The sequence below is a fragment of the Pistacia vera genome, unplaced genomic scaffold, assembly GCF_008641045.1.
Source record: "Pistacia vera cultivar Batoury unplaced genomic scaffold, PisVer_v2 Contig351, whole genome shotgun sequence".
Taxonomy (NCBI): domain Eukaryota; kingdom Viridiplantae; phylum Streptophyta; class Magnoliopsida; order Sapindales; family Anacardiaceae; genus Pistacia; species Pistacia vera.
This window is the reverse complement of record NW_022196170.1, coordinates 1,190,038-1,262,126: the sequence shown is the minus strand read 5'-3', so window position 1 is coordinate 1,262,126 and position 72,089 is coordinate 1,190,038. Positions and strand designations below refer to the sequence as shown.

Genomic DNA, 72,089 nt, shown 5'->3' with positions numbered 1-72,089 from the left:
AGCAAAATTTATTTTCCTTTTCATCTTCTCACCATTGTACATGCAATGGTCCTTCCTTCAGTGTCAAACGTCTCTGTTTCTTGTCAAAACGTCCTGCAAAATTCAGAAAGAAAAAAGCAAATAGAGAAGAAAAGATGAAAAGAAGACAAAAAGTACCACAATAATGCATTCAAACATGATAGAAAATGTAAAACGGAATCTTTTACTTTTGCTTTTCGAATTATGTAATTTGTCTGGACCTCTTGACTAGAAATAGAAAAAGTTACAAACATAAATAATAGCAGACCAAAATATCAATGGTAAATTACATCGAAACCCCCAATGTTTTGGAAACAAAAACAGCACCCTGATCGTTATCAAGTGATCATGGACTTACGATGCCTATATATGCGTAGCTAACATGAAAGCAAGATTTACTTGGGCCTTTAGGTGACCTATTTTTTGTGTTTTAAATAAATGTATAAATAAAGAAAAACCAGCTGTTCCGGTTACACAACAGTACTAAAAGGATAGCAGCAGGAGCACATCTGAGGTGGGTTGATTCATAAATTTTGTTTTTTTGTTTTTTGTCTTTTTAAGAATATTGAATATGATTGGAAAATACGATTGGTATGTTTGTCTAAAAATATAAAGAGACAACAATCAAACCATCATCTAACTTCCTCACACAGAGAGTTTGCTCATTAGGACTTCTTGTGTAACCCAAGCTATACAAATACTCATTAATTCAGCTACACCAGGCTCTAGGAGTTTGCTTCAAGCCATACAAAGCCTTCTTCAAGAGATAGACTTTGTTCTCTTTCCCTTCAACTTAAATCCCTCAGGCTGCTCCACATAAAGCTCTTTATCTAACCAGCCATTTAGGAAAGCTAATTTAACATCAAGTTGGAAAATTTTCCACTTGAATTGAGCTAACAGAGCTAAGAGAAGTCTGATTGTGTCATGCCTTGCAACTAAAGCAAATGTGTCTGAAAAATCTACCCCATACTGTTGTGCCTAGCCTTTGGCAACAAGTTTTACTTTGTGTTTGTTGATTGATCCATCAGGATTCAGTTTAGTCTTGAAGTTCCATTTAACTTGAATGACCTTCCTATCTGATGGCCTGTCAACCAAACTCCATGTTTCATTCTTTTCGATCATGCTTAACTCCTCCTTCATTGCAACTCTCCATTCTTCTGATTTTGCAACTTCAAAGTAGCGTGTAGGTTCCATTACAGCAACATTGCTCAAATAAAGGTCTGGTGCCTCTGACTAAGACTTCATCTTCTACATCTAAACCTCCTTCTTCATCATTCTAATTCCCTGAATACTTTCCTTGTTGCAGCCTTGTTTTTACTTCAATTTCTTTCTTTTCCAAATTCCAAACAAACATCTCATCTACTCAAATATCTCTGTTAATCAGAATCTTCTTAGTGTTTAGATTGAAGATTCTATAGGTTTTGGATTGGCTGTTGTAACCAATTAGAATACATGCTTTTGCTTTTTCATCAAGCGTGCTTCTTTTGTTGGCTGGAACATGAGTATAGCAAATACTACCAAAGACTTTAACATTGTCCACAATTGGCTTAACTCCATACCAAGCTTCAAATGGAGTTTGGTTATTAAGAGCCTTAATTGGTAGCCTATTAAGAAGGTAGATCCCAGTGTTGACAACATCTGCCCAAAACAATTTCGGCAACTTCTTTTCAACCATCATGCATCTGGCCATCTCCATAATAGTCATATTTTTTCTTTCACTGACTCAATTTTGTTGTGGAGTGTATGGACTACTAAGTTGATGCTTGATTCTAGCACCCCTACATATTTCTTCAAACTCATTTGAAGTATCTTTTGTACCATTGTCACTTCTAGCTAACTTAATACTCAAACCAATTTGATTCTCAACTAATAGCTTGAAACTTTCTAAACATGGCAACCACTTCATTTTTCTGTTTTAAGAAGTAAACCTAGGTCGTTCTAAAAAAATCATCTATGAGCAAGATGAAGTATTTGCTTCCACTCAAGGATAAAGTCTGCATTGGACCGTACACATCCATGTGAATGAGTTAGAGTTTTTCAGTAGCTCTCCATGCCTAGTTTACTAAAAAAGGTTCCTTGCTAAGTTTGCCAAGTTGGCAGCTACTACATATACTCCTCCTTTCTTCTATCTCTGGTATATTTTGAACTGGATTTTGTGCTTAAGTTCTTTAATACCATTGTAATGGAAATGGCCAAACCTTTTATGCCATAATTTAGATTCATTTATGCTAGTAGAATAAGCCTGAAAATATGGTTTTTTCCACTCAATAGGGAAGTTTTTTCCTATCATTTTGACTCTCATCAGTTCACACCCATCACTATCTAAGATGATGCATGACATATTTTGAAAATGTAAAGCATAATTCTTCTCTAACATCTGTCCTACACTAAGCAAACTTTGGCTAATTTCAGGAACATATAACACATTCAAAATGAACTTTGTACATGTTGAAATTTGGACTACTACATCACCTCTTCCCTTGACTTCCACTAGATCTCCATTTCCAATTCTGACTTTTGACCAATAAGATTGAACCAGATCAACAAAATTGGTGAGGTCTGGTGTCATGTGATTAGTGCAGCCATTGTAGATTAACCAAGTTTTTGTGTAGGTGTGAGTTGCATAACAGGAAGCCACAAACAAGTGTTCTGCCTCTTGGTTTTGTTGCTGGTTCTCTACTACCTATGTTTGCTGCTCTTGCTGGTTTCCTTTGTTTTTGCAAACCTTCTTCATATGGCCAAACTATGTGTAGGACCTGCATTATATGCGAGGTCTAAACCAATAGTGGTTCTCTGCATGCTTTTTCTTCTTGCAATGTGGACATGGAGGATATCCTTTCCTTCCTCTATTCTTCCATGTCTGGTTATTAGCCTTTTCTTTTCCTTTTCTATATCTAGTATATTTCTTATTTCCTCCCTGAACTAGTTTCCCTTTGTGTGTAGCCATCATTACTCCCTCACCACTCTCTTCTTGTCTTAGTAGCCTCCTTTGTTCTTGAGCTTGTAAGGCATGAACAAGCTCATACAAGGAGATTTGAGACAGAACCTTAGAGTGCTCTAAGGATGAAATTTATTATTCAAACCTTTCAGGGACACTCACTGGCACCTTCTCTACAATTCTTTTATCGGTGAGTTCTTCACCAAGTAGTCTAATCATGTTGACCGCATTCATAAGTCTATCAACATACTCCCTAATAGACTTAGCTTCCTGCATTCTCAACACTTCAAACTCCTTTCTCAATTTCAAGACTTGCATGTTTCTCGTTTTATCACTTCCCATAAACTCCTTTTTAAGCTTATGCCAAGCTTCTTTTGGAGTTTCACAAGTCATGATCCTTGTGAATACTTTATCTGTGACGGCTAAATGGATATAGGACAGAGTTCTTGGAGCCTTTTGCTATCTCTTCTTCATGGAGTCTGATCTAATTCAACATGGGATTTGGCCTTAGTTGAGGTGGCTGCTTCTCTTACTCCACATATTGCCACAAATCATGGCCTTTCAAGTAGGCTTTAATTTTGACAGCCCACATATGGAACTTCTCTCCATTGAAGACAGACGGAGAAAGTGAAGCTGAGTTTGACATCATGAAGATGGTTTTGAGTGGTATTTTCAGGAAAGGTTTTAAGTGAGAAAAAGAGTTGAAAAAAGAGTGAAAAGGATAGACTCCACAAGTCCTTTAAGATCATAGTGAAAGCTTTGATATCAAATGTTGGTTTTGAGCTGGAAAATACAAAGGAAAATGTAAAAAGAGATTGTAGAGGGAGATTGTTGTGTAAAGTTCTACATGTTTCATTGATATAAACTGAATTTATACAAAAGGTTTTTTACCACTATTGCACCTAATCTGCCGCGGATATTTTACATACAATTAACCAAGGTTTTAAAACCTGGCCGGTTGAACCGGGACCGGCCACTAAGTCGGGCCAGATTGGCATAAAACCCGGATAATTGAATTCACCTAGTATGCCCACGGTTGGACCGGGGTCAATGTAGCACCCCGCTGGTCCAACCGGCTTTGGGAAAAAACCGGGTCAACTCTAACCCCCTCCTGAATTGCAATTTTTTTAACGGTTTTCCCCAATTTTTCATTCTTTCAAGCCCTAACCCATATTTGCACTCTTCCATTTGTCTATTTCTTCATCGATTTTTTCGTTCATCTCTTAACTTTTTCATTTCCACTTCAGCGATAGCTTTTGTTTCATCTTCATTTTGCCTCATCTTTGGTAGCCATTCCAATCATCGTCAGAGGTACCAACTTTCATTTCATCTTTTTTCGATTGATTAATTATGAGGAGAAGCATGAAGTCCAGAAGGAGGGTACTAGAAGAGTGGAAGTAACTTCCAGGAGTGATTCTCTCCCCCATTGAAGATGATTATTCAAGTCAAACAAACAACACACATCAAAATAAAAAACACAAGAACAAGTAAAAGAGCAAATACCCAGACAAGAAAACATGAAAAAGAAGAAGAAAAAGACTTAGTTAGGCGATGAAGAGACAGAGAAGGGTGGGTCGGTAGATGTCTTGTCGTCTCTCTTGTCTCTCTCTCTCTCTCTCTCTTTATTTCTTTTTTATTTGGGTGTTCTAGAAGTGTTTAGACAAAACCCTACTAATTTAGGTTTTTTTTAATTTCTTTGTGATTTTTCTGAATTTTTTTTTTTTTTTTTGGATGTTAGCATGATAACATCACTGGTTGAACCAATCGGTTGAACTAGTCGACCCGAGACCCAGCCACTTTATTGGATTTCACCCCAAGTCAGTTTTTAAAACATTGCAATTAACCACATCCATTCAATCTTAACAAACATAAGTACATTACACCAAAATGAACCTTGATCACTAGCTGAAAATCTACTACAATTACCAAAAACCATCGATATAACTTCATTGAACTACTCCCAGGCCAACTAACATGAAACTTGAACTTGGAATTTGGCGCCAACTTTTTTAGCTTCAACCAATGAACATATCTCCATATTTCTAGCAAAATATCACAGCTTTAACACCTCCACATTTTCCAATGATATGTTCTGATAATCCTGTCAAGTTTGGAGGAGAAGAGCGGTTAAAGCCAAATGCCTTTTCTGCAAAAAAATTTCCATCCCTTCTCTAAAGACAAGGTTTCAAGCATGTGAACACTAACTATTGAGAACAGTATGAATTCAGCAACTGCTTTATTCCGTGTCATTAGCATCACTCTACTGTTTTTGTTGTTATTTAGTAAAGCATGCTCTACATCTCCCCAAAATTCAATTTTCCACATGTCATCGAACACAATCATGTAACAATTGTCCTTTAAGTGTTCCCTCAACATCATGATCAAATCCTTCTCTTCCATTTTGTTTGCCTCCATTAGAGTGGACCCTGTTGACCGGTAAAGTTCTTGTAAAATTGCTCTCAGTTAATCATTCTTCAAGTATTCTTTTGCTTATAGTATGATAGAGACGGCATATGCTTAGTAGAGTAAGAAAAGGACCGTGTACTTGTTTGCTTAAAACTTGCCAGTACTTGTGGAATGTGTTTAGTGACCTTGTTCCAGTTCTCTTTTTTAATAATGTAATAAACCTCCTTCAACATTATACAAAAAACAAGTTGCTTTAGGTTTCTGAGATGCTCAATTACAGTAGGAATCTCCACCAATGTAAGAATAGGCATAGCACCTTTCTCTATCATCATCCATTTTAATCCTATTGAAGTCATTCAGATACAAAGTTTTGGAGCTTTGGAAACCAACCTTCTTTGAAATGCAATTGTTCATCACAGTCACTCGCAATGAGAATAAACACCAATAAATTAGGCAGAGTTGGAACCATTGTCATTGAATCATTCGTTGATCCATTTGGATTACTAAACTTCGAAATCTGATTAGATTTCGAAGTTTAGTAATCCAAACTGGTACTTATTCATAACAAGAATAAAACAATCAATTAAAGATACAAAAGATGAAACTAACCAGGTGTTTCAATTGCAAATCTTGATGAATTTTTTGATATGTTTGTTAATTTAGAAGAGTAAGGACTTCATTGTTTATTAGTAGCTTATCTCTGTAATTATTTGTAATCTTCTACCATCATTTTTTAGTCCATGGAAACAGCAGAATAGCGATAAGGTCTTGTATTATTCCATGGAAACAGGGTAAAAGATTCCTTTAACTGCCGTCCTAAACGACAAGATGGTAAAAATTAGACGAATTAATTTAAGAAGTTGGATGCATAGGTTTAATCTACCAAATGTTACTGTCAAGGCTTAAATTAATTACAGATTACAGAAGAGCCATTTTATTTATTGAGATAAGACAAGGTTCTTCATGCAAGTTGCAAAATTATGCGGTTTAAGAGTCTCCAAAGAGATGGTTGTGATTGATAAACAAAGGACTTTAATTTATCTACACAGTAGTCATTTAAAATTAAAAACTCTTCAAGTACTAGTAAACTTAATTTACATTTTTTTTTTTTTTTTCAATGTTTGATTATTGATAATATTATAAGTAGACAACTTGTCATTTAGTTTTCAATGTCCATCTTTAAGCATATTAATAAAAACAAGTGCCTTAAGGGCAATGTTCCATGGAAACAGGGCACCTAATTTTGGTTGGCAAAGTCGTATGGAATTCTCCACTTACTTACTGCCCACTGGAGAAAGGACAGAGTTTAAAAAATTTTCAAAAAAAAAAAAAGCTTAAAATTTGAAGTAAATAGACTAAAGGAGAGAATATGCATCATGAACGATTTGCCAGTTGTTCATGAAAATGTATATGGATTGAGATCTACCACATACAATTTAATTTCCCTTGTTAACCAATATTCCAGTCATTACAATAGAAAGAATAATAATTTAGTAGTTAATTAGTAAAATTTGACTTTTTTTCTAATTTGGAGAGTTATTCCAGTCATTACAAAAGGCAAAAACTACCATGAAGATTTTCAAATTTGAATTAGAAAATCTTAAATTTTAGATGCGCAAGTATGATAACATATGTTGACTGACGTAAATGAAAGATGTGGATGGGATAAATCTGCGAGGCCTTTGTTAAAAGGGAACAGAGGAAAACAGGGGACCTTGTTTTTATTGGCAAAGCATTCTCCCAAAGGGTTATACTTTATTGGAAATGTTTCAATTTCACCATAGAGAGTGGATGTTTGAAATTATCAAATTGCTCATCAAATACAGTTCAAATGTGCGCTGCTTGCTTAATGTTTAACCCAATGATCACACAGCAGAAATGGTTACTATCAAGTTCAAGTAGGAGAAAATATCATCTAGAAATCCAAATCCTGGAATTGTGTCTTCCGAAACACAAGCAACTGATAAGGAAATAGTAGATATTACATTGTGATCATTTAAAAATAAATAGCCAAAGCAATACTTGTTTGTCAATGGCGAATATGATTCACCGGTTCATCCTCATGCCTTCAGACTCTTCATCTATTCATAGGCAATAGAAGAAAAACGATAGTCAGTTAAATCTATATAACGAAAAGAGTGTATAATTCATAGATAATTGATGATTATTTAAAATCAGCATCAAGAGCAATTTTACCATTACTACCAGATTAAATTATGTACTTTCTTACAACCTAATCCAACTATTAAATTATTTTTAGAAAAAAAGAGAAACACACAATTCAAAAGGCTGACTTGTTTTAGGAGACTGACCTGTTGACCCTGTGATGGGGCTGCTCATTACTCGGCCTCAATTTCTTCAATAATCTTCTCCAAATCTTCTTCCGACAGAGATGACAGATATTTACTGGTGTGAAAAAAGTATTCTCCTCTAGATGTGTGTTTATAGTCAACACGTACTAGTGGAATGTGTTTAGTGACATTCTCCCAGTTCTCATTTTTTATCATGCCATAAACCTCCTTTAACATGTTTCGAAACACAAGTTTCTTTAGGTTATTAAAATGCTCAATTCCAGTTGGAATCTCCTTCAACAATGGGCATGGTCCAATCGACAGCTCTGTAAGACTAGGCATTGCGCCTTTCTCTATCACCATGCATTTCAATCCCTTGCAGTTGTAGAGATACAAGTGTTCGAGCTTTGGAAACCAACCTTCTTTGAAATGCAATTGTTCATCACAGTCACGCACAAAGAGAACCAGCACCAATAAATTAGGCAGAGCTTGAAGTATTGTCATGGAATCATTGGTAAATCCAAGCAAATCCAGTTGTAATCTGATTAGATTTTGAAGTTTAGAAATCCAAACTGGTAGAATTTCAATTAATATCCCTCCCAAATGAAATCGTTGAAGACATAAAGGAGGAGAAGCCAAGGATTTTTGTATATCAAGAGGCTCTTTTCCACTTGTAAACCCTAATACACTCAAATCTTCAAGTTTTTCCATATGTTGGACAATAGCAAACAAATCCTTCACATCTCTATTTGCGACCCTAATGCCCAACTTTCTCATCTGCCTTAGTTTATTAAGCTCTTCAAGTACCCAAGTGTTTGCAAGCACATAACGTAGCTGCCGCAACTCTGTTAAAGCCCCAAAACCTTCTTGTATTTTTGCTCTTCTTCTGTAAGGCCCTTTGTTGTCCTGGCATTCTACAATTAGACAACGCAATTTTTTCAAATTCTTGATCTCAATCGGGAGCTCACTCACAAAACTCCACTTCAAATCAAGAGTTTCTACTTTGTGAAGCATGCCTATGGACTTGGGAAGCTCTTTAACTTTTGTATTTCTCAAACTTAAGTAGTGCAAATGGAAGAGCTTTCCCGCTCCATCGGGAAGACAATCCAAAGGGGCAGTTTCAAAATCAAGTATCTTTAAAAGCTTGAAATCAGCAACAAATGTAATCATGAAAGACTCGGGCAATATGTCCACATTAAAAAGACAAATGGAGCGGATCTTTGAATTTTTTATGCTCTCTAAAACACTACTAGTGCATTTGTGTATTGAAATGCTTCGAGTTTTGCTAAAGTGACTTAAGTCTTTTTCATTAAAAAAGTGACAAAAAACACAGTCCTTCATCTTTCTACGAAGCATCTCGTACATCAGACCACGAACTCTACAACTTCTAGCTTGTCCAGAAGGCTTTCTCTCTAAAACTTGAATCAAGCTTCTATCAATAAGTTGCTTCAAGTAATTTTCTGCAACATGCTCAGATGGAAGGTGGTTGTTGTTGGACAAAGCCTTCAGCTATCCAGAGGCGAATTAATCTCCCACATTTAATTTCGTAGCCCTCTGGAAACACACCAAAGTATAAGAAACGTGACTTGAGATGGTAAGGGAGATCATCATAAGCTCCAGACAATACGTAGTTGCAATTTTTAAGATGATAATCATTGCTTAATATTGAGCCCAAACTATCACATATATTTGTCCATTCAGAAACAATCCTTTTTTTTTACTGAGAGAAGCCCACCTATTGAAACAATTGCTAGAGGCAGACCTCCACATTTTCCAATGATGTGTTTCGATAATTCCGTCAAGTCTGGAGGACAAGAGCCATTAGAGCCAAATGTCGTTTTGCAAAAAAGTTCCCATCCCTTCTCTGAAGACAAGGGTTCAAGCATGTGAACATGAACCATTGAGAATGGTATGAATTCTACAACTCTTTTATTTCGGGTCGTTAGCATTACTCTACTGTTTTGGTTGTTATTAAGTAAAGCAAGCTTTACATCCATCCAAAATTCAGTTTTCCACACGTCATCGAACACAATCATGTAACACTTGTCCTTTAAGTTTTCCCTCAACATCATGATCAAATCCTTCTCTTCCATTTTGTCTACCTCCATCAGAGTGGACCCTGTTGAACGGTAAAGTACTTGTAAAATCATTCTTACTAAATCTTTATTCAAGTATTCTTTCCCAACTGTGATCCAAGCCTGGCAATCAAAATGCTTCTTCACTGCATCATTGCTATAAATATTCATGGCAAGAGTGGTCTTGCCAAGTCCTCCTTCGCCCAAAACTGCAACTACTGAAAGGTTGGATGTTCCATTTACCAACAAACCAATCAATTGGTCTCTAGTAGATTCGATGCCCACAATTTCAGTGTCTTGGATGAAAAGAGAACCAACTCGAGAGTCGTGCAATACAATATCTCCTTGATCTATGTCACTAAATTTATAATGGTTCACTCTTCTCTGTATATCAGCAAATGATGATTTGATATCTTTAACCTTAGATGAAATTCCATGACGCACCTTAAGTTCATTCATGAAGCAACGCACTTTAAGAAGGAAACCAGTGAGACCTTTGTCATCATGTTCATGATACTTCCCCTCATTAAGCATGTACTCATCTATGACGTCTTCAATGTGATAAGCTTCTTCCCTTACTTGTTTCACCCAAGTACTTACGACACCTCCATTGCCTTCTGCTTCTTCTTTGACTGCTACCCTTGTATCTGCATCCCTAACGAAAGCTCTCATGAACTCCAATTCTCTTTTGATGCTTTCAAATTCTTTCTTTACACTGCTCAACAACTTGGTTTCTTGGACAAGCAAGGAACCCAAGGTTTCTATAGTAAAATTCACTGCACCCTCTGCCATATCTCACCTTTTTTCTTGTTACTCACTGCATTGATATCAGAAGTATCTTAAAACTACTACTTCACTAGTTTTTTTTTTAATAACTTATCTATTAATAGGGAAAGCACAAGATGATTTTACTAAATTTATTTAAATTTTTTCTATCAATATAAATATTTTTTTACATATCATCAAGGTTCGCTTAATACAATTTTAACAAAGCATATATCCCTATCTCCTAAACTAAAAACAGAACTAAAATCTAATTCAACGTAAATTAATTTCTAGCTAATCTATTTCAACAATACTTTTAATAGAATGCATTCAGTAACTAACTTGCAGTCAGTTTTGCAACAAATTCATCGTAAAATATCTTATTCAAAACTACAATGATTTTGTTATGAAATATGTAGTTGTCGAAATTCCTATTTCTTGTTGTGATAAATAAGCGTATCAGTTAATAAATTGAGTTTAAATATTTGCTTCATAAATTATAGCTACCAAAGAAGATAAGTTTAATTGATTACCTGTTACTGGATGATATTTGAATGTGATCTAAGAAATAGCACCTGCTTCTTCTTTGTTTATAGAAGCCTTTCAATTCAATGAAAATAAAAAAAAAAGTTAAAATTTAATTACATTTGCCAGAATAAAAGAAAAGATAACCAAAAAAGAACTTGCAGAAACAGCATAAAACTGGCACCTTCAGAATTTTCTGAGCCACCAAACAAAATTCAAACTATCAGCTGTTTTAACTTAGAAATATTGACTAGTTAAGAATTGTAGTTGAGACAAGAAGCCAAGTTGTATAAGCAACATCAAGCAAGAGGGTACATAAAATTAAATTATCTACATTTATTATATTACTGTTGTTAGTCCTTTTTTATTTAATATTTATTATTATTAAGTTAAGTATTCTTTAATCAACGAATTGTACGGAGTTGTAACTGTTAAAAACTATATGAGTAAACAAAATTATGAATTAACCATAAAACTAAGGACTAGACATATATGTTTATTCTCAAGTTAATTTTGAATTGTTTGAGGCTTTTCCAAAATAATTTAAAATTACACTTTGTACCCATGGTATATAAATTAAGTTTTATACTATTTTAATTGAATTGAATCAATTAAAGCAAAATCACTCTCTCATTTTCTCTCTCACTCCACGGGTCTCTCTTCCTTGACTTGTGTGGATCACATTTTGAGGTTCTTCAACTTCACTTGAAGAACTAAGATTCCTAGAAAGAAGATTCAAGTGTTGAATAGCAAAGGAGATGGAATATCCTTACCTTGAAATTTTTTGGGCTTATGTGTTATGTTTGTGTTCTACCTTACATTCATCATCTTGTTCATCCATGTTACACCATTTCTATGTCCAAACTGCATGAATCCCAACATGAACAGCACCGTTCCACTGGTCATTCATCGTTCTATTCAAAATGACACATTTTCAGGCCTGTCATTCCATATGGAACGCTCGTTCCCTATGCCCGTTCCACTTCATAAACTTTCTGGGCAAGCAAGAATGCTCGTTCCTCAAACATGAATGGTTGTTCTTCTAGGCAACTAAACAAAATGTCTGTAGATTTTTAACAACTTCCTGCAATCAACCAACCTTATCCCAACTCCATTTCATACTCAACAACTTTTTCCAAAACAATCACATCATACATCAACATTCTTTTCCCTATGCTTCCACGCACGAATTACATTACAAGGAGTACATTACTTACAAAACAACCATTTCTCATCTCAATTCATCCAAAAATAAAAATCATGCAAGACGTGAACGATATATACATGTAGCACACTCAAAGATTTCCTCTCCACAAGCAACAATCCAAATTCCAATCCATCCAACATAGACATTATCATATATAGCACACTCAAAATTTATTTCCTTACATACAAGCAATTAAGACAAAATCAATATACTTTACACTCCCAAAATACCTTTCATATTATAAACTAGTCAAGACATGATCATGCAAATGTATGTCGGTTATAAGAGAGGAGGCAACTGGAGAATTTCATGGTTCCAAATTTTCTTTTTTTTTTTTTCCTGAAGTTGTCTTCTTTTGAGCTCAATGTTGAGTGCTAGAAAATTAACGTGTTTTTGTCCAACTGTTAGTTCCTTCGATAACATTAATGGCAATGTGTTATAGTGACGTTAATGGTATTCTTCGTCAGGTAAAGGTGACAACAATGTATGTTTGATTACCATTGACTTAAAGCCTATTAGTTGCTGGCAAAAAAGACCGTTGGTGAACAACGATATTAAAGTCTGTTAGTGACGGTCCTGTAACATCTGTTACTTAATGGAGACGTTAAAACCACAAACACTATGGCATTTGCACAATCAAATGCAGTACATGAACATGAAAATTTTAAAACAATGATTATTAAAAGAGAAAACATTTCAGCTTACAAAGACATTCCAAATTCTTCAGGGGTGGAACAATCATTCTGCAAAAGTTTCATATGAGATTCAGAAGATATATTATACTACAATTGTTTCCTGGGGTATGAAGCCTTCCATTCGGAAGCAATGTTCTGAAAACCGGACCGGGTCTTGACCCGGTCAAGGGCCCAGTTTCTGACTTGACCAGTATGACCAGTTCAACCGGTCAGTCGGACCGCAGATGTCAACAATTTCAAGAGATTTGAAATCTAGTAAATTCACCCCTACAAAATCACTATTATTCCATCCAGGTTCAAAATCCAGCAAAAACACCCCTGGATCTGGGCGGGAAACCGCAAAGCAAAATAGGATTATTTGTCAACCTTCTATTGGGCAAAGTAAAAACCTTAATATACACGTTCCCATACACGATTGCTAGGGGTTGAGATTTAAGATCTTTCTCCCATCTCTCAACCTCTCTCAACTCTCTCCGCCTCAACCACTGTTTCGCCAACACCAACTTACCATTTACCACCATCAAAATTGTTGGATTCCGACAAGAAGACATCTTTTTTTTTTTTTTTTTCTAGATATTGTTGCACTCTCTCAACTCTCCCTTTCTGCACCACTGGTTCACCAACACCAACCAACTTACCATTTACCACCATCAAAATTGTCAAATTCCGACAAGACATCCTTCTTTTCTCTTCTTCCTTTTTTTTTTTTTTTTTTTTTGTCAATTTTATTTCTACATATTGCTGTATTATTGGATTAGTTTTATTATACATGACTTTTGAGATTTGATTGCTTAATTTGTTAGTTAAATAAAAAATATATATATGTGTGTATGATTTCAACTTCATTTTTTTTATTTGGAATGATAAAATATGTTAAGAAGCCTTTCGATATTTTTGTTAAGAAAGGCCACCTCTCGATCGAAGGACGGCAATGAGCGAAGGAAATGGAATGCAGATTGCATTTATTGACCCTAGAACGACTGAATTAGGCTTGAGGAATCGAAAAATCGAGCTGATTTTTTCAATTTCACTGACCCGGTTTGAGCCTTGAATCGATTGGACCGAGGGTTGATACTGTTTATCCAGTCCAATGGCGGTTTAATCCGGGTTAACTGTCTAAAGCAGGTTTATATTTGATTCTGTCCGGCAAAGACTTGGGGTCCCGGTTCGACCGGTTGAGCCATTCGGTCCAGTCCGAGTTTCAGAACATTGCTCGGAAGCTTGTTTGGTAATAATTAATGATGTTTTTGAAATTGCCCCCTCATGGTTTGGTTTTAAATCAAGCACACCCAAAGGTTTCAAAAAAGAAAAATAATAATAATAAATATATACCCCAACATTATGACAAACTGACTGACACGACCCGTCTTGACCCTCCCTATCCCACATGCTCCAGGCGTACCCATGAAACCCAGGTGAATGAGACGTGCCATGTGGAAAAAATATAAATATGTAAAACTTGTTTCCAAATGAACGTCATAAAACATTTCTTCATTTGTTCATCATGAACACCCATAAAACTTTCTTGGAAACTAGCGGAAAACATATGGTATCAGATTTTTCCATATCTTTTACAATCTAAAACATGAAATAAAGACACGATGAAGAAACATAAACTTTGCAAGGGAAAATAAAACACAACTATGACACATAGTGAAATAAACTTGTCTGGCCCAACCTTGAGTGGGATGCACTCCTCTACACAATCTTCTTCTCGACCTGGTTGGGAAGGTGGAAGAATAACATTTGAAATGAGGGGTGAGCTAGAAATACTCAGTGAGTGGGGGAAATGGGAGAAAACATCTCAGTATGCAATAAAACATTTCAATATACAATAAAACATTCATGCTTATAAAATCTTATTTCCATAAACACATTTTAAAATATAAACCATCTCTTAATCCCATGTGAAAACGCTCACCCAACTAGTACTCAGGGGTAAATTCGTCCAACCCAACAAGATCTAACATCGCGCGGGTTGAACCACTAAATCCATCTTGATAGGTAGAATCAAACACGCTCAAGCCTTTGACCCAAGGAGACCATGCATTGCTCAGGTCAGCACAATCAAATCCTGCCAGGCAGAATCATACACAGCTCGAGCCTTCAACCTACTAGGGTTGACATAATCAAAACCTGCCAGGCGGAATCATACATCGCTCGAGCCTTCTACCTACTCGGGCCAGCACAATCAAATCATGTATGTCTACTGATATTCGATTTAGTCTCGGTTCTACTCCTTGCCTCACCCACGTGTCTACTCTCTTCACTCTTCATTGCTTTTTAAATTTTTGTGCAAAATTACAATAACCCCCACACTTTACTAATATTCAATTTAGCCCCAATTCTACTCCAAGTACCCGACTTCGGTTCCAATCCCAACTTTTGAGTCTGATTCCGGTTCCTGCCCATGCAGGAACTGAAACCGGAACCAGACTCGCATAGTATCGGTTCCAAAAAATTGGAACCGAAACCTACCCTATAAAGGCCAGTTCTGATTTTGGTTCCGATTCTACTCGTTGGTTTTGAGTAGAACCGTTACCCATGCTCACCCCTTAGATGTGCCTCAAGCCAACAAAATCCTCATCTTATCATCATCATCATCATCATCATATAATCTTCATCCACTCATAGCAGCTTTATTTTTTCTCTCTCACCAAGCAATTTATGAGAAAACTTTGTAATTTTTAGTAGAAATGATTATCGATCTTAGCCCACCAATGGGTTATAGAACATCCTCATCTTATCATCATCATCATGATCATAATCTTCATCCACTCATAGCAGCTTCATTTTTTCTCTCTCACCAAGCAATTTCTGAGAAAAATTCATAATTTTTTGCAGACACGATTATCGATCTTAACCCACCAATGGGTGATAGAATCATCAACAGAACCCAGAAATATGTAGCTCTAAAAGACAATCCATATATAAGCATATTTATTATCCAAGATAAGCTAAATCTCTTTGGTTTGTGGATGGCAAGCCACATGACGCAGGGGAGCTGAGAGCATAAAGCATAAAGCATAACAAAATTTTTAATTGATAGCATAAAAATTTACAAGCTTTTGTAGTTTGGAAATGTCTAAGACAATGCTTACAAAATATATTGTTGGGGCGAAAGCAAACCCTCCAAAGAATCCAAGCAAGTAACCAAAGAAAGGAACACATATACCCACTGCCATTGTAAATGGTGAATTAACAAAGATTAAAAGAAATTACTTTATTAGTTTATATTCCTTCGAGAGAAAAGAGAATAGTTGGGCATGTACTTACCAACATATGTACTTCGGGTAACAAGGCGAAGAAAGAAAGAAGGTTTGAAATGCAACTTCTTCACCAGAAAAGCTTCAAGCATATCGAACACTGGCATTGCAAATATCTGCAATTTCCCAGAATAAGAGAATGTAATGTTAAAACTTTTCCAAAATAATTCAGATATAAAAGTAAAACTCGAAAGATGAGGAGGACTAGGGTGACTATTGAATTAGATTAACCTTGTAGCTTCCAATGACATGGATGACCAAAAAAATGTTACCTACAGCAACAAGCCAAGCGGGTTTCTCTAATGTGATGAGGATGTTGTCATCGACATTGTTTCCGAAAATGTAGTAATTAACCAACAATTGAGACTGGAAAGTAACACAAAGCTCTAACAATATATGCAACAACTACTCCTTTCCACATTGGTCTTTTTGATGGATTCTCAGGAGTTGAGGGAATTGTTGCTTGGATCTCCTGAACCACATTATGACCTGCATATGCAAAAGCTAACTCTCCCAACCCACTCAAGAAGTCAAACAAAATTCCTCTGTGGTTTTCAGGTTTGGTTTAGGGTAACTGATTTAGACAAAAAAAAAAAAAAAAAAAAAAAATGAGGAAGACAATAGAGCGGTGTGGAAGAGGAAGAGCAAACAATGTCAATAAGTGGTGGTGGAAGACGATAGCCAGCCAGCGATGGTGGTGGAAGAGGATAGATTGGTGGGAGAAATCTGATTTAGGGGAAGGAATGAGATTTCAATTTTAGCGTTTCAATTTTGGGAATTTCCTTACGGTTTCATTTCAATTTTAGGAGAACTGATTTGGAAGAGAATAGATTTATGGGAAAGATGGATTCAATCAATTTTTATTTATTTATTTTTGGGACTGCCTGACGTGGCAACCAGGTGATGTGGCATATGAGATAGCATCTGTCACATCAGCGACATGTCAGTTGGTATGAGAGGTTAGTATAGGATGTTAGTAAGGCGAGCATTATTCAAAAATTAAATCCAACAATTTGTAATTTGTCAAATAACAAATCAACAATACTATATTTATAAAGATTTCTATACAAAATGAGATGGTAAAAAATAAATAGAAAAGTGAAACAAAAAGTCAAACTCATTATATTTACTTTTTCATTCATTTTTTGTCATATCACTTTGTATGAAGTTTTTTGTAAGATTTTTTTTTATAAATGTAGCATTACTCTTTGTCAAAACTATGCATATACACCATTGGATTTAATTTGTAAAATATCATTGTAGTCAAATTTAATGAATCCAACAATTTAGTCCAATATAATGAATCCAATGATGATTATATATAATCATGACTAAATTTATATCAAGAAGTTCTTCCTAAAGACTTACTAACATGTTTATTTATCATTGGATTCATTACATTAGACTAAAATAATGCTAACCGGTTCACATTTCTACTTTTGAATTCAAGTATGACCACAAATTAGAAATAAAAATTGGTCTTCCAAAAATTTAATTAACTATTAAAATATGTTTGCCACTTAAAGGCGTTAATTAACTATTGAAAGAACTGTTCGGAAGTTAATGAAAGCGATGGAATACAAGCACAACCACCAATGGTCCACCATCAAATATCTGACTTCCGCGATAAATCACGCCATGTAGCGTTTCCGGCTCCAACGTGGTGGCTTTTGTCTCGTCGGCAGTTCGATAGTAGTGATCTGGATTCAAGATTATGTGTAATCAATTTTGTATACTGATGAAGCATATTTTCATAATTCTCTTAAATTAATTTTTAGGAAGACCAATTTTTATTTTAAATTTGTCTTCAAACTTGATTTCGGAAGTAAAAATGTGAACCACAATACATAGTTGGTTAATATAATTTTAGTCTAATGTAGTGAGTTCAATGATAAATATACATGTCAATAAATCTTTAGTAAGAATTAACTTCTTGATATAAATTTAGTCACGATTATATATATTCGCCATTGAATTCATTATATTGGACTAAACTATTAGATTCATTACATTTGATTTACAAATTCGATCCAACGGTATATATGCATAGTTTGACAAATTACAAACTATTGGTTTTAATTTTTCAGTTGTGTGTCCATGTTTGTTACAATGAAAATAAAATAATAACATGAATAGAATGGGTTAATAGAGATTAATGTTTTAATGGGTATATTGGAATTCAAAAATTAGAATAGGGATATTTTTGGAAATGTCATTTAAGACAAATGAATAAGTCTTTAGTCTTAAGTTAAAAAGCCAGAATTTTTAGCTTTTTTCATTAACTGAGACATGAATGAGTTTCATCAGTCTTAAGTGATTAAACCAGAGAGTTAACAACCCTTTCCCTCCCAAATAATGGTTTAATGACACTTTTTTCATCTATAGACTTTTAAAATACTATTTACTACCCAAATTATACTCTATTTCCAATTCTAAGCACCGTTACGACCTCACACTATCACTATTCTCTTTCCCAATCATCACTCACCAAAACCATTCAAACCTACTCTTATCGACCTTGCCAATCATAGACAATCGAGTGATTAGGGTTTTGGCAACCGCCTCTCCAAAATAATACTCTAATCAATCTCAACCAACAAAATCCAACCTTCTACCACTAAAAGACTCATCGGCAAGGCCGTCTCAAGAACATTTGTGACCCTAGGCAAGAATTACTTTGGGGGCCTTCTAATAATATAAGCATATATTAAAAAAAATATTTCAAATTTATTTTGTTGCCTTTTGAGATGCAAAATCAATAGGAGAGGTGGACGGCGATCGATGGGCTAACTGGGTCAGGTTGGTGGGGGGTTTTGGAGAGCAGATGTTGGAGAAGTGATGGTGGTGAAATAGATAATTTCCAATGCCTGGATTGGCTAGAAAAGGCTTGAGAAGTAGCAACCCAAAAGGTATCGGTGGCCGGCGATTTGACGGAGTAAACGAATAAGGTATGATAGGGATTTTGGTGAGAGGGTTGAGGGGAGGAAGATGGTGGTGTCAGGGAAGGCCAACAACGCCAGGTACATTCTGAAAAGGTCAAAAATGGCTATCATGCACGGTGGAGTTGGGTTATGAGATTCGTAAAAAATCGGTCAAATCGAGGGTTATCAAGACTAGAAAAACACTTGGGAAAATGATAAAGTGATAATTCCAATCAATTTTGGTGATAAAATTAATGGGAATCAGCTCCAAACGACTGGCGGCGAAAGAGGGGGGGAGATAATTTATGTGAATGTCTAAATTTGGGATGGAATTAGGGTTGAATAATTTGAGACATGTAAATGACTATCTTAGCCTTTTATTGTTAAAAGAAATTTAATGTGTTAATTTAGGGGTGTAAATTAGAATATATGAAACTAGAAGTTCAAACTTACTATTTTATCAAACTTTGGGTGGGAATATATGTAAAAAATTTATAATAAATTTGGGTCTTTTTGACTTTTTTTTGTCTCCTTGGCCTGGATAAAAAATCATACACCATTTTTATTTTTATAATATATTAAAAAAATTATAAAAAATTTGGGCCCCTATTTTTGGAGGCCCTAGGCAGTTGCCTCACCTGCCTACCCCTTGAGCCGAGCCTGCTCATCGGCCTCCCCTCTTCAAAAATCCCAACAAAATGGACGAGTTTGCTTTTTGTTCACCATTGTAATATAAAATCAAGTAATAAAATAATATTTTAAAAGTCTCTGGATGAGAAAGTGTCATTAAACCATTATTTGGGCAGAAAAAAGTCATTAACTCTAAACCAGACAACTCACAAATATTTTAATATCAAAAAACTTATAATTTTATGTTGTTTATAACACGAAAAATCCCATTGCAAAACATTTTTCTTCATTAAACTATCCTTTTAGTTTTAAAAACTATTTTAACTTCATCGTAATATATTTGAATAAGTATAAAAAGATTTAGGGTTCATGAAGAGGGATGTCAAAGGCATTATTAGAATAAACAATTGATGCTAAGATATAAGGATAAATATGTAATTATAAAAATCATTAAGAAATGAGGTTTCTTTAATCCAATAATAGGCTGCGAATACAACCACTCTTATAATTTTACAGAGTTTTTATGGGCTTAGAAAATGTGCTCACATGTACTCAATTGGGTTCGGTTGCGTTGAATTCTTTGTAATTTTTCAAATTATTATATTATTCCCATTCAAATTTCAAGGGTTTTCTAATGTGAACAAAGACAAATGACAGTTGTAAATTGCGATTAACAAAGACCTAATATTATAATTCTTATCATTAATTAATCACTTGCTTTGTCATTGGAAAGGAGACTTTAGGTTACCTAATCATTTTTGTTTGAGTCCCACTAAAGGGCCACTATGACATTGACATATATATATATATATATATATATATATATCAAATTGATCTTAAGTTTCATGAATTCAAGGGAGAATGACATTTTCCCACCCAAGGTTTGGCGAAACGATCTTTCCCACCCTTCAAGTCTCAAAATGACACTTTTCCACTATTCGTTAGGTTCTGTTATGTTTTTTGTTAATATTTTACTGAAAAGACCAAAATACCTTTAAATACTTGACTTTATAAATTTTTTTATTAACCAAAAAATCAAAAAAGAAAAAATAGTAAGCTCCACCTAAAAGGTTATGAGTAATGCTATATAATTGTTTAAAGTTAAATGATTTTAATATTTATTTATTTATTTATAATGTCATCAATATCCCATCATTGTTATTCAATAATCTACTAAATTTATAATGTTTTTCATTTTTACTAATTAACATAGAAAATCGATATTCCTAATTAATTAAATAAATAAAGGGAAAAAAAATCTTTACACTTGAATTAATAAATAATTGAGTAAAGACTCTGACTTAACTAAATTTTAATTTATAATAAACTAGTTAAGAAATAAACTATTTAAAAGTATTTTCGTCTTTTCAATCAAATATTAACAGAAAATACTAATGCAACCTGACGGAGGGTGAGAAAGTTGTCATTTTGAAACTTGATGGGCAGAAAAGTGTCGTTTCACTGAACCTTGGGTGGGAACATGTCGTTCTCCCTTAATTTAATTGTTAATGAATTTAAGATAGATGCACGACTAATTAAATATTATTAGCAAGCAACTCCTAATTAAGTTTTAAGTCTTTCTTTTATGTTAATATAGTTTTGGTCAGCTTTTTGTAGGAGCAAATTATCAAGTCTTCTAGATCTTCATTCTCAAAGAACTCGACAACCTGAATATAATTTTATATAAAGAAACTATCAATTTTGTCCCTGTAACTTTAGATTTTCCCTTTGTCCACCTCATATTGTGAACATTACACTTTGACCCATCATATATGTAACTTTGACATCTCTAACCCCTTTATTCATTGAACGTTACTTTCAGCCCCTCAGGAAAAAAATTCACATGCATTCGCTCTGATTTGTAAACGAATTTAAAATATATTCACGAAGAAAGTTCACACAAGAAAATGATTAAATTTAATTATTTAACGATGATACTATACTTACAATCCAATCTCATAAATTTTCGTTAATGTGATAATTTTTAATTAATCAGCTCATAAATGAATTTTATCTATTCGTTATGGGTTCTATCTACCTAATTATGAAACATCACATTAAAATTGTGGGAAAAAATTTATAAATAACGAATGTTTATTGATTATCTAAATAATGTTGTCATCAATTCATGTGATGCAATTTACTTAATAAACTATTAATTATCAATTCCTAGGCAACTTTTTAATAGGGTTAGGTTTTAGCTTTCCAATGTGAACGCATGCTAGTGACAAAGATAAAGGGGCCCACATGCAATTAACGACTTGATCTAAAGTTTCATTGTTATAATAATAATAATAATTCATAAAAAAATAATTAATTGAAACAATATTTAGAAAATTAAGTGTTACAACCCAAAGGTAACAAACATATTTTTAATGTTTTAACTATTTTTAAAATTCATTTATCAAATTGCATTGAGTTCTATTTTTTTATTTTTTTATTTCTTTAAATCAAATTGGTAAGAATATTATAATATTATTATTCTTTTTAAACTCTTTTTTAAATGTTATTTTGGAAATAACATTTCAAAATCTTGAAGATATAAAAAATAAATTTTGTTTGAAAAAATAAATCTTGAATATCATGATTTTGATAAAATACAACAAAAATGTTTTAAGTTTGCAAATAATTTGATTTTATTTTTCAATTGTGTATACCCACTATGTCTCCTAACATGAATAAAATAGGTTAATAGAGATTAATGTTTTAAGGGGTATGACTGATTCTCCGACTTAAATGATCTAACCAAACCATCATAAATATCTTAATATAAAAAGACTCACTTTTTATTAGTCTTCGTGAAAACAAATAGGCCCTAATTAAAAAGAAAAAAAAGGAGACGTTACACCCATAATTTTTTCTAATAATTTAAACACGACAGTTTTTGAGAGGAATTTGTAAAAAAAAGATTATGATGGAACATTACCCTAAAAAAAAATAAAATAAAAATAATAACGTATCCCAATAATGAAGAAAAACAGAAAAGGAAAATGCAATGTATATGGACGAACCGGGCCCTAGTAACTCGATTCATTTCTCTTTCTTCTCCTCTGTTGATCAGTTACTATTTCTGATTGCTTCGTATGGCGTATGCAACTGTTTCCAGAATATTGGAGCAACTGGCTTCAATCAGTAAGCAAGTGAAACAACAAGGTGAGAAGCTAGCAGTGGGCGTCGACAAAGAAGTTGAAATGCTGCGCGCCAAACTTGGAGCCATTCAAGCCGTGCTCTTGGATGCAGAACAAAGACGGTGGAAGGATGAAGCTGTGAGTGTTTGGCTTGGGGAGCTCAAAGACACGTGCTATGACTTAGAAGACGTGTTGGATGAGTGGAAAACTGCTTTGTTGAAATTGCAAATCGAGGGAGATCAAGAAAATGTTCATGTTCCTAAGAAGGTACCTTTCTTTCCCTTCACTTGCTTCAATTACAAACGAGTCGATTTACCTCATCAAATTGCTCTCAAGATCAAGGATATAACTAGAAATCTAGTTGTTATCGCCGAACGGGAAGTTTGTTTTCGGCTTCAATTCCTGACTAGTGAAATATCAGAGACTGTCTCCTCAATAGAGGTGTCTGATATATATGGTCGAGATATCGAGAAGAATGCTATAGTAGAGGAGAAGAATGCTATAGTACTACGTAAGTTACTTGAGGGTGGTGAACAGGTAAGAAACCTCCATATTATCTCAATCGTAGGTATGGGGGGAACTGGAAAAACCTTTCTTGCTCGATCTGCCTACAATGATTGTCAGATTGGAAAAAATTTTGATGCAAAAATATGGGTGGATGTATCCAATGACTTTGATATGTTAGCGGTTGGTAAAACAATCGTTCAAACTATAAAAGGTTCAGCCCCCGAAGTTGTGGAATTAGATTCTCTTTTAAATATGATTCGTGAAAATATAGTGGGAAAGAAATTTCTTCTTGTCTTAGATGATGTATGGACAGAGGATTATTCTAACTGGGATCCATTCTATCATTGTCTGAAAAATGGTCTCCATGGAAGTAAAATTTTGATTACCACACGTAGGGAGACAGTGGCACGTATGATGGATTCAACTGACACTATCACCATTAATGAACTGGACAACGAAGAATGTTGGGAATTATTTAGAAAAATAGCCTTTTCTGGTAGGACTCGTGAGGAGAGTGAAAATTTGGAAGAAATTGGTAGAAAAATTGCAGGCAAGTGCAAGGGACTACCTCTTGCTGTAAGGAACATCGGAGGTATTTTGCGCTTTAAAAAACATAGAGAAGAGTGGCTAAGAATCTTAGATAGTGAACTGTGGGAATTGACAGAGTTTAATATTCTTCCTTCTCTATTATTGAGTTATAACGATATGCCTTCAACGATAAAACAATGTTTCTCATATTGTGCCATATTCCCAGAAGACTACCGTATAGACAAAGAACAATTGATCAAATTATGGATGGCTCAAGGTTTTCTTGGGTTAGAAAATAATATGGAGATGGAGAGAGTTGGCGAAGAATATTTTAATGACTTAGTAGAACGATCGATCCTCCTAGTTAATACTTCATCTTATTGTATGCATGATTTAGTGCATGACTTGGCTTGTTTTATCCGAAAGAAGGAGCTCTTAATATTAGAAGTCAACGCTCTTGAAAACCCATCCATAAATCTTTCTCTCTATCATTTAACATTAATTCTTGGGGTAGGGGCTTCATTTCCTCCATCCAAATTTAGTAGTATGAAAAGTTTGCGTAGCCTTTTAATTCTATATGGAGTTACAAATTATCAGTCGATGAATGAAATCATGCCACGGTTATTTGGTGAATTGACACGTTTACGGGCATTAGATGTGAGTGGAAAAATATGGTATGAGAATATGGTCTTAGACATTCCGAAAGAGATAGGAAAATTGATATATTTGAGATACCTTAATTTATCCCTCTTAAAGATAAAAGAATTGCCAAAGGAATTGTGTGAATTGTATAATTTGCAAACTTTAGAGCTTCGTGGGTGTGCTGATCTCAAGAGCTTACCTCAAGGGATGGGAAAGTTAATCAACTTGAGACATTTAGTAAATGAAGGGACTTCACTAACTTACATGCCAACAGGAATCGAGAGATTAACTTGTCTTCGAACGTTAAGTGAATTTGTTGTGAGCGGTGATGACAATGGTGACAAAGCATGTACCCTGGAATCTCTGGCAAACATGACACATCTTCGAGGGTCTCTTAGAATAAAAATGTTGGGGAATTGGATTGAGGTTAATGTGGCCAAAAAAGCAGAACTTCGGAATAAGGACCTCCTCTTTTTGAATCTAAATTTTGAAAAGGATGCAGAAGAAGAGAGGGCGAATCTGGATAGAGAAGGGAACAGGATGGATAAAGATGAACTAGTTCTTGATGTGTTACAACCACCTCTCAGTTTAGAGAGGCTAGAGAGATTACATTCTACAGAGGTAATGTGTTCCCCAATTGGATTATGTCATTAACCAAGTTGAGGATGTTAAATCTCCATGATTGCATGAACATTACACATTTGCCTCCTTTGGGGAAACTTCCATCCCTTGAATCACTCTCTCTAAGGAGTATGAAGAGTGTGAAAAGAGTGGGCAACAAATTTTTGGGAATAGGTAGTGACAACGCATCATCATCTTCATTTATTCCCTTCCCCGAATTAAAATCTCTTGAATTTGTCAACATGGAAGAATTTGAAGAGTGGGATTGTGGAACAATCATGCCGTGCCTTCGATCCTTATCCTTTGTCTACTGTCCCAAGTTAAAGACGCTGTCAGATCAGATTTTTCAAATGGTAACACTGAAAGAATTGAACATCAATTGGTGTTCCATTCTGAAAAAACGCTGCACTCCGGGTACGGGAGTGGACTGGCCCAAGATCAGTCATATTCCTAACATCATGATTAATTTTGAAAGTGTACAACGAGATTTCCAAAGAGATGTCCGTTAAAGTTTCAGACAGCTACAGTTGTAACTGCACAAGTAAGTTCTTCTCCTGTTAACTGCAATCTTCTCTGTCGATTTTTTCATTTTATTATTTTTGTTAATGATTATAATTATTGTTACAGGGTTAGATATTTGATTCCAGAGGCTCATGAATTGCTTATTGCAGTGGCTGTAGTGGTTTATGGCATTCAAGAGGGACAAAAGCAGGCTGTTACTAGCTGGAGAAGAGAGGAAGATTTTACATTACCATTTTACCTATGTTGAGTTTCCCGGTTTGGTTTTCTTCCTTCAAGGTACAACTAGATAATTGAATTTTCAGTTAAATGGTTGATCACAATGTGCCTTCACTTATTTTGAAAATTTGCAAATTTTGACTCAGCAATGTTCTGTATAAAGGGAACGCAAATATCAAGCAAGATAGTATCATTCAGGATGCATTGTTTCTTATGCCCAGGTCCAACATAACAGCTAACACATTACGGAGCGTGCAGGCAACAATCATATATTGTGAGTGGTTTTTCAGTTTATTGGCACAGAACTCATCTGCTAACAGGTTTGCATTTTTCACTTTTTAATATGTCTCTGCTTTTCAAGTCATCCAAGTTTGTTTTCCTGAGCATGAACTATATATTTGTAATCTTAGAAACTTAGAAGTGATTCTCTCTATTATATATCATTTTGCTTTATGGTGCCTGTTCAAATTCACAGTTGAGGATTGACTTTGTAGGTGGAAAATGGGGTAGTACCCACAGTATGAAATCTCAAGGTACATGAAAGAATTTTGATCAAATTCATTAACCTGAAAGATTTTGGATCAATATTGTTACAAATGGTTACTAAAATTATGGATCATCAACATGGCTTCCTAATTTTCCAGGAGCAATACTCCCCTTCCTGAATTTTTTCTCAAGCTATGCAATTACTACTCTGTCAGGGCATATATGGATGATGGACTGATATGGTAAACGACTTACTGATTCTTCAAATATCAGATTAAATTTGAATGTAGTCGCCATTGTCATCAATACCAAGTCAATGATAAGTTAAGTGTTTCCAATGCAGTCTGTCAAGTTCAAATTGAAGAAAGCACAAAAGTTTGGATCCTCATTTACTGCAAACATTTAAATTATGTGATCAGAATTTGCCTGACAAAGACTTCATAAAGGTATTTTGAAATGTTCTTGACATATACATCTGTTCTTTCTACCTCGAAAACATTAGGTAAATGTTGCAATTTCAATGCTAACCAAATTTTATTTTGTTGAATTAGTTCGGTTTCGGAAAACTTGCTGGTCGAGAATTAGTGCGTCCTGCACCATCGGCAGCCTAAAATGGAAATAAAAGGCGCATATTGATCTCTCTGGTTGAGGCTACAGTCATTTATTCAACTTGACACTTGGGACCCTGAGCTTGTTGATCGTTTATTATTTCTGTTACCAAGAGGAGTTCCTGCTGATCTTTTTGCAATGAGGTCCACTCTACATGGGTGTCCAGCTCTGTTCGCTTGTCGTCAAAAAAAAAAAAAATCCGTAAGGCTTTCGTGCGGATTCTAGGCGGCCCTTTTGGCCAAGATCGGAAAAACAGTTCCTTGGCGAAATTTCAATGAACAATATTGGCAACACAACCTGAAGGATGTTAGAGTCCAGATTGTTTACTTGTTCAATGATGTATGGGAAACTTGGTCGTCACCTTGAAGTTTTGTCAATCACCTTATTTATTACCTTACCAATTTTAAGTGTACGTTTGTTGTATTAGATTCATGGAATATTTCCATTGTTGGAACTAATTTCATGAGAGAGAATTTGGAAGCATGAAGGAAAACTGAATTTAAATTTCCACTGTTTGCTATTTTATACTTGGAGAAGTTTGAGAGTACACTGTACACTCTTAGATACAGTTGTTTGGACAAATAATGATGGCGATTACGAGATGAAAAGAAAGTGTTACTATCTTCCAACTCCCTTAAGGTTTAAAGAAATCATCACTTGCCTTCTTTCGACAATGGTCAAAATTAACATGATTAGGGATGATTTTATGAAAAAGTAATGCAACGCATCCTAGAACGTATCGTCGAATTAACATTTTAAATGATATGTCATCTTATTTGGTATTGATATATGATTAACTAAAAAATCATCGCTTCAACACCACAGGATAAGCACTTTGGAATAACTTTGGGGCCGAACNTGTTCAAAGAAGTGATATTTTGCTTGAAGCATTATTTTGGATTAAACTGGAGCTGTTCTGGCTGCAAAAGAAAAGGCTGAAGTTTGAAAATCTGGTCTGGAGCAGTTCACGTTGCTGTTCTGTAGGCATGCTGAAGTGATGTATTTTGGTGAGTTCAGCATGTAGTTAGGTTGTCAACTTTGTATCAAATTAATGTGATGTAATCAAAGTTGCTAAGTTTGTGTGGTTAGGAAGCCATTTTGGACTAAAATATGTTTTATGGTTAGGTGCAATAGTGTCTGTCATGTATATATGTCTGCTGTAATTTTTCAGTTTAATACAATGCAATATTTCAGCCCTTTTCCTTTTCTTGTTTTTATCCTTTTCTCTCCCGTAAGACTACATTCATGCTCATAAAACCAACAACGTTGTCTGACATTGACGACGCATTGGATGAGAGGAACACGGCGGTCAAGAAGGGAGCTGAGGATGATTTGAGGCCTATTATTAGAAAGGTATGCTCCCTCATTCCTTCGTATCTGCAGTGTCATTATAAACATCTGGTTTTGCGTCGTGATATGGCTTTCAAGATCAAAAGCCTGAATAAAACGCTGGAATATATCACTAAGGAGAAACATAAGTTAAATTTTAGCATGTTGAAGGGAATTGAGGGGAAACTGGAACGAGAAATGAATCCCTCTTTTCTTGACCAGTTAAAGGTTTATGGAAGAGATGCAGAAAAGAATAAATTATTAGAATTATTGTTGAGTGAGAGTAGTCAAGCACCGAGCCTCCCTGTCATCTCCATAGGTGGGTTGGGAGGGATCGGAAAGACGAGTCTAGCTCGACTAGTGTTCAATGATACGGAGGTGAAAGCTCGTTTCAACAAAAGAACATGGGTGTCTGCTTCTTATCCTTGTGAAGAGATTTGGATTGCCAAAGCGATTCTTAAATCTCTAAGGGAATATGATGCATCAGATCTGGTCGAATTGGAAACTGTGTTACGGCATATTGGCCGATTTATTAGGGGGAAGAAATTTCTTCTTGTCCTGGATAACATAAAAATCGAAGGTCTCAAATCATGGGAACATTTGAATTATTCTCTTAAGTGTGGTTGCCAAGGAAGTAGAATTTTAGTGACTGCACGAGAGGAGAATGCTGTAAAGAAGAGAGAGAAGACACGTGAGGAGAATGCTGTAACGGAGAAAGGGAAGACACATGAGGAGAATGCTGTAATGGAGATAGAAACCACCTTCACAATCACATTAAGAACACTAACCAAGGAGGATTATTGGTCATTATTCTGTCAACTTGCATTTCATAATAGAGAACAATGTGAAAATTTGGAAGAGATTGGTAGAAACATTGTGGACAAGTGCAACGGCTTGCCTATAGCTGTAAAGATTTTAGGAAGCCTTTTGAGCTTTAAAAGAAATGTTGAAGATTGGAAAAACGTTTTGCATAGTGAGATATGGGAACTTGCAGAACAAAAAGGGCTTTTCCCACCTCTATTGTTAAGCTATTATGATTTGCCCATCATACTAAGAAAATGCTTCTCATATTGCGCCATTTTCCCAAAAAATTATGAGATAGAGAAAAGTCGGTTGATCAAGTTGTGGATGTCCCAAAATTATCTTAAGGTAGAAGGAAGAGAAGATATGGAGTTAATTGGAGAAGAATACTTTGAAAACTTAGTGATGCTCTCATTTTTTCAAGATTTTCAAAGAAACACTTATAATGGGAGCATAATAAGTTGCAAGATGCATGATATAGTATATGATTTTGCTCAATTTATTGCAAAGAATGAATGTTTTATCATGGAGGTAAATGATTCTGCAAAGTCTAAATCAGAGTCTTCTTATGAAAAAGTTCCACATTTAGTGATAATATTTGAAAGAGAGGGCTCTTTTCCAGTCCCTGTTTATAATGTTAGAGAATTGCGTAGCCTTGTGGTTGAGCCTAGAGGTGGTTTTATGAGTGATGTAGATCTGGGAAAGTTATCTGATCGGTTAACATGTCTAAGGACATTAGATTTGAGTAACCATGATAATGTTTGGTATGATTTAATTAAAGAAGTTCCCAAAGGGATAAAAAAGTTTATACATTTGAGGTATCTGAACTTGTCCAGGAATAGAAAGATAAAAGATTTGCCTGAAACATTGTGCGAGTTATATAATTTACAAACCTTAGAGCTCCATTTATGTACCAATCTCAAAAATTTACCTCAAGGGATAGGAAAGTTAATCAACCTTAGACATTTGGTGAATGATGAAACTTCAATAAGTTGCATGCCAAAAGGAGTCAGGAGATTATCTAGTCTTCGAACCTTAAGCGAGTTCATTGTGACTCATTGTGGTGATGTTAGCAAAGCATGTAGCCTTGAGTATTTGGAAAACTTAAATCATCTTCGATCTCTTGGCATAAAGAAGTTGGGAAATTTGACAGATGGAACAGAGGCTGAGAAAGCTAAACTGAAGAATAAGAAAAATCTCCTTGATTTGCATCTAAATTTCCAAGAGGATCAAGTAAGGCTACAGAAGGATGAAGAAAAGGCTGGGACAAATAATGCTGATGAGAAAGCTCTTGAAAGCTTGCAACCACCTCCAAATGTAGAGAAAGTAGAGATATCTTACTACAGAGGTAAAGTCATTTTCTCCACTTGGGTTATGTCATTAACTAAGTTGAGGTTGATGTCATTAGATCATTGCAAGAACCTTGAGGATTTGCCTTCTTTTGGAAGATTACCATCTCTTGAATCACTCATTATACGAAGTGCGATGAAAGTGAAACAAGTAGGAGATAATTTTTTGGGACTAGATGGCCATGACATAGCGTCATCTTCATCAATCGTTGCCTTCCCCAAATTAAAATATCTCGAATTTCAGAAAATGAAAGAATGGGAGGAGTGGAAGGAGAAAAAGGATGCCAAAATTATGCCAAGTCTTTGTTTCTTGACTATTGGATTCTGCCCCAACTTGAAGAGACTGCCCGACTTCATTTCTCAGGAACCCAGTCAGCTGGAATTGAAGATTATCTCATGCAAAACTCTGAAACAGAGTTATGATAGAAAGGAAGAACGAGAAAACTGGCGCATGATCCCAAACATCAAGTTTGATCATGAATAATCTTCAAATATTCAAAGAGACAACTGTTAGACTGGATTTGACCCTCAGGTAATTTCTTCTCCTCTCTTTCGTGTAGTCTCATTTGTATAAATCATTTTGATATTATTTTCAAAAATAAGTGCAGCTTATTGTACAGAACCATTTTTATGCTTATATATTCTTAAAATGAAGATATATAATTCTAATTGTTTTCTTTTCTTTTCTTTTCTTTTCAAGTTAGAACAAGCAGTGATGTTCTACACGATATCATGTAAAACATATGTTTTTCAATTGAGGGTTATTAAGAGTGGCTAAGTTCCATTAACTTGCCATGGTTTCTTGAGCACCTGTTGCCTTATTTTGATCTGTGAGAAATGAAGGTAATTGGCCAAACGGAATTTAATATCATTTTCTATGTACTTCTTTACCTATCAATTCTTCTTGCTAATCATCATGATTAATCTGACAGGGTTTTTCGATTTCTCGAGGAAATTAGTAATTTGTTCCCAGAGAGAGTAGAAAGATGTGATAAATAGGTGAAACTCTTTGAAATCTATACCCACTTCTTTAGTTAGCTGATCTCTCTTTGGAACATTCTGTACTGGATCATCAAAATGTTCAGCATCAGAAAATTGAGCTGCTTTCTTCATTATAACTCTTAATTTCTAGAATACTGATATATAGCTTTGCTTGGTAATTGCATAAGTTCATTACATTCAGTAATAGAAAGCTGCCGAATTCGTATGTCACTGGCTTTCTCTTACTGTTGTATTGTTGCTTATGCAGTTTTTTTGCAGTGAACGTCTCCATTGGTACTAATCTTGCTCTGCAAATTCCTTTACAGCCCATAGAGGTGCATTTTTTTGGTTATAGGATATTCACAGGTATTCTTAATATGCAAACTTGATTTAGCTCTTTCAAATGATGCAGCGAAAAAAGTTCAGCTTGTTATGAATTTTTTGAAGAATTAGCGCTTGATCATGATGTATTATACAAATTTGGCACAAATTACCACGTGACAAGATATTTTGTTCTCTTTTGACCTTATTGGTCCACCGGACATGGAATTCCATCTACAGAAGCATGTATGTAAATGTTTTTTCTTTTATATTGCAATGTAGAGGAACCTATGCAAAATACCATGAAGTGTAACCTGTGTCTACACTTGCTCAAAGGTTGGAACCGTTCTTGCTTATATTTTATCCCTTTTTTTTTTTTTTATCTTTTCAGTAATTGATTATTTGGTTTTAATGCCTTTCTTTTTCTTACTAGACCATGCAAGTTTCTTGTCACAATTTCTCACCGAAAGCTATAGTTAGTGTATTTTGTTGTATGGAATAGTGGAAATATATAAAGATAGATACAGAACCACCTACGGACTACAAGAGTACATTATGTTAGTCTAATCCTTTGTCTTTGTTTCCTGGAAATTGTGCGTGACACACTAGATAATTTGACCATGGCTTAGTACTTTCTTTTCCAGGAGAACCACAAATTGAGAAGCCTTCGGGAGAGGACTCAAACAGTATATTGCATGTCTCATGCTTCAAATACCTAATATTTGGTTAGTTATGTTCTCCAACTGCTATCTCTGTTTTCGGATCTTGATCATTCAATTAGAAGACACAACATAGATATTGTTTTCAAATTTAGTACTGACTTACTCCGCATTCTTGCTCATGGACAGACTTTCGAGACCTGTCAGAGCATAAGCAATGATCACTTTAAAGCCTTGAAAAATATGGGCTTTTGCCAGAATTTTGACTTTTGAATCAGAAGGAAAAATGCTCAGCCTGTCATACGCTTGGTGAGCTCTGTCATGTCCATCTATTTACTAATTTTCCTTTCCATCTCTCTGAAATAGAAGGTTCCTGATGTAAGGCAATTATCCTTTGTAAATACAATTTCTTAAACAAGTTGCCTATCATGAGTTTGAGCATGTCATAGTGTATATAACATTTGTGGTCCAAAATACACAACTGGAGATCGTTATAGTTGCCAGTAACCCTATATCTAATTGTTGCTTTGTAGGATTGTAGTGATTCTTCAGTACCAAATTACTATAACTTGAGAACTTGTTCTAATAGTTGAATATTTTGTTTTTTTTCTTTGAGCACTTTTGTAGTTTCAATGTACTCCACTACAAGAGCAATCTTCAACTCTCAAACACAAGGATGTTATCGGATGGAACTTCATATCTCAAAGAGGAAATGAAGATTGCTGGGATGTTAGAGAGAGTGCAAACGCCAATGGAAGATACTATGGAGGATTTCTTCTTGATTGAAGGCTTTTTACTAGCCAAGAAAAGCCAGAAATGGTTGGTTCTCAAAAGCAAGAATTGCTTAGAAGGGAGGTTGTAACCATTTCTCCGCATGAGGTGGCGATGGGGTTTTATTGCTCTTTTATGTTTTTGTCTTTCCTGGTGCCTCTAGAAGCTTCAGAGGCTGATTCTCTATTAATTTTTTAACGGTATAGTTTACCAAGCTGATCTGGATTTGTCTGTTATACAATATTGAGCACTTTCAGGTTGTTTATTAAGCAATGCCTGTACATATGTGAACTCTATATTATTTCATATGATGAATATACACAAGTTCAATGAAGACTTCCATTTACTTCAAATTTCTTTACCAGTTTTTATTTTCACAGTCACAGACAATATGATGAAATTAGATTGTTGTATCAGTTATAATATGGCAATACAATTCTGTAATCTTACTTGTCGAGTTATTATATTATATGAAGGATAAAATCAACGATCATGACAAATAAACCTCAAAGAATCAGAAGCTGTGGTGCAAACCATCCATCCATTTACGAAGACATTACTCCATCAGAGCATAGTCTTAGAGCATCCAGTGGAGCCTATCACGCTCTGTTCTGACATGGTTCTTGGCGATATGCTTCACACTTAGGACAACCAAAACGGGCCATGGTGAGTTCAAACTCATCTTTCAGCATTTCGATGACTTCTCTCGCCCTGTGGGAGGCCACAGATAACAGGCCTTCCAATCTGTTATAACATGTATCACTTAATATATTTAAGTAGTAGCAATAAAATTTCAAGAGAAAAACAGTTCAAGAATCGTAGGCATTTGTATGTTTTCCTAAACCTGGCACCAACTGTTAACTGAAGAGAGGAAAATCACAAGTGCAGCTTGTGCACCGAGGGTCAACTGTCAAGGCCTTGAAAATATCTGTACCTTGCCGCACTCCTCCATCCATTAGCACATTAATTTTCCCTTCAACAGCATGAACTACCTGCTAATAATAGCATTTACTAGAAGTTGTCAGTTAATGAATGGAAGTGCATGACTTTCCTAGTTTATGGAAGGCAACATGTCAGAAACCTGGAAAACCGCTAAAGATTTATAGCTATATTTCTTAAATGTTCCATAATATCTAACAATATTTAATTCAGTGTTTGAATCATCACTGTTTAGAGTCCTGTTCACAGCCTTTCTAAGTTTTGAGATGCATTTTGTTTTCAAGAGAACTTGCAAGTAAATCTAAGTGTTAGTGTAAAACTAATAGTCATCAACTCTTCAAGTACAGAATCGTGGCTGGAGAATCTAGCTGACGAGCACTGTGATGGGAGACAATGATCCAGAAAACAACTACTTGCACAGCCTTTATTGCTGCAGATGATAGGATTTCATTTATCTCACAAGCCTATACAAATGCTTGTAAGAGTCGAGACTGATATGTCCCATGTGTAACAAAGCATAATCTTAATGGATTTACTAAAGGGGCTAAAAGGTATTCAAATAAGAGTATCTTCAGTCATAAACTCCCAAGAATTACAAGATATATGATGAAATTTCATAAAAGATAAAAGGGAAAAGGTAAAGAAGATCCTCTATGGTGATTTATGTTGTAAATAACACAAATGAATAGATATGAATACCATCAATTTCGAGCTTACTGTCTTCACAAAAAATAACTCCCTTGATTAAAATTGGCAAGTTTGTAATAGGTCTTAACCATCCAACATCCTGCGGAAACCACTCACTAGTAAGATGTCCTAAATGCATATCAAATTGTAAAAGGAATAGTTTACCAGTTTATACCTTCCAACATAAAGAAGCATCCGTGGTCTCATCCGCAAAAGCTTTAAAATTTGAGCTTTGATCCTGGAAAATTCCAAATCTACTAAACCATGTAATTATTTTTGTCTATGACTTCAGACAAAAAGCAGAGATGCAGTTTGATATCCCATAGGAGTGTTGTTTATCAGATAATAACAGAGAGCAAAGCCACAACTCTATGGCATCGGCACTGAATCTGTAAGTTGGTGGGATGATCCGTGCAAATGAGAAAGAGATTTGTCAAGAGTAAATGTGTGAATCCCCTTAATGAGAGAGGAGCTCTCATTTTATAGTGGGATGCCTTGAGGTAATGATCACTGAATCTGTAAGTTGGTGGGATGATCCGTGCAAATCCTTCTTTTAGAGTAATTCACTTGATTTGCTGTAGGGATTAGACACGCGGGATCATCACAACTCCTGGCTGGCCTGACGTGCACCCATTATTCTGACGGAAGCAAGCTGTGGGTGCAACCATGATCACACGACGCGGTTGCGCCAGAATGCCAGTAAACTCTTCCCGAGGTCTGACCTTTCGCACTTAACTGGGCACCATGTCAACCCTATTTTCCCAGGCATAACACTTCTAATGAAAAGATATGGCTTTAATGGTGAGAGAGTTCGCCTTATTGGGCATGAGTTTGGAATTTTTGGCTTTTGATTTTTTTATTTCGGAGAAGAGGTCGGAGTGGCTGCCATGAATTTTGGTGGTTAGGCAATTATACTTGTCCATTATGAGTTCGAACATTATCATAGTCTATATACCATTTGTGCTGGGACGTTAGAGAATTGTGGGATGATGGAGAATTCAATATCTGAAAGAGGAAATGGAGAATTCTGGGACGTTAGAGATTGTACAAAAGCCAATGGAAGATACTATGAAGGATTTGTACTTGATTGGAGGTCTTTTCCCGCAGAAGAACAGCCAGGAATGGTTAGTGCCCAAAGCAAGAATTGTTGATGAAGGAGACGGTGGCTGTTATGTTGGCTTCAGGAGTAGATGGGATTTTATTGCTCTTTATGTTTGTCTTTCATGGTGCATGTAGAAGCTTGAAGCACCATATCTGTAGTTAACTTTTTAAAGCTGATCTGGGTTTGTCTGAAATACAATTGACTCGTGTAACAATGTATGAGCAACTTCAGTTTCGTTTTCTTCATAAAGCAGTTGTTTTACACATGTGATCAGCAGTTCGATATAAAGTCTCATTTTAACTTTCAAAATTCTTGACTAGATTTGATTCTCGCACACAATAAGATGAAATTAAACTGTTGAATCAGTTGGAGAACAAATATGGGAAGAATTGTACTATATGGAGGATAAAATCAATGATCACATTGCATTCCACCCATCCATCCATTGCTTAATATGGCATCCATGTTAATCGTCAGCAGGCTGATATCTCTTAACCTTTAGCTGAAATCAAGTGTAGCATCTGTATTTATCAGTTTAGAGTACCCTTCACACCTTACTAAGTTTTGAGATCCATTCTAAATTCATGGGAACTTGAAAATAAATTGAAGCGCAAATGGTAGTTTAAAACTAAAAGTCACCTCTTTAAGTACAGAATAGTGGCCGGAGAATAATCTAGCCGTGATTGGAGACAATAATCCCAGAAACACCTACTTGCACAGCCTTTATTGCTGCAGATGATAGAATTTCAATTATCTCAGTCGAGACCGATGTGTCCCATAAATTATCAAAGTTGTGTAACAAAGCATAATCTTAATGGATTTACTAAGAGTATATTCTGTTATAGACTCCCAAGAATTACAAGATATATGATGAAATTTCATAAAAGAGAGAAAGGAAAAGGTAAAGAAGATCCTCTTTAATGATTTATGTTGTAAATCACAAATGAATAGATATTAAAATTGGCAAGTTTGTAATAGATCTTAAAGAAATTATTTCAAACAATTTTTTTTTTTTTTAAAAATATTTTCAAGATTTGGAAATGTTATTTCCAAAATAACATTTAAAAAAGAGTTTAAAAAGAATAATAATATTTTGATATTCTTGCTAATTTAATTTAAAGAAATACATTAAAATAACAGAACTCAATGTAATTTGATAAATGAATTTTAAAAATAGTTAAAATACTAAAAAGATGTTTCATATTAATGAGGAAGAAAGAAGAAAGTTAAATTTTATTGGATTGTTATTAAAAAAAAAAATCACAAAAAAATAATTAATTGAAACAATATTTAGAAAATTAAGTGTTACTTCCAATGTTGCAATTCGATAAAGACCTATTACTTAACTTAAGCCCACTATATTAACTAAAGGGCAAATTGCACAAAGTGATTTTCTTAAATTTCGTAAGTTATATTTTTATCAAATATGATGTTTATTGTTAGATTCATTACACAAGATTAGCATACAAAACTGAAATTACACATAATCTTGAATCACGATTACCAATATTGGAAATCTTGCAACTATTTCACATTAAGTTTAGACCTGGCATCCATGGCCTCGAGCTATTTTTTGTTTACTCTTGGTATGTATATTTGAGTTTTCTCAAGATTTTAACATCCACATTTTGAAATTTTAATATAAGGTAGTTTAGTAAGTGAGGTTTTACCGTTTTAATGGTGCAATTGAAATTGCCAACAGCCTCATCTTGGAATAGTAACATCTCATTTTTAAACCCTAAAACCCGGAATAAACAATGAAACTTAAAAGGATGATGACAAGTCGTTGTTAATTGCATGTGGGTGCCTTTGTCTTTGTCACTAGCATGCGTTCACATTGGAAAGCTAAAACCTAACCCTATAAAAAAATTATAATCTTTGCCTAGGAATTGATATAATAATTTGACTTGATTAAATTACAAAGACCACTTGTCACGTGTTGAGATGTCCTAGAAAGCTGTTCAGAGTGCTAATTAATAGTTTATTAAGTAAATTGTATAGTATCAATGAGTAACAACATCATTTAAATAATAAATAAAGATTAATTCGGAACTCAATTTTATAAATTCTCTCATAATTTTAATTTAATAAGTTACAATTGAACAGATAAGACATATAACAAATAGATAGAATCTATTTATAAATTGACTGCTTGTAAACTATCATGTCGAAGTTGTGAGAGAAAGTTTACGAGATTAGATTATAAGTGTAATATTGTCAATTAAATAATTAAATTTAATCATTTTCTTGTGTGAATTTTCTTCATGAATATATTTAAAATTCGTTTACAAATCAAAGAGAATGCATGTGAAAAATTTTTCTTGGGGGCTGAAAGTAATGTTCAATGAATAAAGGGGCTGACCAAACTATATTAATATAAAAGAAAGACTTGAAACTTGATTAGGACTTGCTTGCTAATAATATTTAATTAGTCATGCATCTATCTTAAATTCATTAACAATTAAATAAATGAAACTTAAGATCAATTTGGCTCCGTTTGGTTCAAATTTGGGGGTTTTGAGAAATTTTTTTTGAAAAAGGTTAAAAAAAAGTTGAATTTGGCAGGTATTACGATGTAGAATTTATAAATTATAAAATACCCTTTATGTTTATTTTTTTACAAAATACCCCCTATAATAAAACATTAAAAGTTAACAAAAATACACCTAACCCACCCTCAAACACCCCCAGCAGGCGACCACCACCGGAGGTGGTCGGAGTCGCCGTATGGGCGCATGACCGGTTGGATCTTGCCAGTCATGCGTCGCTATGGCCTTTTCTGGCCAGATCCACGGTGGATCTGGCCGGAAAAGGCCAGATCTACGGTCAGATCTGGCTGTATTTGCTCTCAACGACGGCCAACAAACGGTCGTCGTTGATGGTCAACGATGACCGTTTGTTGGCTGTCGTGACCGAGTGTTACGGCCAAAGATCTGGCTGTCAACGGCCAGATTTTGGCCTTAGATTTGGCCTTTTCCGGCTAGATCCACGGTGGATCTGGCCGGAAAAGGCTAGATCGGCGCACTACCGGCCAGATTCAGCTGGTAGTACGCCATCCTACCAGATTCCGGCCATTTTCCGGTGGTGGTGGCTGGAATCTGGTAAATGTGGATTATTGGGGTGTTTTTGTAATTTTAAAAAAATATTTAGGGGTATTTAATTAAATTATCAAATTTAAAGAGTTTAAAAAAAATTGAATAATATTGGGAGTAATATTCCCAAAAATATGAGTTTTTGGGTATTTTACTGTTTAACTTTTTTGGGAATACTAAAAGTAGTATTCCTAAAACTGAAACAAACGCAGCCTTTGAATTTTTTTTTTTTTTTTTTGGTTTTGGTTACCAAGATGTTAATATGATAGTGATAATTTAGTAGGACTCGCACCGAAAATCTCTGGCTAACCTAAATTTCTGTCATTCGGCCACAAGTTAAGTAATTAATTAATGATAAGAATTATAATATTAGGTCTTTGTTAATTGCAATTTACAACTGTCATTAGTACTCTTCACTCACACTAGAAAACCCTCGAAATTTGGATGGGCATGATATAATAATTTGACTAAATTACAAAGAACCCAACCCAATTGAGTACACGAGAGCACATTTTATAAGCCCATGAAACTCTGTAAAATCATAAGAGTGGTTGTATTCGCTCCCTATTACTGGATTAAAGAAGCCTCAATTTTTTTTTTCTTTATAATTACATATTTATCCTTATATCTTAGCATCAATTCTTTATTCTAATAATGCCTTTGACATCCCTCTTCATGAACCCTAAATCTTTTTATACTTATTCAAATATATTACGATGAAGTAAAAATAGTTTTTAAAACTAAAAGGATAGTTTAATGAAGAAAAATGTTTTGCAATGAGATTTGTTGTGTTATAAACAACATAAAATTATAAGTTTTTTGATGAATCTTTTATATTAAAATATTTGTGAGTTGTCTGGTTTAGAGTTAACGATTTTTTCCTACCCAAATAATGGCTTAATGACACTTTTTCATTCACAGACTTTCAAAATACCATTTTATTACATGATTTTATATGACAACGGTGAACAGAGAGCAAACTCGTCCATTCTGTTGGGGTTTTTGAAAAGGGAAGACCGATAAATCTTTCGATAGTAGAAAGTTGGATTTTGTTGGTTAAGATTGATCGGAATATGAATTTGGAGGGACAGCTATCAAAACTCTAATCACTTGATTGTCAGTGATTGACAGGGTCGATAAGATTAGGTTTGAGAAGTTTTGGTGAGTGATGATTGGGGAAGAGAATGGTGATAGTGTCGGGTTGCAATAGTGCCTGGAATTGGAAATGGAGTATAAATTTGGGTAATAAATGGTATTTTAAAGGCATGTGGATGGAAAAGTGTCATTAAACCATTATTTGGGAGGGAAAAGGTCGTTAACTCTCTGGTTTAATCACTTAAGACGGATGAAACTCATTCATGTCTCTGTTAATGAAAAAAGCTAAAAATTCTGGCTTTTTAACTTAAGACTAAAGACTTAGGGGATGTTTGTCTAAGTTTATAAGTTGGTTAAACTAGTTTATAAGCTCTAAAATTAAGCTGACCTGTTGTTTATAACTTTTTTAAGNAAATGTTATTTCCAAAATAACATTTAAAAAAGAGTTTAAAAAGAATAATAATATTTTGATATTCTTGCTAATTCAATTTAAAGAAATACATTAAAATAACAGAACTCAATGTAATTTGATAAATGAATTTTAAAAATAGTTAAAATACTAAAAAGATGTTTGTTACCTTTGGGTTGTATACGATTAGGGAGAAAACAAGGTTCTGTATTTTCTGAAAATACAAAATAAAAGTACTTCACATATTAATGAGGAATAAAGAAGAAAGTTAAATTTTATTGGATTTTCTGAAAATACAAAATAAAAGTACTTCACATATTAATGAGGAATAAAGAAGAAAGTTAAATTTTATTGGATTGTTATCAAAAAAAAAAAAAAAATCACAAAAAAATAATTAATTGAAACAATATTTAGAAAATTAAGTGTTATTTCCAATGTTGCAATTAGATAAAGACCTATTACTTAACTTAAGCCCACTATATTAACTAAAGCCCATTTATTTAACTTAAAGCCCAAATTGCACAAAGTGATTTTCTTAAATTTCGTAAGTTATATTTTTATCAAATATGGTGTTTATATCTTTTGGTTCGAGTTAACTCTTGTATAATGTCATTTTAGTCTAGTATAATGAATCCAACGAAAAATATATATAATCATGACCAAATTTATATCAAGACTTTCTCACTAAGATTTAGTGACATTTATATTTATTGTTGGATTCATTACATTAGACCAAAATGACGTTAACCAACCCTTTGTGGTTCACATTTTTTATTTTTGAATTCAAGTTTGAAGACAAATTAAAAATTAGTCTCCCAAAAAATTAATTCAAGAGAATTAAAAAAATGCTTCATCAGCATACAAAACTGAAATTACACATAATCTTGAATCCAGATCACTAATATGGGAAACCTTGCAACTATTTCACATTAAATTTAGACCTGGCATCCATGGCCTTAAGCTATTTTTTGTTTACTCTTTGTATGTATATTTGAGTTTTCTCAAGATTTTAACACCCACATTTTGAAATTTTAATATAAGGTAGTTTAGTAAGTGAGGTTTTACCGTTTTAAGGGTGCAATTGAAATTGCCAACAGCCTCATCTTGGAATAGTAACATTTGATTTTTAATCCCTAAAGACCCATAAAACCCGGAATAAACAATGAAACTTAAAGGATGATGACAAGTCGTTGTTAATTGCATCTTTTGGTTCAAAGGATGCATGTGATAATTAATAGTTTATTAAGTAAATTGCATAGCATGAATAGGTGACAACATCATTTAAATAATAAATAAAGATTAGTTTATAACCTAATCTTATAAATTTTCTCTCATAATTTCAATAAAACAACTCGTAATTGATCAGTTCGCAATTGGACAGATAAGACCTATAACAAGTAGATATAACCTATTTGCGAGTTGACTAATTGCAAACTATTATGTCAGAGTTGTGAGAGAAAGTTTATGAGATTAGGTTATAAGTGTAATATTGTCAGTTAAATAATTAAATTTAATCATTTTCTTGTGTCATTTTTCTTCATGAATATATTTAAAATTTGTTTACAAATCAGAGAATGCATGTGAATTTTTTTTCTTGGGGGCTGAAAGTAATGTTCAATGAATAAAGGGGTTAGAGAGGACAGATACATATGTGATGGGTCTAAGTGTCGTGTTCAAAATATGAGGCGGACAAAGGAAAAATCTAAAGTTACGGGGACAAAATTGATAATTTTTTTATATAAAATTATGTTCAGGTTGTCCAGATCTTTGAGAATAAAGATCTAGAAGACTCGATAATTTGCTCACACAATAGCTGACCAAAACTGTATTAATATAAAAGAAAGACTTGAAACTTAATTAGGAGTTGCCTGCTAATAACATTTAATTAGTCATGCATCTAACTTAAATTAATTAACAATTAAATAAATGAAACTTAAGATCAATTTGAATTTTTTTTTTGTGACCACGATGTCAATATGATAGTGATCATTTAGTAGGATTCGAACCTAAAATCTCTGGCTAGCCTAAATTCCTGTCATCCGGCGACAAACTAAGTAATTAATTAATGATAAGAATTATAATATTAGGTCTTTGTTAATTGCAATTTACAACTGTCATTAGTCTTCGCTCACATTAGAAAACCCTCGAAATTTGGATGAAAGCACATTTTATAAGCCCATGGAACTCCGTAAAATCATAAGAGTGGTTGTATTCTTTCCCTATTACACTGGATTAAAGAAGCCTCATTTTTTTTATAATTTTTATAATTGCATATTTATCCGTATATCTTAGCATCAATTCTTTATTCTAATAATGCCTTTGACATCCCTCTTCATGAACCCTAAATCTTTTTATATTTATTCAAATATATTACGATGAAGTTAAAATAGTTTTCAAAACTAAAAGGATAGTTTAATAAAGAAAAATGTTTTGCAATGAGATTTGTTGTGTTATAAAAAACATAAAATTATAAGTTTTTTGATGAATCTTTTATATTAAAATATTTGTGAGTTGTCTGGTTTAGAGTTAACGACTTTTTCCTACCTAAATGATGGCTTAATGACACTTTCCTATTCACAAACTTTCAAAATATCATTTTATTACCTGATTTTATATTACAACAGTGAACAAAGAGCAAACTCGTCCATTTTGTTGGAGCTATTGAAGAGGAGAGGCGGATGAGTATTTTGGTGGTGGAAGATTAGATTTTATTGGTTGAGATTGATCAGAATATGACTTTGGAGGGACAGTTACCAAAACCCTCATCATTTGATTGTCAGTGATTAGAAGGTCAACGAGAGTAGGTTTGAGAAGTTTTGGTGAGTGATGATTGGGGAAGAGAATGGTGGTGGTGTGGGTAAAGGCATGTGGATGGAAAAATGTCATTAAACCATTATTTGGGAGGAAAAAGGTTGTTAACTCTCTGGTTTAATCACTTAAGACTGATGAAACTCTTTCATGTCTCTGTTAATGAAAAAAGCTAAAAATTCTGGCTTCGTTTGGTTCAAGATTGGGAATACTACTCTTGGTATTCCCAAAAAAGTTAAACAGTAAAATACCAAAAATCTCTCATTTTTTGGAATACTATTTTCAATATTATTTTTTTTTTAAACCCTCTAAATTTGTTAATTTAATTAAATACCCCTAAATATTTTTTTAAAATTATAAAAACACCCCAACAATCCACATTTACCAGATTCCAGCCACCACTACCGGAAAATGGCCGGAATTTGGTAGAATGGCGCACTACCGGCTGAATCTGGCAGGTAGTGCACCGATCTAGCCTTTTCCGGCCAGATCCACCGTGGATCTGGCCGGAAAAGGCCAAATCTTTGGCCGTAACACTCGGTCACGACGGCCAACAAACGGTCGTCGTTGACCATCAACGACGACCATTTGTTGGCCGTCGTTGAGAGCAAATACGGCCAGATCTGGCCGTTGACGGCCAGATCTGACCGTAGATACGGCCAGATCTTTGGCCGTAACACTCGGTCACGACGGCCAACAAACGGTCGTCGTTGACCATCAACGACGACCATTTGTTGGCCGTCGTTGAGAGCAGATACGGCCATATCTGGCTGTTGACGGCCAGATCTGGCTGTAGATCTGGCCTTTGCCGGCCAGATCCACTGTGGATCTGGCCGGAAAAGGCCATATCGGCGCATGCCGGCAAGATCCAGCTGGTCATGCGCCCATAAAGTGACTCCGGCCACCTCCGATGGTGGTGGCCGACTGGAGGTGTTTGAGGGTGGGTTAGGAGTATTTTTGTTAACTTTTAATGTTTTATTATAGGGGGTACTTTGTAAAAAAACAAACATATAGAGTATTTTATTAATTTATAAATCCTACATCGTAATACCCCCCCAATTCAACTTTTTTTTAACTTTTTTCAAAAAACTTTTCCTAAAACCCCCAAATTTTGAACCAAACGGAGCCTCTGGCTTTTTAACTTAAGACTAAAGACTTATTCATTTGTCTTAAATGACATTTTCAAAAATATCCCTATTTTAATTTTTGAATTCCAATATACCCATTAAAACATTAATCTCTACTAACCCATTCTATACATATTATTTTATTTTCATTGTAACAAACATAATGGACACACAACTAAAAAATTAAATCCAATAGTTTGTAATTTGTCAAACTATGCATATACACCGTTGGATCGAATTTGTAAATCAAATGTAATGAATCCAATAGTTTAGTCCAATATAATGAATTCAATGGTGAATATATATAATCATGACTAAATTTATATCAAGAAGTTAATTCTTACTAAAGATTTACTGACATGTATATTTACCATTGGACTCATTACATTAGACTAAAATTATATGAACCAACTATAGTGGTTCACATTTTTACTTACGAAATCAAGTTTGAAGACAAATTTAAAATAAAAATTGGTCTTCCTAAAAATTAATTTAAGAGAATTATGAAAATATGCTTCACCAGCATACAATTTTGATTACACATAATCTTGAATCCAGATCACTAATATGGTAAACCCTGCAACTATTTCACATTAAGTTTAGCCCTGGCATGGCCTTGAGCTATTTGGAACTGATCGGTCATACCAAAATGTGCCATAAGAAGCCATACATGAGTGAGAAGCTCTCCTCCACGTCTCAGCTGGCTAGCATGCTGACTTCCTCTACCCTGACTTGCAGCAAAAGTTAACATCTCCAACCAAACATCTCTAATCAATTTCCATCTCTTCTTTGTGTCTGAAATTTCTTCATTCAGTGCTGATGCTACCCTGCATGCATCAAATAACACTGATTTGCTTCTGTCTCCTTTCACTTTGTTGGGCGGGACATAAGTTTTCACTTTCAGTAACATTNTGGCATGGCCTTGAGCTATTTGGAACTGATCGGTCATACCAAAATGTGCCATAAGAAGCCATACATGAGTGAGAAGCTCTCCTCCACGTCTCAGCTGGCTAGCATGCTGACTTCCTCGACCCTGACTTGCAGCGAAAGTTAACATCTCCAACCAAACATCTCTGATCAATTTCCATCTCTTCTTTGTGTCTGAAATTTCTTCATTCAGTGCTGATGCTACCCTGCATGCATCAAATAACACTGATTTGCTTCTGTCTCCTTTCACTTTGTTGGGCGGGACATAAGTTTTCACTTTCAGTAACATCCTGCAAGCTTCAATTCTTTTTCTCTTTCTCTGATCAATGACGTGAATTTGGGTATTAGAAAAATTGGACTTTCGTTCTTCTAAAAAATTCCTGGCTTCAGAGTGAGTGTCTCGAAACCTGAAAAGGCCAATCCCAACTGGCAACAAGGATGGATACATGATAAGGAGAAACAACATATATCGTGACAGAAGCTTGCTCAGTTTTCGATTGGTGTAATCTGAAATATCTGAAACTTTGCCCTGAGTGCCCGAGTAATAGCAAAGTTCAGTTGCAATGTGCCAGATAAGGATGCTCTGATCAAACTCAACCTCCGTAATGCTCCAATCAAAAGGACTAGGATTAGTCTCGCCATAGTACTTCTGAAGCGAGCGGATTCCCCTATTCGTGTATATGTCTCTGCTATTTGTCTCCTTAAACTTATCACATTTCTTCAGGGCATGTTTGAAGATCATCTTTCTCAGATTTTCAGGCACTTCTTTACAAGTTTTATAGCGGTACTTTTCCCAGAGTTGATCCATGTGCAAGCGCTTCAGGATTTTGTTAGGCCCAGATTTCTCTATGAGACAAAGGCATGTAAGACTATATTGCCCCATGGAATTAGACCACCTTGGTAGTTTAACTACTGGTTCCAGAAAGGTAATTATGAGTTTTAAGTTTGAAATTTTCTTATGCTTACTGAACCATAGACTGGCATGGTCTGAGAGAAATAGAGAAAAGGCTGCATATATTTCTAAAAGTATTGCGCCAATCAGCAAGGAGAAGGTTATTAAAAGGTCTACCTTGACATAATTGTTCTTGTCAGCAAAAAAGAAAATCAGAAACGCCATGCAGGTGAGACTGAATGTGATTATGCGGAGACCAAAACCCCGACGACTGTGAATTACAGTTGCTTTGGTGTACAGTAAATCATACATGAAACCTAATTCGATAGCAATCACATTGAACGCATCTTCATGAGACAATTTCTGGAAAAAAGACTGACTGTTGTCGCGATCCTGGAAGCTGAGGATGAGATCCGCAAATAGACACTTGAATGTCTGAAAAAAGGCATGGGCTCTAAGTATGTTGTTGTCATCAGCTGAGGACTCTGATCTAGCTGCAGATACATCTATTTCAACCTGAGCATCTTTCACTTCTTCTGCCTCCACAGAGAACCCCTCTTCACGTTTCAAACTAAACTCTTCCATGAATTTGGGATAGTTGGGACCAGGATCAGGGTCAGTGAGCATAGAGTCTCTAAGTTGACCACTGCTAGCCAACCAAAGTGTGCATGTCCTCTCTCCATACTTAACGCACCCAACCAAAATCATGAGTATTGCTAGAAATGAAAGATGAGCGCCACTCCATGCCAAGAGAAAGATGTATATTGCTGATACTGTCTGGACAAGTAGTCCAAATAGGTGCCTTAAATACAATTCATTATCCTCTAAAGAATAGGCTGTAATAGTATCAGGACCACCCAAGTGCAACAGGAAAAATGGTGCCCAAAATGTGGTAAGCTCGTCGTTGTGGTCAAGATTTTTAGAAGCACCATTCTCATATATTTCTCCTAGATTATTTAAGAGTACGCCAAGGCCCATGGTTGCTACAGAATCTGCCAGCAAATAGACACACCAGACTATAAATCTAATCAATACACCGGAACTATACTTCCTGCGATTGCCCAGAATGATGAGAACAATTTGTGAGATAAGGCTAAGGAAAACCAATGCCCTGAGCTCCCATTTATTCCACAAATCTCTTAACCTTTGAGGAAGCACCTCCATCATCATCCTCCTCTTCACCAGGATCAAGCTGCTAACTACTAAAAATGTATATATGCAAAATACATGAGTATTTGGCGAATGAAATATGATTATAACTATGGATGGCACAGGGTTTAATTTCTCCTTTCATACATGATGTTGTTATGAAATTTGAGAAGAAATATATTTTTGAGTATCAGTATGTTGACATTCAAGTGTCATGGCCCAAAAATAAATATAAAAATAAAATAGAAAGAATTGCTACCTGTGAGTATCATATCCGAGATATTGCAGTTTTAATCTGAAGCAGATTATGCGTTCTGAAACCAGTTTCAATGGTGTCTGTGTAAAGTAAATTGTGTGCTTTGTGGTTGTTATACCGAGGTTTTTAGTGACACCCCTAAGGTTTAGAAAAACAAAGGAGACCGGTAGGTTTCAGAATAAAACAATTACACTTGACAGTTTAAGAATGAAACTTACACACCTTTGTGAAAAATAACTATCATAAGGGTAATATAGACAACTAAACAAAAAAGTAAGTTTTTTATTTTCCAAATGTCTTATTGAACTGTCAAAATTTAATAGAGTAATACTACACGTTACGAAGGAATTTTACAAAGATTTTCATACAAAGTGTGTGTCAAAAATGAATGGAAGAGTGAATTTAATAAGTTGACTTTTTGTTTCACTCTTTCATTATTTTACTGCCACCTGCGGTCCACTTTATATGAAAATCTTTGTAAAATTTCTTTGTAAGTATAGTATTATTGTTTAATAAATTTAAATCATTTAATATATTTAATATTTTGATCTTGCCATAAATATCATATATTGGTTTCTTTTCACAACAGGGTATATTAGTTATTATACCAAAATTATGTGTTTGAATAATTTTTCACAAGTTGTCTACCAATTAAGGATGTAAAATATCCTATTCCAAAACTTAGGGGCAGTCTATTAGAAAGCCATATTGAGTTTGACTTTAATTAAAAGGCCATCAAGTTTTAAAGTCCTTACAAATGAGCTTATTTATGATTAAGTTTAAGTAATCACTAATCATGTTTTAATTAGGCTTAATCAAGCATTTAGTCATTTAAAAAAAATTATATTTGTCCCCAAAAACCCAAATTTTTTGCAAAGAAACCCAAACCCAAAACAAAGAATTTGCCCCCTCACTCTCGCCATTAACAACATGCCTTCTTGCTGGTCTTCTTAGCAAAATCGAAGCCCACTTCCTCCTCTTCCTCTACATCTTCTTCTTCCTTTACATCTTCTTCTTCCTTATTACACAAAGAAAGAGATATTTTGAAAGTGCTAGAAGACATAATAGCCGGTGAAGTTATGCCTCCTCCTCCTCCTGACATTTTATCTAGGTTGGTGTTACTCCTCTTTGTATTTTAGATTTCTATCCACTAAGATTTTATGGATTGGGTTTGGGTTTTGATTTTGATTTAATGAATTAGGTTTTGGGGTTGTGTTTGATGTAATGCAAGCTGAAAGGAGTGAATATTTTTGATGATTTTCTTGCATTGTGGGTAGTTGTGGGTGGTAGAAATTACTAGAATTGATTAGGTGCAGATCATGAAAAATAAGGATTCCAGACCTGATCGATCGTTTAAGCAATTTGGTATATCGCTTAAGCTATCTGGTATATCGCTTAAGCAACGCTGGAGATGTCCTTTAAAATCTATCAACCCTTAATATATCAGTTAATAATTTTTTTTCTTGCATTATAGGTAATTGACTATTATTAGACATGGGACTAGTTATTTTGGGTGTTGAATATTTTGGTGAGTGGGTGGTCGAAAAAAGTTTTGGATGTGGATTGGGAAGAACAAAGAAATTATACCAATTGTTATAAGTATAGAAGTTACTTTTGATGACTTGATTGATGAAATCATTAGAAGAGGTAAGCTGAGCTGCTTGCATAGTGATATAGTCATGAAGTACATTTTAAGTAGAGTACCTCTACATTATAAGGTATCCCATATTGTCTTAAAGTCGGATGAAGGTATGAAGTTATATATGCTTGATGTGGGTGATAATGGTTCAAGGCCAATTTTAAGGGTTTCTGTTATGGATAAACTGTTGGAAGTTGGTGCTGAGAATGTTGGTTTTAATTTTAACTACGAGGGCATTGATTTCTTTGTTGATAAATCAAAAGTAGTTGGTGATTTGGGTGGTGAGGAGGACGCTATAGAAGAGGTTGTTCATGGCGGGTAGAATAAAATTGTGGACTAGGAGGACACTATACATGTTCCCACAAATGTAGAGATTCCTATAAATTCAGATCATGTAGAAGGTGTAATTTGTGAGGAAGAGAACACTATAATCCTTTATGTAGATTTAAAGATGGGAACTGCAATTACTAGTCAAGCATCTCATGTGTATACTGATGGTTCAGACTTATACGTAGGCTATTTATTTGACAACAAGGAGCAAGTGGTCAGGAAGCTAAAACTTGTTGATGTGAGTGGTAATTTTGAGTTCATCTCCAAAAAGTCTAATTCACTGATAGTGACAATTGCATGTTATGGATGAAACTGCAGGTGTCGAGTTTATTGTAGAAGGTATGTGAATTTGAGAAATTTATTGTCAGCACATATACCCGTGAGCACTCATGTGGGTTGGGACATATTTCAGGTCATTATCGACAAGCCTCCACTGATGTTATTGGACAATTCGTGACAATTCAATTTGTTGATGGGAAAGGTCCACCTCTTAAGGACATTTAGCATTATGTGCACACCATGTTTGGATGTGATGTCAAATACTGGAAATGCTGGAAAGGAGACAATTGCACAAATTTTGGGAGAGGCACGCTTGCGCACAGGTACGCAATACAAGAAGCGTATCATTTTATACTTGAGTTGACAAACGAAGGCAGCATGATAGCTTTGAAGTGGGACAAGAATATGAGGTTTACATATTTTTTTTGTTGCTTACGGAGCTGCCATAAAGGGTTTCCAAAACATGAGAAAGGTGTTGGCCATTGATGGTTGTTTTTTGATGGGAAAGTTTAGAGGTACATTGTTGGTTGCCACTGCACATGATTGTAAGAATCACACATATCCCGTTGCATGAAGTGTGGTTGACTCTGAGAACGACAAGTCATGGACTTGGTTTTTTAAGCAATTAGTTAACATAGTGCTTTAGAGTAACGAATTGTGCACAATATCCAATAGGCACAACTTTATAAAGAAGGAAGTTGCCACTATTTACCCTCTAACACATCACTGATTCTGTATAAGGTGTTAGGAATCGATCTACCCAATGCAGCAGAAAACAAAAATTCAAAAAGGATGAATCGATTCATTTTATGCCAAGATCAAGGTATAGATTATATAGTTTACATGTTAAAACAAAATTCTGCACAAAATAATACCAATCTAGATGAGGATCAGAGATTTTATGCACATCTTAAGGCTCCTTCAAATGTCTTTGAATCTATTCCGCTACCTATTTAGCGCAGAACCGAATGAACGGTGATCCATGAGAAGACAATCCGAAGAACAAAAGAGAGATTTGCTAGATCCACTAATTGGCTTCAAGAATCAAGATCCTTAAAGAATCAAGAAGAGAAAACTCTCTTCATTTTCTTTGCACAGGACGTGAGGGAGAGAGTGTAAAGGCTGGCAATCTTTTTCTTTCTTTTAATAATGGAATAATTATTGATCATCAATTTCTTAACACAACCTACACTTATATAGTGCAAGTTATTGAAACCCTATTCCTATAGGGAATACACATGGTTCCAACTCTAGTCCACCCTTGTGTCCAAACACCCATCTCATAGTATTTTATTTTTAATTAATTATTATTATAATTAAAATTAGTTAATATATTTATAAAATATATTAACATTTAATTAATAACAATAATTCATTTAAATATATGCATACATATATTTAAACAGGCAACAACCTTAGCAAATTCAATTGCACTATAAGATTACTAAAATACCTTCTTGACCTAAAAGATGAAAATACCCCTTGAACAAAATGATTCTTAAATTATCTTCTAAGTATGTGATTCGTAGGCTCCTCATCATATCGACAGTGAGTAGTATCGCGATTAATACCAATTAATCATCTCACTCAATATAAACCAAGATTGGTCCCTAGCAAGGCTTTATGGCCACCCAATAGATTCAGATTCAGCGAAATAGCTACCTATCAACAATATGATTACCGTACAATCAAATCTTTTTATCATCTGTTATCTCATCAAGACTGGGGTACATAAATAGTGTCAACCTCAATTGTCCTCGATACCTTTGTGTTCAGTTATTAGACCAATGACGGGAATAATAAATTGGATTGAGCAACAACTCAATCCCACTATGGCCACATATTTAGTGTCATTGTCATTTACTAAATTGCGTCGTGAGATAACTTCTCCAGTACCTGGGAGTGATGAATCATTTGTCGATCCACCATAGTCTTGATGCATTCCTCGATGCAACCAATTACTACTGTATTGACAACTCTGAATAGAACTACGTTGGGCTAGTGTCAAACTACACCAATCGGTGCACAAGGTGCTCTGGTGATCTCAAGTCTAAGGATCACATGCACCACCATTCGTTAGAGGATTTATTCCATAAACACTGGGGTTACCATCTATATGAAATCCTCTAGTGAGCCAGTCTAGTGAACTTGCCTATAGCAAGCACCCATGTGTTGCACCAGTTTGTCGGTAAACAATCTTGACGAGTGAGATCAGTCACTGCCTTTTGACAGGATTGTTCAACACTATGATAGCCTTACCGTATTATCTCTGTCCTTGGTCAGAATAATACTAGGGCTACAGACATTTCTAGAATGGCCACCATATGTGATCACAGGGTTCTCATTATCAAGATTTGACACATTTGATACCCTCGTCACGTTTCTACCATCCTAAGGATATATATCAATACATACAAATATGATTTACATGACATAGAATAAAATGTCTTTTATTGATTAATGAATATTATTACAAAGAGTCAATTTCACAATAATTGATTGGCTTTGGGGCACTCACTCTAACAATCTCCTACTTGCACTATAGCCAATCATTCATATATTTAATACCAATTGTTGTTAACAGAAAGGGAGTTTCCAATTGTTGCTCTTTTTGATGTAATATGGAGGACATTATCATGCTGGTTCCATGAGCATCGTATGGAGTCAAATAATTTTACGACGTTCCTAGTTTCGTCTGCTAAAAAATTATTGCGAAAACGTATCAAAATTTCAAATGCACTATTTACCTATCTTCTTAATGCTCAAGAGTTCACCGTGCATGGCTATGGTGCAAATGCCCTAGTTAAACTTATTAGTAAATCTTGCAGCTGTAAAGTGCTTGACATTCAACGTTTACCCTGTCCTCATGTACTAGCAGCACTCAAACAACAACATAAGCCAAATTATGGTTCAAGAATTTACACGGAACTTTGCTCCCCTCGCTACTATATGCTGGCTTATTCAAAAACGATATATCTAGTTCCTCTAGAAGAGCAGTGGGTGGTGTCGTGAGAGTTGCTTGACATTATCATCCATTCGCCATTTGGAAAGATAGAAAAAGTGAGAAAAAGAGGAAAGCGTATTCCATCAGTGTATGAGGTTCCTCGAAAGAAGAATAAGTGTTCAATTTACAAGGAACTGGCCACAAGAAACACAATTGCTAAAATCGATTAGGTGCAAATCAAGAAAATTAGCTTCGAAGACAGAATCTGCAAATTTGGTGTTATCAGATCACTTAAGCGATCTGGTGGTATCTGCAGATCTGGTGTTCACTTAAGCAATCTAGTGTTCATACCCTTTTAAATCAATAACGTTAATGTAATTTCTAGGTTTATTTATTGTGAGGCTAGTAGAGTGCTTGTAATCTATACGAAAACACATGTGATTGTGTAACTTGTGTAACTTTTATCATAAAACAATAAGTGTTTTTATTATATATCTTTCATAGCTTTCTAGGTTGTATGTTTGTGTTGTAGAGTCGCTTTATATTTGCCAAGTTGTAGATTGCTGAATGTCAAAAACCATGGTAATTTACAAATAGATCTGTAAATTAAACTTATTGCAGTAAGTACAACACAAAATTACTAGATCGCTTAAGCGACATCGTTTATTGCTTAAGAGAGTGTTTACATTGCTTAAGCAATCTAGTATTTGAGAAGGATGATTATGACACTTAGTACAAAATTAAATTAGCTTTGACCGCTTAAGCGACGTCGCCTATCGCTTAAGCGATTAAGGCTTATTTATATGGTTATCGCTTAAGTGAGTGTTTACATCGCTTAAGCGATCTAGTATTTGAGAAGGATGATTTTGACACAGTACAAAAGCAAATTAGCCTTCGTCGCTTAAGCAACGTCGCCTATCGCTTAAGCGATCAAGGTTTATCTATATGGTTATCGCTTAAGCGAGCATTGACATCCCTTCAACGATTTGTATTTTATAAGGATGATTTTGACACTAAGTACAAAAGCAAATTAGTGTTGATCGCTTAAGCGATGTTGCCTATTGCTTAAGTGATCAAGGCTTATCTAAATGGTTATCGCTTAAGTGAGCGTTAACATCGCTTAAGCGATCTTGTATTTTGAAGGATGGTTCTAACACTAAGTACAAAAGCAAATTAGCCTTGACCGCTTAAACGATGTCGCCTATTGCTTAAGTGATCAAGGCTTATCTAAATGGTTATCGCTTAAGCGAGCGTTAACATTGCTTAAGCGATCTTGTATTTTAGAAGGATGATTTTGACACTAAGTACAAAAGAAAATTAGCCTTGACCGCTTAAGCGACATCGTCTATCACTTAAGCGATCAAGGCTTATCTATTTGGTTATCGCTTAAGCAAGCGTTTACATTGCTTAAGCAATCTGGTATTTGAGAATGATGATTCTGATGTAGTACAAAAGCATATTAGCCTTGATCGCTTAAGTGACATCGCCTATCGCCTAAGTGATCAAGGCTTATCTATATGGCTATCGCTTAAGTGAGCGTTTACATTGCTAAAGCGATCTGGTGTTTGAGAATGATGATTCTGACACCAAGTACAAAGGTAAATTAGCCTTGATCGCTTAAGCGATGTCGCCTATCACTTAAGCGATCAAGACTTATCTATACATGATCGCTTAAGCAAGCGTTGACATCGCTTAAGCGATCTTGTATTTTAGAAGGATTACTTTATAACCTAGTTACATCAACACATGTTAAGGTAATTTATTTAAGAAGATTACTAACGTTAATGTTAACTTGGGACGTTCACAACATCACAAGATTTAGGAAAAAAAGAAAAAGAAAATTAGCCTTGATCACTTAAGCGATCAATGCATATCTATATAGAATCGGTTAAGCGATCCTATAATTTAGAAGGATTATTTAACAACCTAATTGCATCAACACATATTAAGGCCATTTAACAAGATTACTAACATCAATGTAAACCTTGAACGTTCATAAAATCAAAATAAAACAGCTAGGATATGTGACACTAACAACCCTATGATACATTGAGGAATGTCACAGCACACTAGTGTGACACGTTAGTAGAAACGTACCTCATGTACAAATATGGATGGTTATGATTGCACAGGCAGCTGACCCACATTACAAAATATAATTTCTCACACAAATGTTTACAACATCACAAAATTCAGGAGAAAAGAAGAAAATTAGCCTTGATCGCTTAAACGACGTCGGGTATCGCTAAGTGATCAATGCTTATCTATACATGACCGCTTAAGTGATCGTTTGCATCGTTTAAATGATCTTGTATTTTAGAAGGATTATTTGACAACCTAATTGCATCAATACATATTAAGGTAATTTATTTAAGAAGATTACTAACGTTAACGTTAATTTGGGACGTTCACAACATCACAAGATTTGGGAGAAAAGAAGCAAATTAGCTTTGATCGGTTAGGCGACTTGGGTTATCGCTTAAGCAATCCTATGTTTTAGAAGGATTATTTGACAACCTAATTGCATCAATACATATTAAGGTAATTTATTTAAGAAGATTACTAACGTTAACGTTAATTTGGGACGTTCACAACATCACAAGATTTGGGAGAAAAGAAGCAAATTAGCTTTGATCGGTTAGGCGACTTGGGTTATCGCTTAAGCAATCCTATGTTTTAGAAAGATTATTTGACAACCTAATTGCATCAATACATATTAAGGCAATTTATTTAAAAAGATTACTAACATTAACATTAACTTGGGACGTTCACAACATCACAAGATTCAGGAGAAAAAAAGCAAATTAGCCTTTATCGCTTAAGCGACTTGGGTTATTGCTTAAGTGATCAAGGCTTATCTATACAGCAATCGTTTACATCGCTTAAGTGATCCAGTATTTTAGAAGGATTATTTGACAACCTAATTGCATCAACACATATTAAGGCAATTTATTTAAGAAGATTATTGACGTTAATGTTAACTTGGGATGTTCACAACATCACAAGATTCAGGAGAAAAGAAGCAAATTAGCCTTGACCGCTTAAGCGACTTCGGTTATAGCTTAAGCAAGTATTGACATCGCCTAAGCGATTTTTATTTTAGAAGGATTATTTGACAACCTAATTACATCAACACACATTAAGGCAATTTATTTAAAAAGATTACTAATGTTAATGTTAACTTGGGACATTCACGACATCACAAGATTCAAGAGAAAAGAAGCAAATTAGCCTTGATCGCTTAGGCAATGTCGGTTATCGCTTAAGCGATCAAGGCTTATCTATACATGATTGCTTAAGTGATCGGTTACATCACTTAAGCGATCTTGTATTTTATAAGGATATTCTAATATAGATTGATTACATACCTAGTTTAGAACACTGCATATATATATATATGTATGTATTCTTTTTCTCTATGAATAAGACAAGTAGAATATTCATCCTTAATACATTTTACATGGTATCAGAGCCAATAAAAAGGTGATTAGGGTTTGGGTTTCAAATTGAGAACACCATTTTAGAGTGAGATTTGTTTGACACCGCCGCCCTAGGAAGATTCAGAAGCCTTCGATCGGCAAAACCTCGAGTTCCAGCAATCAGAATCTCCACGCGTGAGCCCCACGTGCCACCCGAAGCTCCAATCAATAGTACCACGTGTTGGCGCGTGAGCACACATCCACTATTGACGTCTCCTCCGGCTCTCTTTGTCTGCTTCACCGGCACTTGTACAACACATTTTTGTGTTAGGCTTGGGTAATATCTTACTGGTTACTGCTGTTCTTCATTTGTTTATTGGATTTTTGCTATGCTTTAGTCTCTGGTTGGTTGTGGCTATTGATTGATTTGGTGTGTCACTGAAGTTTGGTTAATTTGCTTTGTTTTAACTGTTTGTTCGTGTGCATTGGGATTATTGTTTGTTTAAGACATGTCTGATACAAAGCCAGTGGTAGAAATAATATTGACGATGTCAAAAATTACAGAACATAAGCTCATTGGCATAACTAATTACCCTGATTGGCATAAAACTGTTATACTACATTTGTAGAGTATTGATAAAGATGATCATATGATTGATGATCCACCTAAGGATGATTTGAAAAAGATATGGCTCTAGGATGATGCTGAGTTGATTCTACAAATACGAAACTCTATTGACGGTGAGGTACTTGGCCTAATTAATCATTGTGAGTTTATTAAAGAACTGATGGATTATTTGGAGTTTCTGTATTCTGGAAAAGGAATGTTTCTCATATTTATGATGTGTTTAAGGCATTCTACTATGCAGAGAAACAAGATAAGTCCCTTACAGCTTATTTTATGGAGTTTAAGAAGACTTATAAGTGTTGAACATGTTGTTACCCTTCAGTATTGATGTCAAGGTTCAACAAAAACAACGGGAGCAAATGACAGTCATGAGTTTTCTTGTAGGTCTTCCTTTCTAGCTAGTCTAGAGATCTCTTCGTTGCATGATGTCTTTAGTAGGGTACTTTGCAAAGAAGGTATCCCATCGGTTTGGTTCGGTTCAGTGGTGCTCTCCTCAGTCAAAAGAATGACTATGAATCTAGGCGATCACAATTTGGAAGTGGTAATAAAGGAAGGGGGTCAAATAGCAATATGGGAGGAATTTTGTGTCACTATTACGATAAGCCAGGACACATAAAGCGTGATTGTAGAAAGCTTCATGATAGAACTAAAAGAAATCCCTCTGCCCATGTTGCATCCACCAATGATACTTCTGATCAGTCAGTTCTCATCTCTGTAGATGAATTTGCCAAGTTTTCATTATACGAGGAATAGTTAAAAGCTTCATCTACTCTTGTCACAGCTATGGCTGACTCAGGTAAGCCAAATACATGTCTCCTTTTCTCATCCTTCAAATTCGTCATTGACTCTAGTGCAACAGGTCACATGTCAAGTAATCCCAGTCTCTTTGCTACTTATCAATCAAAAACTTTTTCAAATGTGACTTTAACAGATGGATCAACATCCTACATTTTTTGGTCTAGCACAGTTACCCCTACCCATAGCTTCCCTTGTCAAATGTCTTACATTTACCATATTTTTCTTTCAATTTGATTTCTGTTAGCCAACTTACTCGTGCTCTTAACTGTTGTGTTTTATTCTTTCCTGATTATTGCTTGTTTCAGGATCTTACGACGAAGAAGATTATTGGTAAAGGACATGAATCTGGAGGTTTATATATTCTTGACAGACCAAAATCTACACCTGTCGTTTGTTCTAGTGTTCATCCCCATTTCAAGCACATTGTCGTTTGGGCCATCCATCTCTTCCTTCACTAAAGAGATTGTGTCTTCAGTTTAATAAAGTGTCTACATTAAAGTGTGAGTCATGTTAGTTTGCTAAACATCATCATGTCAGTTCTAGTCCTAAAGTCAATAAAAGAGCTAATTCTCCCTTTGAATTAGTTCACTCTGATGTTTGGGGTCCCTGTCCAGTTTTGTCTAAAACTGGTTTTAGATATTTTGTTACATTTGTGGATGATTACTCTCATATGACTTGGTTATTCTTAATGAAAAATCGTTTTGATTTGTTTTCTTATTTCTGTGCTTTTTGTGTTGAGATTAAAACTCAATTCAATATTTTTGTTCATACGTTGCGCAATGATAATGCAAAAGAATATCTGTCAGTTTCTTTTCAAAATTACATGACTCAGAATGGCATTCTTCATCAAACTTCATATGTTGATACTCCATCTCAAAACAAAATAACAAAACAGAAAAACAGACATCTTCTTGAAACTGCCAGAGCCTTATTTTCCAAATGAGTGTTCCTAAACCATTCTGGGTTGATGCAGTTTCCACAGGTTGCTTTATGATTAACCGCATGTCGTCTTCTATCCTCCATGGTGAGACCCCGTATAGTATTCTTTTTCATAACAAAGCATTATTTCCTCTTGAACCTAGGATATTTGGTAACACTTGCTTTGTTCAGGATGTTCGATAGTTAGTCACTAAATTAGATCCCAAGTCATTAAAATGTGTCTTTCTTGGTTATTTTCAACTTCAGAAAGCATATCGGTGCTATTGTCCAAGTCTTAATAAGTATCTTGTTTCCATTGATGTTGCCTTTCTAGAAAAAAACACCATACTTACCATCTTCTCCTGCAGATCGTTAGAAGGATGATGACGATGATGATGATTTGTGAGTTTATACCTTCACCACCCCTACACTGATATCTGAAACAGCTCGTGTCTCTGACCCTATCACTATTCCTGCACTTCCTGCATCGGCTCCTATCTCCGATCCTACTCCTGTTGAAGTTTACTCTCGTCGTCCACCTCCTCCTGCTTCATGTCTGGCACCAACTTCTTCATCATCCAATCTAGTTTCAAGTGATGATCTTCCTATTGCATTGCGAAAAGGTAAACGGCAGTGTACTTATCCTATTTCTTCTTGTGTTTCTTATGATCATTTGTCATATTCATCATGCTTCTTTATTACTTCTCTTGATTCTATTACTATTCTTAAAACTGTTCATGAAGCCCTTTCTAATCCTGTTTGGCGTAATACGATGATAGAGAAGATGAATGCCTTAGATGACAATGGTACTTGGGAATTGGTAGATTTCTTTAAGGAAACAGGCTATTGGATGCAAATGGGTGTTTACAATTAAAGTTAATCTAGATGGGTCAGTTGTTCGGCTAAAAGCTCGTCTGGTTGCTAAAGAATTTGCTTAGACCTACGGAGTTGATTATTCTGATACTTTTTCCCCTGTGGCTAAGTTCACCTCTATTCGGCTATTTATCTCTATGGCAGCTACTTATGATTGGCTTTTGCATTAGCTAGGCATCAAGAATGCTTTTCTTCACGAAGATCTTCAAGAAGAGGTATATATGGAGCAACCTCTTGGGTTTGTTGCTCAGGGGGAGTATGGGAAAGTATGTTATCTTCGTAAATCTCCATAAGGTTTAAAACAGAGTCCTCGTGCTTGGTTTGGAAAGTTTAGTCAGGCTGTTGAGAGATTTGGTTTGCTGAAATGTAAAACTGACCATTCTGTTTTCTACAAACAGTCTGAAATTGACATCATTCTTCTAGTTGTGTATGTGGATGATATTGTTATTACTGGGAGTGATAGTGTGGGCATCACATCTCTTAATTCTTTTCTCCATACCCAGTTCCATACAAAAGACTTAGGGATATTGGGGTATTTCTTGGGGGTTGAAGTTACAAGGAGCAAACGAAATATATTCCTTTCTTAGAGGAAATATGTGGTTGAGTTATTAACTGAGATAGGAAAATTGGGGGCAAAGCCATGTAGTGCTCCGATAGTTCCTAATATGTAGCTTACGAAAGATGGTGAACTATTTGGAGATCTTGAGAAATATAGAAGATTGGTCAGGAAGTTGAACTATCTTATAATGACTCGTCCAGATATTGCATATTCAGTAAGTGTTGTCAGTCAGTTTATGGCCTCCCTAACAGTTCATCATTGGTCAGCTTTGGAGCAGATATTGTGTTATTTGAAAAGAGCCCCTGGACGTGGTATATTATATGCCAATCATAGTCACTCTCATATCGAATGTTTCTCAGATACATATTAGACAGGTTCCAAGGTAGATAGAAGATCCACATCAGGCTATTGTGTCTTTGTCGGAGGAAATTTAATATCATGGAAGAGCAAGAAACAGAATGTCGTGTCACGACTCAAGTGCAAAGTCGGAATATAGGGCTATGGCACAAGCTGTTTGTGAAATAATGTGGATATATCAGCTCTTAACTGAAATAGGCCTTGAAACTTCAGTACTAGCAAAATTATGGTGTGATAACCAAGCGGCTTTTCATATTGCATCTAATCCAGTGTTCCATGAACGAACAAAGCACATTGAGATCGATTTCCATTTCGTCCGTGAGAAACTACTGCAAGGTCTGATTTCCACTGGGTACATGAAGACTGGAGAACAATTGGGAGATATCTTCACGAAGGCTCTAACTGGGATTCGAGTTGATTATCTTTGTAACAAGCTGTGTATGATTAATATCTATACTCCAGCTTGAGAGGGGGGGCGGGGGTGTTATAGATGTATATAATTTCCAGGATTATAGGGATCACATTGATCTTGTATCCTAATATATATTTATCACATACCTAGCTTAGAACACTGCAAGTGTATGTATATATTCTTTTTCTCTATGAATAAGACAAGTAGAATATTCATCCTTAATAAATTTTACAATAAGATTACTAACGTTAATGTAAACTTAGGACATTCACAATATCATAAGATTCGGGAAAAAAGAAGCAAATTATCCTTGATCACTTAAGCGACTTCGGTTATCGCTTAAGCGATCAAAGCGTGTCTATATGTTTATCGCTTATGCGATATGTTTGGATCGCTTAAGCGATCTTGCATTTCAGAAGGATAATTTTACAACCTAATTACATCACAAATTTACAATAAAAACGTGATGAACACTTAACAAATACTGAACTGCTATTTTATAAATCAGAAATGACTCAATTTATTGAAATTCCAACATTCATCTCTGTTATAATAAGAGATAATTAAACTAAGAAAGTTTATTCCTAATTAAACTGAAAGTAAAAAGGAAAATAAATCATTCTAAACAAGAATAAAAGTCCTAAATCCGCCCAAAATAATGGGAAAATCTTTTATTCCCATGAACCCAAACTCTAAGACATAGAGTTTTCCTAGAAAACCAATTCACGAAGCATGCATCAAAAGAGATAAGACATTTGCACATTTTCACCTTCATCTTCTTCAGCTCTGCAATTCTTTATCTTTTCAACATGCGCCAAGTTTGCATGCACCGAATTGCATTCAATCTTCAACAAAAACTACACAAAAATCTAGCCAAACACACACAAAAACCCCCCAATAGCACCCAAATCCCACACCAGTAGCATCCAACCAAATCCAATAGCCAATAGCCAACCCCCATCCAAAACAAACCAAAAACTGGCACCACCCAAACTAGCACTACACAATCAACTGCAACACCCAACCCAGCCAAACTGCACAAAAAGCCAGCCAAACACACACCCCAGCAATGCCTAACAAGCAACACCCTAGCAGCACCTGAATCCCACACTGGCAACATCCAACCAAACCCATCAACTATTAGAGTAGATGCCCTAGAGCTAATCAATTATTCTAGAATTGACTCTTTGTAATAATGTTCATTGATAAATAAAAGATATTTTATCCTATATCGCGTAAATCATCACTGTATGTATTGATATATGTCCTTAGAATGGTAGAACTGTGACGAGGGTATCTAGTGTTTCAAATCTTAATAGTGAGAACCCTATGAGCACATATGGTTGTCATTCTAGAAATGTCCAAAGCCCCAGTATTATTCTAAAGTAAGGGCACAGATAATATGGTAAGACTATCATAGTGTTGAATGACCCTGTCGAAAGGTAGTGACTGATCTCACTTGTCAAGGTTGTTTGGTCACAACTTGGTGCAACACATAGGTGCTTGCTATAGGCAAGTTCACTGGACTGACCCACAAAAGGATTCCATATGGATGGTAACCCCAGTGTCTATGGAAAAAATCCTCTAACGAATGGTGGTGCATGTGATCCTTAGACTTGAGATCACCGGAGTGCCTTGTACACTGATTGGTGCAGTTTGGCACAGCCCAACGCAGTTCTATTAAGAGCTATCAATACGGTAGTGATTGGCTGCATCAAGGAGTGTATCAAGACTATGGTGGATCGACAGATGATTTATCACTCTCGGGTATGGGAGAAGTTGTCTCATGGTGCAATTCAATAAATGACAATGGCACTAAAAATGTGGCCATAGTAGAATTGAGCTATTGCTCTATCCAGATTATTATTTAGGTCATTAGTCCAGTAACTGAATACATAATATCGAGAGTAACCAAGGTTGACACTATTTCTATGCCTCGGTCTCGTCGAGATAATTGATGATGAAAGGATTGGATTGTACGGTAACCATATCGTTGACAGGTAGCTGCTTCGCTGAATCCAAATCTATCGAGTGGCCATGATACCTTGCTAGGGGCCAATCGTGGTTTGTATGTAGTGAGACGATTAATTGGTGTTAATCGAGATCCTACACACTGCCGATATGATAAGGAGCCTGCGGACACAAACATAGAAGAAAATTTAAGAACCAGTTTACAAGAAGGGCATTTTCGTCTTTTTAGGTGAAAGGGTATTTTGGTAATTTCACAGTGCAATTAAATTTGCTGAGGCCGTAGCCTTTATTTAATTTGTTAATTTAATTAAATAAGTGAAATTATATTTAAATATGTGTTCGTATATATTTAAATGAATTATTGTTATTGTTAAATGTTAATACATGAAATATATATATTAATTGAATTTAATTGAAATAACAATAATAATTAAAATTAAAATATCTTAAAGGGGCTGTTTGAATACAAGGGGTGTTTGGGTTGGAGCCCAAGCCTATTCCATGATGGAATAGGGCAAAGTGTGCACTATATAAGTGCAACACTTTGTGAATTAATTTTTAATTCANGTTCCTGGTCGAACCGGTTGAATCGGTCGGGTCAGGCCAGGCCAGGTTTTAAAACCATGGTTCTCAACAAATAAAACTAACAAAATACTCAGGTAGAAAATAAGAAGGAAAGAGATGAAGAAGATGCAGACCTATTAAGGATAAATACATTGGAGGCTTTCCAAGTGGTGGAGCGCCACTAGGATTCAGGGTTGGGTGATAGTAAGCAGAGTCTTGTGACAAAATAAAAATAAAAAAAGTGTAAATCTAGGTACAAAAATAAGCAAAAAGCACTAAAATAGCAATCACAATTCAGTTGATTTACTTCTGGCTTTGGGTGTTTCACTCTCTTTTCTTCTTCCGCACTTGTTCTTTTTCGAGAAAGCCCCAAATGACTGAAACAGATGAAAAAGTTCAGTTTAAAAAAGAGAACAAAAGAGGCTAAATCCATAAAGCTCAAACCATATACACAAAAATATATCAGAAAGTGAAATTTCTTTACCCTAACATTATTGGGGTCTCACCTTCCTTCTTCATTTTCTCATGAAGTTCCTGCAAATAGAGTAAATAGAATCGGCCACTTGATCATATAAGATAAAAAAATCATTGAACAATGCACAACAGATAATTTAATATGAATGGCAAGTATTAAACTTGAGCTTTGTTGCTCACAACCAATAGTATAAAAGAAATAAACCACCTACCACCTAAGCAGAGTTTGTAGCAACTAAGGGATCCATCTGACCATGAAAACACTCAACAACTAAGCACTCCCGAAATTTGCTCATTGTATGGTCATTCAAGTTGTCCATTGAGGTGTTAGTCATATCGAACTCAAGAAGTTTGAGTGCATATACCTCACAATCAACACTACAATATGAGGAAGACATTACTATTAGAATCAGATTATAGAACAATTGCAATATGTAAGTTTTATACACAATTTACCTCCCGTCATTAGTTGAAACGGATACTTGCTTGTGTAGCCACTTTCCTGTTAGTAGTTCATCACCTAAGTGCTCAAATATCCCGTTGTCTCGCAAAAGCTGCAGGAACAACTTACACAACGATTGCATCATTGTGTCCAGCTCTCTCGCTCGACAAATACTTCAGTTGCAATCAAGGATCTGCACCAAGCCCTCCTCAAGTAGTCAAACAACGGTTATCCAATGCATTTGCTTGATATTCATGATACAGTATGCCCTTTTCACCTTTGCCCACCTGTTGCCATATTTAGGCCTTTCCCCCTTAACATACTGCATCATCCTCTCGTCAAACTGATAATCTGCAATGACACCGTCAAACTCCTCTGCGGCCATTCTTTTCCACTTGCCTCCTCTTGTTACAACTCCATCATTAGCCTTTTTCATTAATGTCTCATATATACTTACTAGGCTCTGGCCAAAAGAAACATCGGTGATGGCACTTTGCTGATATAAAATATAACCATTTGTACTATGTCGCACCATTATCAGTGTCAATACCTTGTCAATGTGCTGCATCAAGTCAAAACAAGATGATAAGTGTCTTGGCAAACAGAAGCAATTTGTCTAGAAAAAACAGATTTCTTAAGCGATCTATTTTTTCTAAACAGATCACTTAAGTGATATGTTTTTTTCTAGACAGATCGCTTAAGCGATCACAGAATACCTCATGGGAAACATAAGCAAAAATAAGGAAAAATACTAGAAAATAACTCACTAAGTCGTCAAGCCAATAACCCATTCTAAACATCTAATCAAACCACTTCCAGGGATAATCCCCGGTCTTGCAGTTGACACAAATGTCACTTCTTTTGTCATTGTAATAGGCATAAAATAATTTTGTTTTGTTCCTCATCTATTTGTAACACCCACTTTGAGGTATGTCTTTGATTTATGTTTATTTTGCCCTTAATGTGGTAAAGTGGTGCTTGGCTAAGTTTGTATGTTGATATGGTTGTGTGAATGCCCTGAATTTGATTAAGTCTTGGCGAATTTTGGAAATGCAGACTTCGCCGCAACGAAGAAGAAGCATCGTCGCAGCAATGTATGCTCTAGAATTGTTCGCCGAGGCGACAAGCTGGATAAATTTTCTAGTGAAGTTTCTAGAGAATTTTCCTTAGGGGTGGAGTGACCATTCTACCCCTAATTAGCAGGAAAAGTGGGGAGTGAAATGCAAGGAAATTTCAAGGAGAATGCATTAGAGTGGGGTTGGATGTGTAAAGAATTAAAGGGTAGAGATAGAATTCCCTAAGAAGAGCAAGGGCAAAATGGGAAAAAAATGCTTATTTCTCATAAAAAGGGTTTAGCCTTAGAAACCCTCCCATTCTCTACACCACATACACTTCTACTACTCTTCATTTCCCTTAATTCTTCATCCTTTTTGCTAAGGAAATTGAGGGCTTTNACATATCCTCAAGCACCTGATTCGTTCTCTCTGTTTGGCCATCCGTCTGAGGATGATAGGCAGTACTGAATGCTAAACAGGTACCTAAATTTCTCTGTAAACTCATCCAGAAAGCTGAAACAAACCTGGAATCTCTATCTGACACTATTGTCTTGGGCACACCATGCAACCTGACTATCCCTTTAATGTAAATCTGAGCCAACTGATCTGTAATGGTGCTCTCGTTTACTGGAAGGAAATGGGCTGACTTGGTTAACCTGTCCACAATCACCCATATAGCATTATACCCTTTTTGTACTCTGGGGAGACTTGTGATAAAATCCATCAAAATGATTTCCCATTTCCACTCGGGAATACTCAGTGGCTGAAGCAACCCTGACGGCCGTTGGTGTTCTGCTTTCACCTGTTGACAAACCAGACATTTAGCTACAAATTCTGCAATATCTCTCTTCATACCTGGCCACCAATAGCCTTTCTTTACATCTTGATACATTTTGGTTGCTCCTGTATGGTGTGTCATGAACCTTTGTTAGTAGTCTCTTCCGTAACTCATCATTCTGAGGGATACACAACCAATTCCTGAAATAGAGGACACCATCTATTACTTGAAACTCTGTTGTCTTGCCCTCATGCACTTGCTGAACTATTCTCTGACACCACTCATCGGCCACTTGCTTACCTCTAACTTCCTCCAGTAAAGTTGACTAAATCTCTAACCTAGCAATCCTTCCTGGAAGTACTTCAATCTGTTCTTTACATAATTCTTCTATCAACTCTTTCTGCTTAGTGAGCCGAGACAAATAAGCTTTTCTACTTAAGGCATCGGCTACTACATTAACCTTTCCCGGTTGATATTTGATCTCACACTCATAGTCCTTAACTAGTTCTAACCACCTTCTCTGTCTCATATTCAACTCCTTCTGAGTGAATAAATACTTTAAACTCTTATGATCGGTGTAGATATTACTTTTGGCACCATAAAGGTAATGCCTCCAAATCTTTAGTGCGAAGACCACAGCTGCCAACTCTAAATCGTGTGTAGGGTATCTCGTCTTATACTCTTTCAATTGTCGAGAGACATAAGCTATCACCCTACCTACCTGCATTAACACAGCACCAAGTCCTTGCAGTGAGGCATCTGTATAAATGTCATAATCTACACCTTCCTATGGTAACACTAACACAGGAACTATCGTTAATCTCTTCTTCAACTCCTGAAAGCTCTTTTCACATGCTTCTGACCATACAAAAGAAGTTCTCTGTTTAGTAAGAGCTGTCAACGGTTTTGCCAACTAGGCAAACCCTGCTACAAATCGCCGATAGTAACCTGCTAAGCCTAAGAAACTCTTAACTTCTTTCACTGTCCTCGGCCTCTGTCATTCAAGGATTGCCTGCATTTTACTCGGATCCACTGAAATCCCTTCCTTAGACATAGTATGGCCCAGAAATATCACCTGATCAAGCCAAAACTCACACTTAGAAAATTTAGCGTACAACTTCCTTTCTCTTAATTGTTGTAACACTATCCTCAAATGTTCCTCATGCTCTTCCCTCGACTTAGAATAAACCGGGATATCATCAATGAAGACCACTATAAACCGGTCCAAGTAATCATGGAATACCCGGTTCATCAAGTCCACAAAAACTGCTAGGGCATTAGTCAAACCAAACGGCATCACTACAAACTCATAATGCCCATACCTTGTACGGAAAGTAGTCTTAGCTATATCTTGCTCGGCCACTCTTACCTGATGGTACCTTGACCTCAAATCAATTTTAGAGAACACTACGGCTCCTTTTAACTGATCAAACAAATCATCAATTAATGCGAGGTAGCGGGTACTTATTCTTCACTGTCACTTTATTCAACTCTCTATAATCGATACACATCCGTAGTGACCCATCCTTCTTCNGGGGATATAGGTAACTTGGGGGTGAAGAACCAGAACTCTCGACAGGATTTGAAGTTAGGGACTAGCTCGGGGATTAGGAAAATAATGGGGGAAGGTATGATTATGACTGACAAAGAGGACATTGAAACATCTGGATTGATCTTATTGAGAAATATTCTTGTGATCAATCTCATTATGTGTAATATATTTATCTTCCTACTTTAGAATAGGTAGAATATTGTAATATATTTATCTTCCTATTTTGGAACACCAACCTCTGTATATATTTATGCTATTCCCGTTGAATATGGACACAAAATATTACACAACATATTGCTTATCATTTTTCTCTAGTTTTTATCATTTTTTCTCTAGTTTTTACATGGTATCAAAGCACCAGCTCTTGATTGCCTAACATTTTTTTCACATACCTTTCCTCCCGATTCACCTTCAACTTCAATATGGTGGAAACTCCGACCTCCTCAACTAAATCAAATTCTTCCACACCAATCCACACTTCCTTTGCCATTATCAATAGTCGTTATTTCCTCCACCATGGAGAAAATCCCAACCAATCTCTCATCACCGAATTGCTCAATGGAGAAAACTATGCTACCTGGAGTTGATATGTCAAAATATCTCTCTATGCCAAGAACAAACTTGGTTTCATCAATGGTAAATTCAAGGCCCTGTCACCAACTGAGCAGCCTGATGAATATGAATTATGGGAACGATGCAATGATATGATTCTCTCTCTTTATAGCCCCTGATCTTACATGTAGCGTTGTCTTTGCATCCACATTCCATGAAGTATGGGAAGATTTTCGTCAGCCCTTTGCTCAAGGAAACGCACCTAGAATTTATCAAATCCAAAATCAATTGCCTCACATGAGCAACTTACTTCTAGTATTGCTATTTATTTCACCAAATTAAAATCACATTGGGATGAACTCTCTATTTATCGCCCTCCTTCAAGTAGCACACACCCAGATGTGCAAGAGATAGATAAACAAAAAGAACAAGACCGGTTAATGCAATTCCTTATAGGTCTCAATGACTCCTACAATGTCGTTTGAGGACACTTCTTCTTATGAAGCCTCCTCCTAATGTGCGCGAAGCATACAACTTAGTTAATTAAGAGGAGAGACAAAGAGAAATAAGAAACAATTCTCTTATTGGAAATTTTTCAGTCGTAGCAGCTATACAAAATATCAAGAATTCCAACCACAAATTCTCTAGTAACTTGGCTTCTCACCATTTTTCTAATGTCAACACAAGTGGACTGTTTTGTGGATATTGCAAGAAAGACAACCATAACATTGCAGAATGCTACAAATTACATGCATTCCCACCTGGACATCCACGCTATGATCCCAATTTCAAGCCTAAAATTTGCCAGCCACACCAAATGACCAACAGCCGTCAAAGCTCACAATCCAACTAGTTTCACGCTACACATGCATCATCTATCACCCCAGTTGAGTCTCAAGTCAGCATTGATTCCAATTCTCACAAATCTTTCCACAATAATCAGAATGCACCTACTTCCCATGTCACCAATAACACTTATTTGCAGGAGATAGTTCCAAGCCTTTCAACCGAGCAATACCAACAATTGACCACTGCCATGGCCAATATGGCACACACATCCAATGGTAATATTGATGATTATACCAATACAACAGGTCTACACAAACATCCTTCTACTCACTCTATTTTTTTAGATTGTTGGATTTTTGATAGCGGTGCCATAGACCATATTACTACAGACCCCACTTATTTGCTCACTCACATCCACCTAACACACCAGTTGTGAATTTACCTAATGGTTCTAGTGTCCCCATTGATTCTGTTGGCACAATACTTTTCAATAAAGATATTGTTTTACATGATGTTCTTCATGTGCCTTCTTTTCATCTAAACCTCTTATCTGCCAGTAAAATCACCAAGTCAATACATTGTTGTGTGATTTTGTTCCTTGACTTTTGCATTTGTAGGACTTGGCTATGGGGAAGATGATTGGTTGGGGTAAGCAAAGTGACGGTCTCTATTTCATGTCACCAACCTGCAAATCACCTACAACATGTTCTACCACTACCACCAATACCACCTGGCACTATCGTCTTGGTCATCCATCTCCTAACCGCTTGTGCTCCATCTCTAAGTTTGTTCCTATTATTGACAATCAATTTTCAAATAATTGTAATGTTTGTCCGCTAGCAAAACCAACTCATCTACCTTTTCAATCTAGTACAATTTCTTCTACTTTACCATTTCAATTAATACATTGCGACATTTAGGGACCACATAAACATACAACACATTCAGGTGCACGTTATTTCCTCACCATCGTTGATGATTTCAGTCGTTGCACATGGTTATTTCTTATGTCACATAAATCTGATGATCCAAAATTGCTCATGACCTTTTTTAATTTTGTTTCCACTCAATTTCATTCTCACATTAAAATTGTTCGTAGTGATAATGGTGATGAATTTCTTTCTCTGTGTTCTTTTTTTCTTCAAAATGGAGTTGAATTTCAACGGTCTTGTGTTTATACTTCACAACAAAATGGAGTTGTCGAACACAAGCATCGTCACATTTTACAAGTTGCTCGTGCTTTACTTTTTCAGTCTAATGTTCCAATTTGTTTTTGGAGTGAATGTGTATTAACCGCAATTTATTTAATTAACTGTTTGCCCACGCCATTACTTTCTAATATTACACCTTTTGAACGATTATACCGTCATCCACCATCTTATGATCATCTCTGTGTTTTTGGCTATTTGTATTATGCCACTATCACTCATTCCATTCCCAAATTTGCCCCTCGTGCTTGTCGTTGCATTTTTGTTAGCTATCTTACATGACAAAAAGGAAACAAATTATTTAATTTAGAAACCAGAAAAATTTTTGTTAGTCAAGATGTGTGCTTTCATGAACAAACTTTTCCTTATAGTACAATACCCACCGAACAGTCATTAGAAACTATATCCTCACAACTTCCACTCAACAATGCCTCTGATTTTGACTTTTCCACATCAAACCCATCGCACATCCAAAGCCTCTTGTTGACAACTCCCTATCCACATCACCGACACCCTTCTCACCACCAAAATCCACTTAACCCAATCCCACTTCTACTTTATCCCCCGCAAATTCCACTCATGATTTACACCCCTTAATTGTCGACACCAATCCACCAAGTACTCCACTTCCATCAAATAGTTCCCACTTACTCGCCATTCACAACGCCCTAATAAACCCCCAGCCTGGCATGCAAACTATTATATGAATTTTGCTCACATTGGCACCAATCATTCATTAACCCCATTGTCCAGTTCTACTCGAGGTACAAAGCATTCTCTTTCTCATTTTTTATCTTATTCACGTCTTTTCCCTTCTCATTTTTCTTTTCTTACTAATATTTCTGGTTTCTATGAGCCCACTAACTATTCTCAGGTAGTCCTTGATCCTAAATGGAGAGATACTATGCAGGCTGAGCTTGATGCCCTTATACACAATAAAACTTTGACCTTGGTTCCTCCTGCCAATCATAAGCCCATTGGATGCAAGTGGCTCTACAAGATTAAATATAATTCTGATAGTTCTATAGAGTGGCACAAAGCCCGTCTTGTTGCTAAGGGCTACACCCAGATTGAAGGAGTTGATTATCTCAAAATCTTTTCCCCTACCGCCAAAATCACCATTGTTCGTTGTCTTATATCCATTGTTGCTTCACATCATTAGTTCCTACATCAACTGGATGTTCAAAATGCCTCTCTTCACGACGATCTTGATGAGGTTGTCTATATGGAGGTTCCCCTTGGTTTTCATCGACAGAGGGAGAATATGGTATGTCGGCTTAATAAATCCTTATATGGTTTAAAGCAAGCTTCCCGCAACTGGTTCGCGAAATTCTCTCACACCATTCAAAAGGCAGGTTTCACCCAGTCAAAGGCCGATTACTCCTTATTCACCAAATCCATAGGGAACTCATTTACTGTAGTGCTTATTTATGTAGATGACATTATTGTGACAAGCAACAATGAAAAAGCTATTAAGTCCCTCAAGGATTATCTTTTGCATCAATTTCGTATCAAAGATCTTGGGAATCTAAAATACTTTCTTGGCATTGAAGTTTCTCGATCCAAAAAAGGAATTTTTGTCTCTCAACGAAAATATGCATTAGATATTTTTAAAGATACAAGATTACTTGGATCTCATCAAAATTCTTTTCCAATGGAGGAGCATTTAAAATTAAACCATGAGGATGGTGATTTATTGAAAAATCCCATCAAATATAGAAGGTTGGTAGGGCAATTGATTTACCTCACGGTGACAAGGCCGGATATAGTTTATTCTGTATTGATGCTAAGTCAATTCATGCAAAATCCACGAAAACCGCATTAGGAAGCTGCCTTGAGAGTTTTACGATTTATTAAA

At 35.4% G+C, this 72,089-nt stretch overlaps 4 protein-coding genes and 2 pseudogenes across 4 annotated transcripts; 2 read left to right on the top strand and 4 right to left on the bottom strand.

Annotated features, from left to right (window-relative positions):
- Positions 1 to 7,701: 7,701 nt before the first annotated feature.
- On the bottom strand, positions 7,702 to 10,520 carry LOC116139497 (disease resistance protein RPM1-like). The gene is made up of 2 exons (XM_031425157.1): positions 9,375 to 10,520; positions 7,702 to 9,162 (listed from the first exon to the last, which is right to left on the bottom strand). Exons 1-2 carry the CDS (start codon positions 10,518 to 10,520, stop codon positions 7,702 to 7,704), a joined length of 2,607 nt encoding a protein of 868 aa, XP_031281017.1.
- Positions 10,521 to 15,723: 5,203 nt separating this feature from the next.
- On the bottom strand, positions 15,724 to 17,826 carry LOC116139496 (annotated as a pseudogene).
- A 4,994-nt stretch (positions 17,827 to 22,820) lies between these two features.
- LOC116139495 (putative disease resistance protein RGA3) lies at positions 22,821 to 25,196 on the top strand. Its single transcript, XM_031425156.1, has one exon. It carries the CDS (start codon positions 22,821 to 22,823, stop codon positions 25,194 to 25,196), a length of 2,376 nt encoding a protein of 791 aa, XP_031281016.1.
- Positions 25,197 to 28,241: 3,045 nt separating this feature from the next.
- On the top strand, positions 28,242 to 30,959 carry LOC116139494 (disease resistance protein RGA2-like). Its single transcript, XM_031425155.1, has one exon. The coding sequence runs from the start codon at positions 28,242 to 28,244 to the stop codon at positions 30,957 to 30,959; it is 2,718 nt and encodes a 905-aa protein (XP_031281015.1).
- Positions 30,960 to 33,730: 2,771 nt separating this feature from the next.
- LOC116139443 lies at positions 33,731 to 35,149 on the bottom strand (annotated as a pseudogene).
- Positions 35,150 to 44,907: 9,758 nt separating this feature from the next.
- Positions 44,908 to 47,449, bottom strand: LOC116139493. Its single transcript, XM_031425153.1, has one exon. The coding sequence runs from the start codon at positions 47,447 to 47,449 to the stop codon at positions 45,050 to 45,052; it is 2,400 nt and encodes a 799-aa protein (XP_031281013.1). The 3' UTR covers positions 44,908 to 45,049.
- Positions 47,450 to 72,089: the final 24,640 nt, after the last annotated feature.

What these genes read in the sequence shown, in the direction of transcription:
- LOC116139494 (XM_031425155.1), top strand. Translation starts at nt 28,242, where the DNA reads ATGCTCATAAAACCAACAACGTTGTCTGACATTGACGACGCATTGGAT.
- LOC116139497 (XM_031425157.1), bottom strand. Translation starts at nt 10,520, where the DNA reads ATGGCAGAGGGTGCAGTGAATTTTACTATAGAAACCTTGGGTTCCTTG. An exon ending in CAATAGGTGGGCTTCTCTCA is followed by an intron (nt 9,163 to 9,374) that starts GTAAAAAAAAAG and finishes GCCTCTGGATAG; the next exon opens with CTGAAGGCTTTGTCCAACAA.
- LOC116139495 (XM_031425156.1), top strand. Translation starts at nt 22,821, where the DNA reads ATGGCGTATGCAACTGTTTCCAGAATATTGGAGCAACTGGCTTCAATC.